Below are 72,089 nucleotides of genomic sequence, written 5' to 3'. Positions count from 1 at the left end.
CAGTTTATTTGTGTCATCTTTAATTTCTTTAATTAATGTCTTACAGTTTTCAGTGTACAGAACTTTCACCCCCTTGGTTAAAGTTACTAAGTTTTTTATTCTTTTTCATGTAATATGATATAAATGGGGTTGTTTTAAAATTTTTTTTCTGATAGTTCAGTATTATTGGATAGAAACACAATGAAATATTATACATTGATTTTGTATCCTGCAACTTGACTGAATTTCTTTATTCTGATAGTTTTTTTTTTATAGTGTCTTAAGGGTTTTCTGTATATAATGTCATGTTATCTGTGAACGGTGACAGTTTTACTTCTTTCCCAACTTGTGTGGCTTTTGGTTCTTTGACTTGCCTAATTGGTATGGCTAGGACTTCGAGAACTATGTTGAGTAAAAGTGATGAGAGTGGGCATCCTTTTCTTGTTCTCAAAGGAAAAGTTTTCAGCATTTCACTGTTGAATATGACATTAGCTGTGGGTTTGTTGTGTGTGGCCTTCATTATGTTGAGGCATATTCCCTCTATACCTACTTGGTTGAGAGTTTTTATCAAGAATGGATATTGAATTTTGTCAACTGCTTTTTGTACATCTGTTGAGATGATATGATTTTTATCCTTCATTTTGTTAATGTGATGGATTACATTGATTTGTGGGTTTTAAACCATCCTCTCAACCATACACTAAATTCTGCTTGATTATTGTGGATGATCCTTTTAAGGTATTGTTGAATTTGGTTTGGTAATTTTCTTTTTTCAGACATAGGGATTATTTTATTAACAAGGGAGAGGATACAGTACTAAAAAAGCCATCCACTTGTGGAAAGTCAAAATCAAACAGTAAAGAGATTCTTCCTCCTATTGTTCTCAAATGTGTTAAGGTTTCATGTCACTTTGGCTTATGTGTCAACTCAGGGGTAGCTTGTGCGTGCAGAGGCTCTAAATCAAGTGACTCTTTGGCAACCTGTCCTTAACTCTGTTCCTATAACTGGACTCCAGACCTGTCCCTTATGACCAAGTCTCTCCTTGTTACGTAACCGAGTCCCTATCATATTCGATCCTTGTTTTCTTTCCAGGCTCCCCAGGGTTACAGCCTGGTTCCTTTCCTTTCCTCATAATCTCCTTGAATCCCAATTTTACCATCAAAAGTTTTAGGCTATAAGGTCTTTTGACTGTTAGAGGGTTGTGATGTAAGCAGCTTGGCAGTGGTCATGGGAAGCTGGAGTCCATTTCAGTGACAGATCTGGGGGAAGATCAGTCTGCACTAGTTACAAGAGTTTGAATTCTGGAATATTTTAAAAGAGAGGAGGCCCCAGTGTTTTCCAGTATACAGAGGAGCTCTGGACAATTGCTAAGGAGACTTACCTGGGTTACTTCAATTAAGGCATATGTGATTGCCTATTTATTTGTTTATTTATTTATTTTTATATTATTTTGGCCCCTGCGTATTGCATGGAGCACTGGGTATGGTGCATAAACAATGAATTTCAGAACACTGAAAAAAATAAAATAAAAAGAATAACTATTACACACACTATTGGCCAAAAAATATATATATGGGCAATCACTAAAGTTTAAGAATACTAAATACTAAAGTTTAAGAATAACTATTACACACACTATTGGTTTGGTAATTTTTTTTTTTTTTTTTAGGACTTTTGCATCTGTGTTCATCATAGACACTGACCTGTAATTTTCTTTTGGCATCTTTATCTGGTTTTGGTATTAGGGTAATGTTGGCCTCGTAAAATGAGTCTGGAAGAATACCTGCCTCTTCTGTTTTTGGGAAGAATTTGAAAAGACTTGGTATTAATTCTTTGAATGTTTGATAGAATCCACCAATGAAGCCATCTAGTCTTGGGTTTACTATTTCTTGGGAGTTTTTTACTGATTACTGATTCAGTCTCATTACTAATAATCAGTCTTTTGGATGGACATTCTGATTTTTAATTTTTTTCTCAGACATGACCCTAGATATAGCTCTTTCCATAAAAGTGCTAGCCAAGTTCATTTTATTTTGAAAAACTACATAAAGCCACTATATCTTCAGAAAATGTAGCTTTTCCTGACAAGCTCAAAAATGTGAGAGATGTATGAAAGAGCAGATTTTTTTTCAATTATGTAGTTTCCATTTCCACAGTGTTGCAACTGAATAGTTTGTCATTTCACACATCATTTCTATTGACACTTGCAACCAATTTTTTTTTCTTCTGTACGAGGGGTTTGGCATTGGAGGTTTTCCTAACTCAGCCTTCAGATACCACTCACAGTACATTATTAAAGAAGGTGAAAATAATTCAGCTAGTAAAATATTTTTTAAAGATAGTTGCCCAATGAGTTAAGTTTAAAGAATTCAATAGATTAAATTGCAAAACAAAGGCCAAATGAAATTCCAAAAATGGCAAATTATCTTACTGTCCTTTATTAGGACATAAAAGAACTAATGTTAATGTGATGAGAAATAGCTATCAGGTTTGTTAAGGTACTTTTTTACTCATTCCTATTCTGTCTCTCAATTTTCTTCAGAGAAAAACTTAACCTTTCATGCCATAATATGAATATATTCAGGCCTAAAATGTTGTTATTTTACTACATTAAATATTTATGTTTATTGAACATAAATAAAACATCGGCCAGAATATTTTAACATTTTAAATATTTTATGTCACAAATTTACATAGAAACCATACACATACTTTGTGTGGTGTTCATTTAAAAACCACATACACACACACACAAACACACACACAACTAAGACAGGTTTTTCCAGGATTACCAGCTTCATTTAAATGACCAAACCTAGATAGAGAAATAGCTTTTCCACATTGTCTGGACGGCTGGGAAAGCAGCATCTTTACCAGTGTGTGCCGTAATAGCCACATCTGACACTGAATACACCATTTTTGCATTGGTTATTCAATGCTGCTAGTTATAGCACCTTTTATTAGTAGGTAAACCTGTTTTTTGTTTTTGTTTGGACACTACTACTGAAGAAGCGAAGGGGGACCAGTGAGGTAACAGAGATAAGTGCAGGGCACCTGGGTGGCTCAGTGGGTTAAGCCACTGCCTTCGGCCCAGGTCATGATCTCGGGGTCCTGGGATCGAGCCCCACATCGGGCTCTCTGCTCAGCGGGGAGCCTGCTTCCCCCTCTCTCTCTGCCTGCTGCTCTGCCTACCTGTGACCTCTCTGTCAAATAAATAAATAAACAAATCTTTAAAAAAAAAAAAAACAGAGATAAGTGCAGTATCTGCTACTGTACTGTAGTATCTGCTGCTCCTAGTGCTGAGGGAAAAGAAGGAAGAGGTTACGGTTTCTGGAATCTAACAGTTTGGAGACTGCAGAGCTAGGACCCAGGGCTCTGATAAGAGAGAGCTACCAAGCTAGTGCTGTGTTTTGGGGGTACAGAGAAAGCAGCCCTGCAGATGCGAGACTGGGACCAGTCAGCTGGTGCCGGTGTCTGTGGAAACAGACAATGTGGCTGACTACTGAGCTGCAGTAAATTGGCAAACCGGAACCAGAAATGCCGCTGTCAAAGTGAAGAAACATTTCTGGACTGCTCTTAGCAGGAACGGGAAGCAAAAAGAGAAGTAACAAGTTCCTTCTCCTTCCTCCAGTCTTCTTGTCTCCCTTTAGCAGCTGTTGGAATACACAGGGGTCCCCTGATTGAATGGAAACGTTATTTGAAGAGTCCCAGGGATACACAGCAAAGTAGAGAAAGGTGATTTTGGAGCTAAGAGAAAAGAATTCAAGAGCTTTGGGTACTTGTATAAGAGAAGAAGACATTCAGAAGCTAAACGTCTAACCTTGAGAAGTTATAAAAAGAAAAAATAGATTAAATCTAAACAAATTAGATGAGCATAATTAAAAAAATAAAGGTAAAAAATAGTGAAATAAAAAAGATTGACTAGAGCAAGCAAAGTAAAAATAAAAAAAAAATCAACAAGCTGACAAGGAAACTAAAAAGAACAAAAAAAAACACAGAAAAAGAATTTGGGAAGAGAAACAGGTAGATGAAACTACGAATACTGCAGAAATCAAGCAGAGAGTACCAAAAGCTTTGTAAACATGTGAAGTGGTCAAATTACTAAAACAGATTCAACAGTAAGAAATGTAAATAGTCTACAGCCATTGAAGAAATTAAACTTCTAGTCATTATTTTCCCCCCAAAAGTCAAATACCAGGCTCAGATGGTTTTATAGGACAGTTCTACTTGTATTCAGCATGCTTTCTCCGATTCAAAGAAAAGATCAGATTTTATGTAAACTCCTTAGAAGAATATTTTAAAAGGATATAATCCACTTCTGGTTTTAGGGTGTAACTTAATACCAAAACCACAAAAAGAGAAAGAAAAGCTATGGATCAATATAAACAAAACAAATTCATTAATGTATGTGGAAAGAAAATACATATTTAGCAGTGAAATGCTGAAAACATTACCTCTAAAGTAGGTAATAGTATAAGCATACTCACTATCATCACTAGTATTCAACAATGCACTGGAGCTCTTAATGTGATAAGGGAAAAATGGCATTAGAATAGGAACGAAAGGTAATAATTATCCACGATGATGTAGATAATACAAAGGGATATACAAGTTACAGAATTGCCCAAATCACCAAAAGATTTTCCACCTTGTTAATACCAGTGAACATTTAAATAATGACATAATATTTCACAGCCCTCAGAATTGGGGGGGTCTGACAATACCAAGTGAGGAGAAGGACACTGAACTATAGAAAATCCCAAAGCTGATGGGTGTATAAACTGAGGAACAATTTATCTGCCAGTCTAATTGAATGTGCCCATATCCCTTACCTAAGTAATTCTCCAGATCTCTGCATGCATATCCCAGAAAATAGGTCCAAGAATGTCCGTGGTAGCATTGTTCGTAATATTAGCAAATCCTAGAAACACCTCAATTGTCCATTGAAAGAATAAATTGTAATATAATCATACAGTGAAATATTGTGATGTAGTAAAAATGAACTACAGCCATATAGACTGACAGAAATTAATTTCTGGAAAACAAACAGTTTTGAGTTCCAAAAGCAAACTGCAGAATAATACAGAAATGTAATTCTATTCATATAAAGTTCAGAAATAAGCAAATCAAGTATTCATGGACACATGTATGATTAAAATACGAAAAAAAAAGAATGGAGAGATTAGGGTGCCTGGGTGGCTGTCGTTTAAGCATCTGCCTTCAGCTCAGGTCATGATCTCAGGGTCCCAGGATCAAGCCCCGGACCTGCTCAGCAAAGAGTCTGCTTCTTCCCCTCCCTTTGACCGTCCTCCCTGCTTGTGCTCTCTGTCTCTCTCTCTCTGTCTGTCTCAAATAAATAAAATCTTAAAAAAAAAAAAAAAAAGAACGGAAAGATTATCACAAAATCCAGGATAGTGATCCCCTCTCGAGAGGAGAATAGGGCATGCTACCACAAAGGGATGCTCAGTGGACTTAAATATTGGTAATGTTTACTTTCTTAAGCTGGATGATGAACATAAGGTTGTAAAGATTTTTATGTTATTTTATACAGTTATACACCTTTACTCTCCGTGATGTATTCACAATAAAATAGTTTATAAACATAAATTAAAAACAATAATTTACTTCTAGGTGACTGGTTTGGCTTTTACAAAGGAACTGATTAGTTTAATATTTTTTGTTGTCATCATCTAATTTTCACTGCCTCCTTACACTGTAAAATTATGAATTTTGGTCTATATCCCACTTTAGAAAGCCTAATTTAAGTATTTTTTATTAAACTGTTAATTTTTACAAATATGTATATATGGACATATTTGAATTTTAAGATACATATGAAAGTTTAAAAACACCTGTACCTATACAAATGCAGGGTAATTTATACCTGATGCATGTTATGAAAGATAGATAGAATCACTGTTTTTAGGCTAAGTTGACTGTGCCTAAGAGAAAAATTATATGGTTCTTTACTGAAGTCTCCGGTGAATCTATTTTTTTTTTTTTTTTTGCTTGTTTTGTTTTGACACTACCAAGGCCAAAACAGGAGGAGAAGATAGGATTAGAATAACCTAGGGGTTCCTGATGATGTGGACATAAACTTGGAAGAGAAGAGAAACCATTTTCAACCCAAAGAAACTAAATCATGAAAGCACATCTCAGTAAGCTAGAAGGTCAAATGTTCATCCACCACCTCCCCATTTCTGCCAAAAATATGATTTATTAGGCTGAGTGTAGAAGAGTACAGGAGATGATTTCAGGAAGAAGCTACAGTGTGTTTAACAATTCAAGTCCGTGCATGACCAGGCAGAAACCATGCCGACCCCTGGGCTGTATCAGTGTTTGTATCTAAATAATAGGAGTCCTCTTTCTCATTATTTTATTTTATGGAAGGTTTCTTGTGTTTTTATCCTAGAGCTACTGCCTTGCACACAGTCATTGTTCGATAAACATTTGAATGAATGAATAATATGTTTAGAGTTTAAAAAGAATAAAAACGAAAAGCTGGGTTTGGAATAGAGTAAATAAATAAATAGGGAATTTCATGTAGGCTGAGAATAATTCAGGAGTTATTCTGGCTACTCGATTTATAATCTCAACCAAATTACAGAACTTTTTTTTAAGATTTTATTTATTCAACAGCCAAAGATCACAAGTAGGCAGAGAGGCAGGCAGAGAGAGGAGGAAGCAGGCTCCCTGCTGAGCAGAGAGCCAGATGCAGGGCTCGATCCCAGGACCCTAGGATCATGACCTGAGCCAAAGGCAGAGGCTTTAACCTAACCCACTGAGCCACCCAGGTGCCCCCAAATTACAGAACTTTTAAGAAAATTTCTATTTGTAATGTTGGGTCCATGGTCAAAGGAGCGAGACTGATACAAAGCGAAGGTCAAGCAAAGCTTTATTTCGAGCCAAGCATGGAGAATCAAACTGACCGGCCAGAGCAGTCTCTTGCAAAGAGAAGACCCCTCCCAGCCTCATAGACTAACTTTTATAGAGCAAAGGCCATGTGGTTGAGCCTGGTCACACACAGGTGGCCAATTGAATTACAATTCACCCTATAGTAGTTATTTGAACTAGCCTATCACTCTGGTCAGAATTGGCGCCCAAAAGGCAGGGCCCACATTCTTGGGTGGTTAGGGAGGTGCTTTCCTGATTGGATGTCTCCACCTGGCTTGGCTCATCCTTGTATTCTGGGCTCTGTTACCTACCCCCTGCCCTGACACGTCCTGGTATATGGGCTCTCTTATCAGGGGCTGGTCAGTCATATTTTTCTGGTTTCTCAGACTTGTTTCTAAGTAAGTTCCGAGGGGAGGGGGCGGGCAGGATCAATCTAACTTTACTGCATAAACAACAAAATGGCTCGCTCTGGCTAAGCAGGCCCTTACAATAAGATGTTTGTCTTTGATTTTTAGCAATTTCACTTCGACAGATGTAGGTTTCTATCCTATTTGGGACTCCTATTTTTCTGAGCATGAAGATTCTTGTCTTTCATTAGTTCTGGAAATTCTCAGTCATTATTTCTTTAAATACTGACACAACCTAAAATTTATTTTAGGCACACAATGAACCTTCTCTTTCTATCCTCCATTTGTCTTATACTCTTGTATTTTCCCTCTTTACCTTTCCTCAGCTCCATCTTTGATTTCCAGGATTTTCTAGTCAGTGGTGTCTAGTCTGCTCTTTAAATTCCCATTGAGACAGTGATCATGTATTTCAAGTCCATTTGAAGTTCTATTTGTTTTACATCTTTTTTCAAATTTCCTATTTTCTTGTGTTTTTATTTTGTGGGAAGTGGGGCTTTCTTGTGGGACTATTTTCTGATCTGGGTTGAAGAGTTTCTCTCTAAAGTGATTTTGTGTTTTCTTCTGTCAGACCAATCCGACATTTTGCCAGACTAAAACCGTTTTATACCACTTTCTTAGTTGACATTTCTCATTCTAGTCAGGAAGCCTGGATTTGAATCTCAAACTCCAGGGGGAAAAAATGCCCCAGAGAGTCAATTCTCAGGGAAGCTCTTTTCTCTATGTGGAGCTAAGGACAAGAGAAGGATAAGTTATTTTATTGCCTATGTGTGCTAAAAGAAAGATGTTTTTTGTCCTAAATTTCCCTTTTACTGAGGATATAGTTATTCGAAGATCTGGGTTTTTACTAGTTTCAATTCCATTTCCTGTGAGCCCTCCATTTTGTTTATGAGTCCCAAGGCTTCATCTCTCGGTCTCTTATGAATGTTCTACCTCTAACCCTCAAGGGTTTAGTGCTGATTTCATTTCCCAGTTTGTACTTGCCCCTCTGGGGATTTCCTTTACTTTCTTGCCATCTCAGCTATGCTGTTTAAGATGTTCTGTAGATAGAAGACTCTCTATTCTTGCTTTAGAAAATAGAAATTCCCCACTTACGTTAGAACCAACCATACAACTTACTGATACGTAACCATTTTTGAGCTATAAAATTTTATATATTCTATAATATCATGTTTCTTAAATACTTATTTTCTAACAGAATTGATATGGAGAACAAACGGGATCATGTAAACTTCTTGGCACTTTAGACATCAAGTGAACAATAAATGGTAGCTTATATTAAACACATACATATCCATAGAAGCATGAACTATTACAGGAAGAATACGTATCGCAAATATACAGAATGATAATAGAATTTGCCTTTAGGAAGGGGAACTGACTTGTTGGAAACAGGGTAGGGAGGAGACATAATTTTTCCAATAAACCCTCAGATAACTTGTGAATTTTGAAAGATTTCCTTATATTTCCTCTTCAAAACTCTTTTTAAAATGAAAAATTATAAGCCTGTCAAACTGCCTAATATACTGTATATGTGGTAAAGAATGTGATTAGGGGTGGTTTTTCACTTTTTATGCTATGTATTTCTGCATTGTCAGAATGTTTTCTGATAAATCGTCCATACTCTGTGTTTACCACTTAAAAATTAAAGCTGAAGAAATCATTTGGACAAATGCCCATATGGGAATAATACTTTCTTTACCTGTCTGCATGACAGAATCAAGGTTATCATCAGCTTCGAGATCATCAGTGGGCCACTCCCATCTCATTTGGTATGAAAGGCCATAATAAAAAATATTTAAAACAAGGCAACTTCAGAAGCTGAACTTGAGAGCTGGCAGAGATATTTCATACTTATAAATTATGGTCTGTTCTTTGAATGTTTTAGAGAAAATATTCAGCCTCAGAGTAAAAGAAATCATTGTCAAGTCGTGGTAGCAAAATAAGACATTGTTTTTGGTGTGGTGGTGGTTTCTCTTAAAGCAGCAACTGCTTTTTAAAACCCTCTCACACCAGGATTCCTCCGTAGGGCGTGGTGCTGAAGTCATTTACAAGAAAATTGCTAATGCATTTTTTAAATTGTACCCACAGTTGGGCTGTTTCTCTGAGAGATATGAGGCCATTAAAAGAGGTTATCACAGTAAGTGCTCAACATCCTTCCAAAGAGTCACCTGACAAGGCAGGGGGGAGAGTCCATTGTGTTTGACTGGACTGTAGGAATTTGCCTTAAATTTATTGTCCTTGGGGCATTTGAGGTGTCGTGGTCTTCTGTTAACTTTTTTCTCTCCATTCGGTTTGCTTTAAGGTTACTCCAACCTCTGCACTAGTGACAGTTGCGGCCTAATAATTTTTGTTGTGGGGGGCCAGCCTGTGCTTTGTTAAGATAAGTAGTGGTGTCCTTGGCTTCCATCCTTAGACACCAGGAGTAACCTCCTTAGTTTTCCTCCAGACATTGCTAAATGCCTCTTGGAAAACCAAGTTGCTCCCAATTGAGAGAGTTTGGAACAATCTACATCTTGATAGCTTCTTTGGTGGAAGCCTGGGTTGGTGAGGAAAGTGTCAAGATAGGCAAGAAATACTTTTAGGGTCTTTTCGTGGCTTCGTGAAAAAGATGAAATTCCTCTCCTAGCACAGCTTAGTCCTCTCATGGGATAAACCAAAGGAAACCAGTGTCTACATCCCAGTGGTAGTCAAAGGTCATTGTCCTCCCATTGAGGCTTATGAAATGTTACCTTGAGAGGTGTTTCTTCTCTTACTCACAAAGTCCATTTGCAAATAAGACAGAGCCATTCTTTTGGGTACCAGTCTGTATATAGACTGGAGAGCACAGAAAAGGACAATACAGCTTAGAAAGGTTTGCTTGCTCTCCATTCAGCTAGTGTGCATTGGACAACTTACAAATTCTGGGTTGCAGATTTCTATTTAAAACATTGCCATGGACTCATACCTTGTTCCTTTTTAACTCAATTAAAACTTTGCACTTAAGTATCTAAAAGTCTAACTTGGCATGAGAAGATAAAACAAATTTGGGAAAATTTTTCTTTTAATATAGCGGATTAAGTATTCATAGTTATCTTTTTTTCTTCCCTCCCCTACCTTCTTTAAAGAATAATAAACGTTGGGGTGCCTGTGTAGCTTGTTAGTTAAACAGCTGTCTTCGGCTCAGGTCGTGATCCCGGGGTCCTGGGATCGAGCCCCCCGTCAGGCTCTCTGTTCAACGGGGAGTCTGCTCCTCCTTCTCCTCTATCTCTCCCCTTGCTCATGCTCTCACTCACTCTCTCACACTTCCAACTCACTCAAATAAATAAGTAAAATCTTAAAAAATAGTAAACATTTATGTGAAATAGTTACTTTGGGGATCTTTTCTCTGAGCATAGGAAATAATCTACGTTTTATAATTCCATCATCAAGAATCCATGGTAAGAAATGAATCATCTTGGGGTGCCTGGATGGTGCAGTTGGTTAAGCATCTGGCTCTTGGTGTAGGCTCAGGTTGTGATCTCAGGGTCAGGAGATCGAGCCCCAGCATCCTTCTCTGTACTCACGGTGGAATCTGCTTCAGATTCTCCCTCTCCCTCATCCCCTCCAGCCTGTACACTGTCTCTCTCTCTTTCTCTCAAATAAATAACTAAATAAGTCTAAATAAATCATTTTTTTTTAAAGTGAGTCAACTTTGTCAACTGGATAAAAGCTTTTACCATTTAAATTTTACTTGGTATTAAAAAATAAACTTCACCGGACAGACTTGAATAGGCATTCATTTTTTAAAAATCAAGATACTTTAAAAAAGGTTATTTTTAAGGCACATATAACTTAGGTGAAAAATAATCTTGAAAAAGCTAATTTACATTAGGGTGAAAGTGTTTATAAAAATTGTAACTTATTTTAAAATCTTTAACATTTTATAGTTTGATATTTTGAAATCCATCATACATGAGTATGCAAAATGACTTAAGACTTAACCCTTAGAGGATAAGATGATTCTATTTTTCCGATTAAATCCAAAAGTTTTGTTAGTGCTTTTCATCTATAAATGCATCCATTTGTTTCTGCTTCCCATGCTCAATATAATTGTGTGGAACAGTCTTAGAATACTATGATTTTTTAAAGTTTTCATTTTAATTCCAGTTAACATACAGTGCTATATTAGTTTTAGGCATACAATATAGTGATTCAAAAATTCCGTATATCACCCTGTACTCATCATGAGAAATACACACCTTAATCTTCGTCATCTATTTCCTCCATTCTCCCACCCACCTCCCCTCTGGTGATCATCAGTTCTCTGTAATTAAGAGTCTGTTTCTTGATTTGTGTCTCTTACCTTTTCCCCTTTACTTGTTTGTTTTGTTGTCTGAATTTCACATATGAGTGAAATCATATGGTATTTGTTTTTATCGGACTTACTTCAGTTAGCATTATACTCTAATTCCATCCATGTTGTTACAAATGGCAAGAGTTCATTCTTTTCAGGAGCTGAAAAATCCACTGTGTGTGTGTGTGTGTGTGTGTGTGTGTGTCACTTTATTCACCAATTACTGGACACTTGGGCTGTTTCCATATCTTGGCTATTATAAATAATGCTGCAATAAACATAGAAGTGTTTGTATTCCTTTGAATTAGGGTTCTTTATTCTTTAGGTAAATGCCCAGTAGTGTGATTGCTGGATCATAAAGTTTTTTAACTTTTTGAGGAATCTCTATATTGTTCTCCAGAGTGGCTGCACCAGTTTGCATTCCCACCAATGGTGCATAGTTCCCTTTTCTTCACATCTTCACCAATACCTATTGTTTTTTGTGGTGTTGATTTTAGCCATTCTGACAGGTGTCAGGTGGTATCTCATTGTAGTTTTGATTTGTATTTCTCTGATAAATGATGAGCATCTTTTCAGGTGTCTCTTGGCCATCTGTCTGTCTTCTTGGGTTAAATGTTCATATCTTCTACCCATTTTTTAATTGGATTATTTCTTTTTTTGGTGTTGAGTTGTATAAATTTTTTCTGTATTTTGGATACTAACCCTTTACCAGATATGTCATTTGCAAATATCTTTCCCCATTCTGTAGTTGCCTTTTAGTTTTGTTGATTGTTTCCTTTGCTGTGCAGAAGCTTTTAATTTTGTTGAAGTCCCAACAGTTCATGTTTGTTTTTGTTTCCCTTGCCTCAGGAGACATATCTAGCAAGAAGTTGCTGTGGCCAATATACAAGAAGTTGCTGCCTGGATTCTCTTCTAGGATTTTTATGGTTTCAGGTCTCACATGTAGCTTTTCAATCCATTTTGAGTTTTGGTGTATGGTGTAAGGAAGTGGTTCAGTTTCCTTCCCTTGCATGTACTGTCCAGTTTGCCCAATACCATTTGTTGCAGAGACCTTTTCCCATTGAATATTCATTCCTGCTTTGTTGAAGATTAATTGACCAAATAATTGTGGGTTTAATTCTGGATTTTCTATTCTGTCCTACTGATCTATCTATTTTTGTGCCAGTGCCATACTATTTTGTTTTGTTTTGTTTTTTAAAGATTTTATTTATTTATTTATTTGACAGACAGAGATCACGAGTAGGCAGAGAGGCAGGTAGAGAGAGAGGGAGAAGCAGGCTCCCGCCGAGCAGAGAGCCCGATGCGGGTCTCGATCCCAGGACCCTGGGATCATGACCTGAGCTGAAGGCAGAGGCTTTAACCCACTGAGCCACCCAGGTGCCCCAGTGCCATACTGTTTTGATAGCTACAGCCTTGTAATATAACTGGAAATCTGGAACTATGATACCTCCAGCTTTGCATTTCTTTTTTTATTTTTAAAGATTTTATTTATTTATTTGATAGAGAAATCAAAAGCAGGCAGAGAGGCAGGCAGAGGGAGAGGAGGAAGCAGGCTCTGAGCAGAGAGCCCGATGCGGGGCTCGATCCCAGGACCCTGAGATCATGACCTGAGCTAAAGGCAGAGGCTTAACCCACTGAGCCACCCAGGTGCCCCGAGCTTTGCATTTCTTTTTCAAGATTGCTTTGGCTATTCATTTTATGGTTCCATACAAATTCTAGGAATATTTGTTCTAGTACTGTGAAAAATGCTGTTGGTCTTTCAACAGGGGTTGCTTTGAATGTGTATATTGCTTTGGGTAGGATAGACATTTTAACAGTATTTTTTTCTTCAAACCCATGAGATGGAATTCTTTCCATTTCTTTGTGTCATCTTTAATTTCTTTCATCAGTGTTTTATAGTTTTCAGAGTACAGGTCTTTTACTTTTTAGTTAGGTTTATTCCTAGGTATCTTATTATTTGGGGTACAATTGTAATTTTTTTTTAATTTCTTCTTCATTATTGGTGTGTAGAAATGCAACAGATTTCTGTACATTAATTTTGTATGCTGTGATTGACTGGATTCATTTATCAGTTCTAGTAGTTTTTTGGTGGGAATTTTAAGGCTTTATATATACTATCATGCCATCTGCAAATAGTAAAAGTTTCACTTAATTCTTACCAATTTGGATGCCTTTTATTTCTTTTTATTATAGGATTGCTGTTGCTACTTCTTCCATTCCCACGTTGAATAAAAATGGTGAGAGTGGGCAGCCTTGTCTTGATCTTGGGGGAAAAACTCTCAGAAAAACAGAATTTTTCCCCAGGAAGGATGATGTTAGCTGTGCGTTTTTCATGCATGGCTTTTATTATATTGAGGTATGTTTCCTCTAAACCTACTTTGTTGAGGATTTTGATCGTGGATGGATGTTGTACTTCGTCAAATGCTTTTTCTGCATCTGTTAAAATGACCATGCAGTTCTTATCTTTCTCTGATTGATGTGATGTATCACACTGATTGGTTTCTGAATACTAAACCACATTTGCAACCCAGGAATTACTCCCAGTTGATCATGGTGAATGATTTTTTAAATGTATTGTTGGATTTGGCTTGCTAGCGTTTTACTGAGGAGTTTCGCATTTATGTTCACCAAATATATTGGCCTGTAGTTCTTGTTTTGTGGTGTCTTTACCTGATTTTGGTATCAGGATAATGCCGGACTCATAGATTGAGTTTGGAGGTTTTCCTTCCTTTTTAATTTTAATTTTAATATTTATTTATGTATTTATTTATTTTTTGAATAGTTTGAGAATAACAGGTATTAACTCATCTTTAAATGTTTGGTAGAATTTGCCTGTGAAGCCATCTGGTCCTGGACTCTTCTTTGCTGGGAGTTCTGGGGGCTTGTTTTCAGCCTTTTTTCTTTTTTTAAAGTAGGCTCCACACCCAGTGTGGCCTACACTCACAACCTTGAGATCGAGAGTGGCAAGCAGTACTGACTGAGCCAGCCAGGGGAATTTTCTGTTTAATGGTTAGATTCCTTTGCTAGTTACCTCTCTGTTCAACTTTCCTGTTTCTTCCTTTTTCAGTTTTGGTAGTTTATATGTTTCTGGGAATTTATCCATTTCTTCCAGATCGTCCAGTTTGTCGGCAGGTAGTTTTTCCTAATACTCTCTTATGATTGTATTTCTGTGGTGTCTGTTTTTATTTCTCCTCTGTCATTTGTGATTTAATTTATTTGAGTCTCTTCTCTTGTGTTCTTGATTAATCTAGCTATAAGTTTACCAATTTTATTGATTTTGTTCTCCCAAAGAACCTGCTCTTAGGTTCATTGATCTACATTATTTTTTTAGTTCCTATATCATATATTTATGCTCTAATCTTTATCATTTCCTTCCTTCTGCTGATATTAGGTTCTGTTTGTTCTTTTTCTAGTTCCTTCAGGTGTAAGTTTATGTTGTTTGAGATTTTTCTTGCTTCTTGAGGTAGGCCATTGCTCTGTACTTCCCTCTTATGACCACTTTTGCTGCAGCCCAGAGGTCTGGGACCATTATGTTTTCATTTTCATGTACTTTGTTATTTCTTCTTTTAGTTCCTGATTCACCCACTCATTATTAATGGCGTGTTGTTTAGCCTCCATGTATTCATGTTCTTCCCAGATTTTTTCATGGGGTTGACTTCTAGTTTCAAAGTGTTGTGGTCAAAAAATATGCATGGTATGATTTCAGTCTTCTTGAATGTGTTGAGCCTTGTTTTGTGGGCTAATGTGTTATCTATTCTGAAGAATGCTCCATGTGCACCTAAACAATGTATATTTTGCTGCTTTAACATGGAATGTTCTGAATAGATCCCTTAAATCCATCTATTTCGGTGTGTCATTCAAGGCCATTTTTTCCTTGTTGATTTTCTGTTTAGATCTGTCCATTGATATAAGTGGGGTGTTAAAGTCCCCTACTATTATAGTATTATCTATTAGTTCCTTTATCCTTACTATTAACTGTCTTATGTATTTGGTGCCCCTCTGTTGGGTGCATAAATATTTACAGTTGTAATATCTTCTTGTGGGATTGTACTTTTCATTTATAGTGTCCTTCTTTGTATCTTGTTGCAGTCTTTGTTTTAAAGTCTATTTTATCTGATAAAGGTATTGCTACTCTGGCTTTCATTTGACATCCACTTGCATGATGTTCCTCCATCCCCTCACGTTCAGTCTGTAGGTATCTTTATGTCTAAAATGAGTCTCATAAACAACACACAGATGGGTCTTGGTTTTTTACCCATTTTGTCACCCTGTGCTTTTGGATTGGAGGATTTAGTCTTGGTTTTTTTTTTTTGGGTCTTGGTTTTTTTTTGGGTCTTGGTTTTTTACCCATTTTGTCACCCTGTGCTTTTGGATTGGAGGATTTAGTCCCTTTACATTAAAAGTAACTATTGATAGATGGTATTTATCAAATAAGGTATATATATATATTTATCAAATATATATAAATATATCAAATATATATAAATATATATATTTATCAAATATTTATCAAATAAGGTATATAATACCATATAGATATGGTATTCGTAGCCATTTTATTACTGTAATATGGATGTTTTTATGTTTGATGGCATCATTGATTTCCATAAATCTCTTATCTTACATAATTATTTTTGCTCTTTTGTTCAGCTTTACTACTTTCTATTACTCTGTCTTCTAGGTTGCTAGTTTGTTCCTTTGCTTTTTCCATCCTGCTGTTCATTCCATCAATGTGTTTCTCATGTACTGAGCCCTTTATCTTTGCTCTGTTATTCTTTATCTCTGTGTTAAGAGTGTCATTCAGGTCTCCGACTGTTTTCTCAAGTCCAGTGAGTATCTTTATGATCATGGTTTTAAATTCCCTATCAGGCATGATACTTACATCTGTTTCACTTAATTCTCTCAAAGTTGTGGACTTGTACTGTTCTTTCATTTGGAATAAATTTCTGTCTCCTCATTTTATCTGCCTCTCCATGTTATCTGTGTCTTCTGCTCTTAAAACTCGTAACTTTATGAAGAAGAGTTTCCCCCAGGAGTGCAATGCCCTCTGTTCACCAGAACCTGATATTTCGGGAGAGTGTGTGTAGCTTATGCCATGATGTTGTGTCTGAGTCCCTCTTCTTTTCAATGAAGTCATCTGTACTGACTCTGCCTGTTATATGCTGTGCTTGCTCTCTATGGTGTTAATGGGACCCAGGCAGGTCAGCTCTGAGGAGTCTACCTACTGGGAAACATGGGAGCAGGGTGGCAGTGTTAGCAAAATATGCGCTGGGCCCAGGGCCAAGGCTAAGATGCTTGGATTGGGTAGGTCCTCAGGAGAACTCATGGGCATGACACTACTGCTAGCAGGTTAGGTAGCAAATGTCTGTGCAGCCACACTCCTATGGGTGGCTCTGTATTTATGCCGGGGATGAGGAGGAAACCAGCACCCACCAGCTCCCTCATTTTCAGAGCAGTTCCCAACACCCTCCGAAATCAGTATTAATAAATGTGTCTCCTGTTTGCCCCCTGTGTTGTATAAACTGTTATTTCTATGTTGTCTCTCTACAAACAGTGCTATCTGTTTAGGGGAAGCAATTCAGCTCCCTCCTGTCCTCCTGGGTCACCCAGGGGTGAGTCAGTTGACATTTACAGCTCCAGGCTCCAAGTTCCACTGGTTCTACAAACTCACAGAAGTCAGCCACTTTGGTTTTTAAAGCCTAACATTATGGGGATTAGTCTTCCCCATGTGAGCTCCCTCTGTGGGGGCCATTACTCTCCCTTGTCCATGTGCACAGCTTCCTTCTGTGGGCAGCCTCCCTCTGCCTTTCTGACCTTCCTCACCTTTCAGATGCTGCTTTTTCTCTATATTTAGTTGTGGAGTTTGTTCTGCCAGTCTTCAGACTGCTCTATAGTTTATTGACCTGGATGTGGGTGATGTCTAATTATAAACATCGGACATGGTGAATTCCAAGTCCTCTCTCTTACTCCACCGTCTTCTGCCGTCTTTATTTGTAAAATATTAGCCTCAAATTCTTTGTGTTAGCAATTGTGATAATAAACTAAATATTCATTAGCTGAGTACTTTCACAAGTTGAAAAGAACTTGGATTTCTGAAAAAGAGTGTTTGTCCTTATTTCTTTCTCAAAACTTCTCTTTTCTCTCCAGCTATTAAAACAAACAAACAACAAAAAGAAAACATGCTCCCTTCTCTATCCTCATTATAATCTGTAACCATTATAATCTGTAAGAGGAAGTACCCCTTACTTTAGCATATAAGAAGCAAAAAGAAGAATACAAATAAATCAATTTATGGAACACTAACAATAACTCCATAAAAGGTTTTTCTTTATATACTTTGTCTTCTCCATCACTACAAAGAATAGACTCTGCTAAGTAGAAAAAGTTTTCTAGAATGTGAGAAGGTAGCAAAAATGGAGACAACCCCTAATGTCTTTTGGTTTAGAAAAGGTTTGGGCAGGATTGCCTCTAAAATTATAATGACACATGCATCTGGAAGAGCTATTACCTACATGTCAGCCATCAAGGTGGAGACCCTGAGCTACCATCTTCCTGGGCAGGACACGTCAGGGAAGTTGGTGTCTCTACCATTCAAACTGCTTAAATCATGCTCCATGACTAAACAGCAGTGTAACCGTGAGCAAGTTTCTTAACCTCTCTGAAGTCTGTTTTACTTTCTAGGATATTGTACAAATCAAATAATAGAGTGTCATCAAATTTGGATCTTAGTAAGCACTTAAATGGAGGAGAGGAAGAGAACCCTGTTGATAACTGCTCCTCATTTAATTCCCCCTCCCTGTCATTCCTCCTGCCAACTCATCCTGTAGGCCAAAAAACAAAAACAAAACAAAAACAAAACAAAAACAAAAACAAAAACAAAAAAAAAGGGAACTGCAAACAGAGCCTGAATTGAAAATAATGAAATTGATTCACAGGACTCACATGCTGGATTTACAGCTACTGTTCTGCCTACTGAGTGCATTTCTGAGACGCTGTATTTTTGACTGCTCTTCTTTCCTCCCCCGTGTTGTTATGGTCATAGACTGGTTAACAGAACCCCCATGTGATTTAGGTCCTCTAGGAAACCAACCCCTGGGATATGTTTCTAAAAAGAATGCTGCTCATTTCCAATATGGAGCCTAGATTTGAAAGGTAAGGAATTAGAATGCTTCATCTCCCTAATACCAGGGTTGCCAGGGATGGTGCCTCTTGTACTACTTCCTCTTAGCTCCTGGTGAGGCATTAGCTTGCTGTTGACAGTACTGTACCCCTCTGACAGTTGGACCGTCCATCAGGACAGCCACAGCAGAGTTAAGGGATCTGCCCGGCCCCCATCTGTTGTGAGCCATTCCTGGGTCTACAGTTGGACACAGCCACATGTATCCCTGACCCTTGATGAAATTGTTAACTCCTTCATTTACTGTTGTGCCTGAGTTTGAATTTCTTTTCTTTCACTGGTTTCTAGTCCATAGTCGTCTGTTCTCCATCAATCTGGAAACGTTTACTTCACTGCAACTAAGTGGAAATCTTTCATACTTATAGATGTCATCATATACCAACTCCAACTAAGGAAACATCCATCTCTTAAAGAAATTTCAAACTTTTGTCTTCAGAGAAACACATTCATAACGTTTTTTCCATCCTTCTGTCACATCAATAACTTACAGACCTTGGATTGATTATACTAGAGGCTTTCAACAACCTGGAAATTTTCATTTTCTAAGAAAGATGGGGCATTAGTGAGGGAATGACAGGTTCAGAGATCAAAATAAAATTTCTGATATCAAGCAATTGCTAAGGAATGATTATATCCCAGCTATCATTTTTAAAGTTCGAGTTTCAGGATTTTTCCCATTAAAATTTTCTTTAAGCACAAGTTAGTTTTCATGAATATGTAATGAATTTCAGTTTACTGTTAGTTTTGCCATTAAATAAAACATATCAGAAGAAAATGTGCCTTCTAACTCCCAGAGAAGTCTGTTAAACTAAGACTCTGAAGCTCAGGCAGGTTTTATTTCTAGTCGTGTTGATGTCTTTACCACAGAGGGAGGTGGGCTGGGATGGGGAAAGCCTCTACCCTCTATTCTCCATGATATATAAATCATCTAAGTGGAAGAAAGGAAAGCAGAAACTGTTGGTGTCTGATGCTATTCAACCATAAAGGACTATATTCATGGAGAAAAAAAAATTTGGTTTTCAGGATGAAATTGAAATTCCTTTTTATTGTTTTTAAAAAGTGGAAGATAATAAAGACCTGTAAGAAAGAACTTGATAAAAATGAATAATATATTATACTCACATTAAGTTTGAGTTGGCCAGAGCAGTGCAAGGTTCTAACGGGTATGCAAGAGTCCTGCAGCTAAATCTACCCTGAATGCAACTGTAGACAAATAGTAAATATAAGTAACTCCCAGTTCTTGCCCATGCCAGAAAACTTTTAAAGGCTTCTTTCCTGGGATGGGGTGGCAGGGGAGGGGGGCTGGGCGATGTCGTCAGTTAAGCATCTGACTCCTGGTTTTGGCTCAGGTCATGATCTCAGGGTCATGAAATGAGCCCCTGTTGGGCTCTGAGCTCAGCATCGAATCTTAGGACTTTGTTTCCCTCTCTCCCTGCTCCTCCCCTTGCTCAGTGCTCACTTGAGCATGCTCTCTCTCTCAAATAAATACAAATAAAAAAATAAATTAAAAAAGGGCCACCCTGCCAACTCATTATGTGAAAGGGGGCATGTGTCAGCCCCAGACTCCAGAGCAGATTTCTTAGAAGAGAAAGAAGTAACTTGGAACCCAAACCTTGGAAAAGACATGAATTTTATAGTGGGAAAACACACACATCTTAATTGACCAGGCAAGTGTACCCACTCCTATCCCACTCTCAGCTAAAGGATGGGGTCAGGGGGAAGAGAAGAGTTAGAAAACTGAGGAAAGCCCATTTCCTGATTTTTATCACCCTGAAATATCACGGACTCCACCATCCCAAATCGGTCAGAAGTAAGGCTATTAATCACACGGCAGTTTTGCTTCAAAGATCTCTGAACAACTTAAAGCATTCAGATAGTAATTTATCATTTGTATAGTTTTAAAATGTTATCTCTAGGGGTAATTGCCTATTTCAGCTGCCAGATGTGGACATTTTCACCTACCTCAGGAAAGTTAGTACTGGGTTAACTGACCAAGAGGATTCATTTTCTCCAAAGAAAACAAAACTTACAAGTTTAGCTTCATAAATCCAGAGATATTTTTCTCATCTCCCTTTGTCCCTGTTGTTTTTGTGACGATGCCTAAAACATCTTTGCCAAGAACTGAATCCAGTCATCTGGAAGTGCAAGAGTTGTAAAGTTCCAATAAGCATCTAAGACAAGTATGTATAAAGAACCAAAACATTCTTGTGCAATTTCCAGTAAGCACCCTTCCCTCCTTCCTTCCATGATTCCACCATATTTAATGTGCATGCTCTAAGTTCCTCTTACAGTTAGAAATTTTAAGGTCAATAGAAAAATAAACTATTATAGGTTTATTATGTTTTGTGTGTGTGTGTGTGTGTTTTTTTTGTTTTTTTGTTTTTTTTGCCTTTTCCCATAGAAAACATCTCAGGTGTTATGAAATAAAAAGCTTTCAATCTAGGGAAGATAAGTGGCCCAATGATTTCAAATCCAATGGAAGATGAAGTTCAGAGCATCACTTTCAACAACACAGAGATGGTTTTGAGTAAGCACAACACAGCTTGCCTATGCATCTGTTTGATGGGTGTTGGAATTTTGTTCCAACTGTTTGGTTTTAAAGACTTCTTTATTTGAAAGAGCAGGGGAAAGGGCAGAGGGAGAGCAAGAGAGAGAGAGAGAGAATCCTCAAGCAGACTTCCCACTGAGCATGGAGCCCAGTGTGGGGCTCAATTCCACCACCCTGAGATCATGACCTGAGTCGAAACCAAGAGTTGGCAGATTAACCAACCAAGCCACCCAGGCACCTGTCCAAGTGTTTGGTTCTAAAGAAACAGTTGATTTTTTTCCATTGTAGCAATACTTAATTATATGTGCCTTGAGGGCTACTACCAGTTGTCTCTGTGAAATCATCATAAATTAGATGGGCATTGTAAGGAGTTGTGGTACCATGCCTGGGAAAGCTGCATGGCTCAGACATGTTGGGGTTCATGTGTCAAAGTTGGATTTCAAGTCCTTGCTTCAGGCTCTCTTAGCTTAGCCAGCATTATGTTCTTTTCAGAAAAGCAAACTCAAAACCACAGGTACATTGTCAAGTTTATTTAATTTTAACAATATTTGCATTCTTCCCCAAGGTTAATGGAGCAAAATTTCTTAACTGGAATGAGTAAATTCTAACCTTTCTTCATAATATCATTGCTCTAGATATGTACAGGTCTTAAGAATGGACAATGAGAAAAGCACAAACAGGAAATTCTGTCTGGTTTCTGAGAAATGAATAGTGTTGATACAACTGAGTCATATCACAGAGGTGATTTTTTTATTTTTTCCCTAAAATATAATGTAGACCGTAAAATTATTCACAAAATAAACCTAGGCTATCATTTATCAATCCTTTCAGACATTTAAAATATTTATCTCAGAATATATCTGTGGGGAGAAAAAAATTATACATTCCATTATAACACTCAACATCATTTTTTTCCCCTGCTGCCAAAGATGAAAACAGAGTTTACTTTTCCCTGAAGCAAACACATTATAATCTCACTCCATTAAAGGCCAAATTTGAAGATTATACATCTGAGAGATTTCTTAAGATTTTTTCTTTAAATGTACTTTTTAGCATGTGGGAGTGAGCTGGGTAATGCTAAAGTTTTCACTGGTGTGTGAAATAGAATTTCTTTAAAATAAGTGTAAGTTAAAGAAGACCCACACGTTGAGTGTGCTACCAGGAATGGATGCCAAAGGAAAGCAGTGGCTATAAACAGAGTGGGGGTTTTGTGGGGAGCTAGATGGCTGAACAGAAACCCAGAAGAAATTATTAGAAACTTGGAGCAAGATACAATGAAGTGTTCTATTTTCTCTTCTGAGGCTGTGGCATCTTTATTGTCTAAAATTTCATCCCAGTTTGGTTGGGCTGAAGTCTTTCTTGATGAAGAGAAGGTCATGGATGAGACCTTGTTCAGCATGGGTGGCCAAGTCTTCTGCTGTTAAAGTCACACTGCCTGCTCTTGTGGCTTATTTGAGTCCTAGCTCAGATGGTGGTGAAAGTTGAGTTCCTGTGGTCTCGCCATATTAGGAGAACATAAATGGGAAGGAGAAAGGGATAGAAAGAACAATCTTAGAGAAAAACAGGAAAGCGTTGGAGAGAGGAGCCTTTCGAAATTAAACCCCCTATCCTATCGATCAGTCCTTTCAGATGGGTCACAAATATTCCCCAGAGAGAATTACCCATGCCTTTGTGTGCCCATAGGATTTTGCTCATGCCTCAGGTGGAGAACACATTACACTGGGTTGTTGCTGGTTCCTTTGGCCATCTTTCTCAGAAACTTAGGTTTCTTAAGGGACCATCTCTACATGCCCATAGTTGTCTCTCTAGCACCTGGAAAAGGATCTGCACACAGTAGTTACTTAGTACACACTGGATGAATGAGCAGTCAATTACAGAAATAAAGTTGACTGTATCCAGAAGGTGGGCTCATGCCTTTACTCCCTCTACTCTCAGTGCATGGCACAATTCCTGACCAGCAAGGTCTTGGTATAACCTAGTAAGTAAGAAAGAACCAAGGCTGACATCAAATGGACTCAAGTGGGAACTCCCATATGCCACACAGGAGCTGGGGGAGCTGGGACAAATTACATCTTTTGTTCATCAGTTTTCTCACCTGTAAAATGGGGTTTGTGATGGGTCACCCAGACAAGACAGGCATTGAGCTCCTTGGCACAGTACCAGGCATGAATAAGTCCCTACTTAAATATCCGGAAATCTTACAGTAAGGCCTGTAAGATTAACTCTTCCTCTATATTTAGATTGAATGTTTATCAGTCTTTAAGGTCTGCAGTTCCATGAGAGAAAGGCTGATGGAATAATAAAAAGCTTTGTATGTCTGGCTCCTTGTCCATGAAACAGGTATGGAAGATGGAATTAGCCCCCTATCAAGGGTCTGTAATTGACACCAACAAACATGAGCTGATTCCAGTAAACTCTAGCTGTTCATTTAGCTGGCCTGACTGTTCGCGTGGTCATTGTACAGTCCCTTCACCCCCAACTCCCCAATTCCTCTCTAGGAGGTGACAAAACTAGATGCTGTCCTATCATAAATGAAACTTACAGTTTATAGGCCAGAGCCATGATCGGAGCCTCATACCCTGGAGCTATAGTTTCACAACATTCTTGTGCCTGACAGAGAAAACGTGCTCTCATTTTTCTGAATTGAGATAACTGAGGTTTGGCTTGAGTGATCTGGCCCAAGGCAGTAGAAGTTTCTGTAAGGAGACCTTCAGCTAGCAGCTGAATGATAGTTAGCAGCTACATAATCCCAGCCCAAGATCTCAGTCTACCTTAACTGAGCTCACTGTGTTCATCTTTTAACTTCTCTGAGCTTCAGTGTCTTTATTTACAAACTCTGAGTAATAGTCTTTGCTCCTCTTAACTCACGTAACTTTTATGAAGGTCAAATGATATTGTATACCTGAAACATTTTTGGAAAAGAAAAGGCAAAAATTAATTATTAAATCCTACATCGAAGTACCTCGTATTTGTTTCTTCTCTCTTTAAGAGTCTCCCTTGGAGCACTAGCGTGGCTCAGTTATTTAAGCATCTGCCTTTGGCTCCTGTCATGATCTCAGGGTCCTGGGATGGAGCCCCGTACCCGGCTTCCTGCTGAATCTGCTTCTCCCTCTCCCTCTGCCTCTCCTCCCTCCTGCTGGTGCTCACTCACTCTCATGTTCGCTCTCCCTGTCTCTCTCTCAAATAAGTAAGTTGCCTCCCTTTGCGTTGGAAGAGTCTTTTTTTCTCAAAAGGATCAAAAACTAATGAGTTCTCCCAGTATTCTAGTGTGATTATATTGACTTAACCACTGAGGAAACTGGAACTCAGAAGTCCCCTCATTTGCCCGGATTTCACATAGCAGACTACTGCGGTGACTTCTATGTCTAGAAACCAAACCTAATGCTTTTCCGTTCACACACCAACCACAGAATTAGGAGACCTTTGTGTTCTCTGTGTAGAGAATCAAAACTAGAAGCAATGGGCTTACACAGATAGGCCACCTGTTTTCCCAGGACCAAATCACTTGAAAATTCATATCAAATATATGATTTAGCAAAGGGACAAAATGTGATTTACACCTGTTACAAGTAGTATCAAGGATTTGGAGTTTCTCCTGTTTCCTTGAAGGAAGCATCTAGAAATTCGTGCTGAAATGCATCCAGCGAAACGTTTGTTTGCACTTGCCTTTTGTTACTGCAGATGACATCTGAGTCATGATTGAGGCAATGGCTGTAGTAGGTCCTGAAAAGTACTTTGTTGTCGGTCACAGACAAATAAAAGCAGCAGCAGCTGAGAGAACATGGGAGAGAATGCCAGAAGTTCCCTTGAGCAGAGGTCGTTAATCAGCATCTCACAGCCCATGCGGAATGTCTTGGTATGCTACCCACCAGCAGGCCTGTAAGCATTTTTAGCTTAAATAGAAATTCAATCTTTGTCTCTTTGAATACCGGCAGAGGCAAGCAATTAATTTATTGACTGAGCAATGGTGTGTTTTCAGCTCTGTTGTCAAAGATAATCATTTAGTCATGTTTAATGAGATACTCTGCCTTCATTAAAGTCATTAGAATTAATCAATAATTAAGTGGTTGTATTTCACAAAATTTGTACCTCGTAATAAGAGATTAAGCTAAGTCAACATTTCCCTGAGGTAAACACTTAGAAACTGAGAGAAAAACGGAGTTCCCCGCCTGCAAAGGGGATTCAATAAATAATAATTTTTCCCTGGAGTCAGAAATCACTAGTCTCCAAGAAGGACATATAATTGATCCTTTGGGATATAGGAAGAAAGTATTAGAAGTTCCAAGAATAGTTCCTTTTATTCTAAAATAATGAGAAAGAAATTAGCCCGGACACGTTAATGTATTGGCTGACGCTGGTACCCTCGCTCTGAACACATGTCGCATGATCATTTGTCACTAGGTATGCTGAGGTTTCCTACAGTACCACATGTGGACAGTGTCTGCATGCATTCATTCAACTTCACATTCAACAAATAGTCACTGAGCATCTCCTACGGGCCAGACTCCATTTTTGGTCTTTGGGACACCTCAGCATTCCTGTCTGTGTGGAAAATATATTGTAAGAAGGACAATGAGCTCTGCTAAGGGGATTATTGAGTCTTAATTAATTATGTCATGCAATTTTATACTCAACAAGTATTAAAATGGCAAATTTTACGTTATGTATATTTTACCAGAATTTTTTTTTTTAAGTTTTGGATCTGTGGTCTATTTTCTCTTAACCCATTCTCTCAGAGCCAACACTTTTAGAATGTGAAGTAGATCAGGTCTCTCTCCCCTTGAAAGCTCTTCAGGAATTTTCCATTGTACTTCACATGGAATCCAGACCCCTTTTCAGGGCTTCTGGCCCTATAGATACTGGTTCCCTGTCACTATCCTTTCCCCTCACTCACTCTGATCTGCCCATACTAGCCTTGCACTGTAAAAATGCAAAGCTCGGTCCTGCTAAAGGTCTTGACACCTCCTTTCTTCTGCCTCAACTATTCTTACCCTCAAGATGCCATACCTTTTCCCTTGCCTATTAATTAAGTACTGAAATGTCACCTTATCAGAGAGGACATCCTTGACCACAATCTAAGCTAGTACCTCCCTCTCCCTGCTCAATCATTTCTATCCTCTCAACCCACTTCTTCTTCAAGTCTTTTTGCCATTGTCTAACATTATAGCCATACCTTGGTGATATTGAAGGATCAGATCCAGACCACTGCAATAAAGTGAGTATAGCAATAAAGCTAGTCAAATTAAATTTTTGTTTTCCCCAGTGCATATGAAAGTTATGTTTATACTATACTATGGTCTGTTAATAGGTATAATATAAATATAATAAGTATAAATACAATAAGGCAATACCATGTCTAAAAAATACATACTTTAATTTAAAAACATTTTATGGCTAAGAAATGTCTGCCATCATCTGAGTTTTCAGTGAGTCATAATCTTTTGCTTGTGGAGAGTCCTGCCTCCATGTTGATGGCTGCTGATTGATCAGGGTGGTGGTTGCTAAGGGTTGGAGTGGCTGTGACGATTTCTTAAAATAAGACAACAGTGAAGTTTGCCGCCATGATGGACTCTTTTCACAAATAATTTCTCTGCAGCATGTGATGCTGTTTGATAGCCTTTTGCCCGCAGTAGAACTTTCAGAAATTGGAGTCAGTCCCTTCAAATTCTGCTGCTGCTTTATCAGCTAAGTTTACATACAGTTCTAAAATCTTTGCTGTGATTTCAACAGTTTTCATAGAGTCTTCACCAGAAGATTCCATCTCAAAAAACCTACCTTCTTTTTTCATCTATAAGAAGCATCTCCTCATCTGTTCAAGTTTTATCATGAGATGGGAGCAATTCGGCCACAACTTCAGGCTCCATTTCTAATTCTAGTTTAGTTGCTATTTCTACCACATCTGTAGTTATTTCCTTCACTGAAGTCTGGAGCCCCTCAAAGTCATCCTTGAGGGTTAGAATCAACTTCTTCTAAACTCCGGTTCATGTTGATATTTTCACCTCTTCCCATGAATCATAATGTTCATGACATCTAGAATGGTAAATCCTTTCCAGAAGGTTTTTGGTTTACTTTGCTCAGATCCATCAAAGAAATCACTATCTACAGCAGCCGTAGCCTTATAAAATGCTACTTCTTGAATAATAAGATGTGAAAGTCGTACTAACTCCTTGATCCATGGGCTACAGAATGGATGTTGTGTTAGCAGGCATGAAAACAACATTAATCTCATCATCTTCATCCGAGCTTTTGGATAACCAGGTGCGTTGTCAATGAGCCATAATATTTTTGAAAAGAATCTTATTTATTTTTTTCTGAGCATGTACCAACAGATGTCTTAAAATATTCATTAAATCATGTTGTAAACATATATGTCAACACCCAGGCTTTGCTCTTTCCTTTCTAGATCATAGGCAGAGTAGATTTAGCACCATTTTTAAAGGCCACAGGATTTTTAGAAGAGTGAATGATCATTGGCTTCAACTTAGTCACCAGCTGCATTAGCCCCTAATAAGAGAGTCAACTTGTCTTTTGAAGCCAGGCCATGACTTCGCCTCTCTAGCTATGAAAACCCTAGATAGCATCTTCTTCCAAATCTGCTTAGTGTAGCCATCTTCATTAATTAGCTTAGCTAGATAATCTAGATAACTTCCTGCATCTTCGACATCAACACTTGTTGCTTCACCTTACATTTTTATGCTGTAGAGAGAACTTATTTCCTTAAACCACATGCACCAAACTCTGCCAACTTTAAACTTTCTTTTGTAGTATCTTCATCTCTCTCTCAGCCTTCATATAATTGAAAAGAGTTAGAGCCTTTTTCTGTATTAGGCTTTGGCTTAAGGGAACGTCGTGGGTGGTTGATCTTCTATCCAGACCACTAAGGATTCTCTGTATTAGCAATAAGACTATTTCATTTTCTTATTCATGAGTTCACTGGAGAATTGCTTTTAATTTCCTTCTTAAACATTCCCTTTGCATTCACAACTGGACTATTTGGTGCTAGAGGCCTAGCTTTTGGCATATCTTGGCTTTAAACCTGTCTTCCTTCCCAACCTTAATCATCTCTAGCTTTTGACTTAAATTGAGAGATGTGTGACTCTTGTTTTCATTTGAACACTCAGAGGATCTTGTAGGGTTATGAATTGGTCTAATTTCCACATTGTTGTCTCCAAGACTAGGGAAGCCTGAGGAAAGACAGAGAGATGGGAATAGCCAGATAGTTGGAACAGTCAAAACACACATATTTATTGATGAAGTTTTCTATCTTATGGACACACAGTTCATGGTGCCCCAAAACAATTACAATACTAACACCAAAGATTACTAATCAGATCACTGTAACAAATAGAGTAATAATGAAAAACTTTTGAGATACTGCAAGAATTATCAAAACGTGACAGAGACACAAAGTGAGCAAATGTGGTTGGCAAATAGTGTCAATATAGCTGCTCAACTCAGGGTTACCACAAACCTTGAATCTTTAAAAAATGCAATATCTGCAAAACACAGCAAAGCAAAGGTGCAGTAAAATTAAGTATGCCTATATATGTTATTTATTGGATTGCCTTTTTATTACCTAAATCCCTCCCTAGAATGAGGGTAGAGATTTTCATCACTATAATACCTTCAGGACCTGAAGCAGTGCCTGACATACCATAGGCATTTAGTGAGTATTATTTGAATGAATCAGTTCTGACAGTAGATACTTTTCTGAAATGGGCTCTGTTGAAAGCCAGTCAAGTTTACATCAACTGAAGCTTATTTGAACCGGACTGGCTTGTGTGACAGATATGGAGATGCCCCACCCAGAATCCCTTCCAAAAAAGTGGTGGCACCAGCTGCTGAGAGTGATGTCAGCCCATCACTTGAAGGATTACTGTAACTGCAAGGTATCACCTGGCCCAGAGTCCAATACTTCCTGGGGTAGCCCATATCCAATGACTGGGTGGAGGGGGGGATATAGAGACACAGCCATTTCACCCCAAAACAAGCCAACTCTGAAGGGCCATCTTAGCTTCAGATCCATCTGTGGAGTTTGCAGAGGTTCTCTTTAGGCCTGCCTCACCAGGCCACTTCTCCCAAGCCCACATCTGCTGTCTTCTCTGCTATCCACAGGTGTTGATCTTAAAACATTCCCTAATGAATGGCCTGCCCACTAAAAACTCCTCTCAGCATCCACTTCCCTGGGAACCCAACCTGTAGCAGCTTGCATGTGTAAGATAAATAGGAAAGAACCACATTCCGAATTTGTCCCCCTGAGTTTAGGTGATCAGATGTAATTTGTATCAACTTTAGTGAAACCCTGAAACCAATCAGGCCCTTCACAGTAATGCTAGTGTGGCCACAGAAAGCTGTGGCAGTGGCAGCATTTTTCCCCACCCAAGAAATGTTATCCATGAACTTGGGGGGTTGGGGTTGTGTTTATTTCATGAATTTATCATATTTGTGATATTCTGTTGTTGTCTGCCCCCTACTTTGTAAGCAGAGATGAAATAAAGCAAAGGATTTATTGAGAAGTGCCAGGTACTTCCTGGTACCACTTGGGGAGAGGTGCACCAGAAAGACACCCCCACTCAGTCTGCTACAGAGTAGAGGAAAGAGGAGTGGGGCAATTTGCCAAAAAGCAAGGTCCAGGGCTTTTGCCAGTTCACAGATGAGCTTTGGGAGAATCAGGGGCTCCCTAAATCAAAGCAGGATAAATATATGCATGCTTTTTGAGGAATTCAGATCATCAAAGGGCCAATGCTATAAAGAAGGTTAAGGGGCTCTTAATCTTTGAGAACTTCTGTCTCGAAACATGTCCTATAAGATTTCCCTGTCCTGTCCTTGGTACTTGCACTAGGGATTTATCCACTACTTCCAGCCATTTGGATTTTCATCTGCCCCTTGAGTTTGTGGGTTTGTTTTGGTTTGGGGTTATTGGCTTGATGAATTTGACTATAGCAGTTTACTTCTACTGTTTTACCTATTTTCCTTGTAGAATTTTATCTTCTAGTTTATTTCCCCCTTTTTGTCTCATTTATCCTACTTTTAAAATAAGGAAAAGCTCTTACAAGGAAGGTAGTCTTCAAGCACAGCCCTGCTATGAATAAGGAATGACATTTTATTTCCTAGTTTACTCCTCAGGGGCTTTTCCGGTGCAGCAAACACAACAGCCAGGTTAGTGGCAAGTATTTGGAGTGAAATTAGATTTCCACCAAAGCCTCATTTTAAACCAAATTTTGGCCTTGATAGTATACTAACATGAAAACACATATGTATACACACAAGAAAGAATTTGTACTTTCTTCTCATACCACCATCACAGGAACAAATTATAAATGCAATCATTAAACTTATTCTTGCCCACTTCTAAAATTGGATTTAAAAGTGAACTATTTTTTCTTAAAGATGGCTAATATTTATTAGCTAATTTGAATAATTAGTCATACTAGACTGACCCTGAGTAAATCACAGTCTGTTGGTCTTCTTATCTCCTTTCCTGAATATCAAACATTTGGCATCTACTGTGTGCAGGCATGAATAAAGCACAATTACTGCCCTCAAGATGCTCATAATTAATTTTGGCACATCAGAACCTGCTTGGAGCCCTATGGCTGGCACTAATTAAATAGAAAGCAAAATGTATCTAATTGTATATGGAAGGACATGCATATATAACTTTCACCTGTAGGTCTAAGAACTTCTTTGTTTCCTCTCCATTCACTCTTAACACTCATTACACAGAAATGATCCTTTTCCTGGCATCTTCTCCATTTCAGGGTGCCCACCTCAGACAAAATCCATAGAATGGTCCTGATGTCAATTTTTATGTTTCAGGGAGCCACTCCTTACACGTTTAAACTCTGAAATGTTTTGTCATAACATTCAGTTCTATTTCTATCTTTGGGAAGCTATTTCCTGGCATACTACAAGTTCTTTTTTTCTTTTTTGAGATAACATTTGTATGTATGTATGTAATTATGTTTAATTGATTTGTTCCCTTTGGTAGTTTATCTTGTGGCTTGATCATGCTTTCTGTGCCATATACATACAATATTGATTTAAAATAGCAACTTTTGTGAGTTACAAGCCCTGTTACCTTTGATGTTTATACTGGTTGGACTTGATTAACATGGACTTGCAGTGGGCAGCAAAGGTAGGCTTTTACAAGACCAAGATTTATTTCTTATTTAAAGCTGGTCATTTTTTTGAGTTTTTAAGTTTGTATTTGTTCCTCACTCTTCAGATATGTTTACGTTTCTGAAAGGGGAGAGTTAAAGCTTGCAGATGATCTATCAAAATTTCTGGTCTCAAATCTGATAAATAGGGGTTAAGTATTATACTGATTTTGGGTAGACCTGCATGAGCTTCAGAGTCCATGAATCATCTGAATGTGTTTAATTTAGAATTTCTTTGAATACATTACCGTTGTGTGTGTTTGTGTGCACGTATGTCTGTGTATGTGTGTGTCTGACTTTAACATGGTGGGTGAGACTAAAGACTAAGAATTTTTTTTTTAGGTATGCCATTTGATGAGATTGAAAACTATTGCTTTTAAGTTACATCAAGTCTTCTGCCTCTTTTTTTAAAGATTTTATTTGTCAGAGAGTGTGCGCACATGCAGGGAGAGCAGTAAGCAGAGGGAGAAGCTGACTCCCTGCTGAGCAGGGAGCCCAATGCATAACTCAATCCTAGGACCCCGACATCATGACCTGAGACGAAGGCAGATGCTTAACCAACAGAGCCACCCAAGCGCCCCAAGTCTTCTGTCTCTTTAAGAGCAAAGGCTTAAATTACTTCAGAGGCAGTCCCTTGTTGCATTATGTGAAAAGTTGGTCTGGTGCAAAAGGCTTGGTTTCTCAGTGAGAAAGCAATTAAAGAGGCTTCCCCAATACCATGCTAGTAATTGGTATCAGAATGGAAATGGGACCCTAGGTTTCTACCTCTCAGACCAAGACATTTTCTCCTCAACCACATTACCACCCATTACTTGTCAATTTACAAAACCCCTGCCTTTGTGGTTTAACTCTCTAAGGACACCATCTTGAAATTCTTAATATTTTTATCTCCAAAGTCCAATGGAATAATGGCTAAACAAACAAAAGTCGGTTTTCTAATCCTTTTAACTAAAAGAGATTTGACATATCTTATAGACATTTATAGGTTATTCACATAAGGATAGCAAGGATGGTACTTGGGTGCATTAGTTATCAAGTACCCTTATCCCATATCAGCATTTGATTTGACCAAGGTGGTATCCTGTAAGATTTATTTGCATTGAATTTTAAATCTTAAGATGATTTCCCTTCAGTGTTTAACACATTATCATGTTAGCTACTTCATCTTGAAATAGATGAGAATCTGTGGATTACAACCTTTTGAAGACAGAAAACATCAGAAACCAAAACCTCATAATTTATTCAGAACAAAAACGGTTGAATTATTTGTCTAAGGGAGATGGATATTTGTCTTAAATACTGGCATTAGAAATAATGTAATTAAGAAGAAAGTAGTCCTGTCTGAAACCTACTGTCGTTTATATAAGAGAGATAAATAGCACATTGTGTTGAAGAAAACCAAGTCTAAAATGTAAAAATGTTGGATGTTTTTCTGCAAAGAAAGAACACACATTTTTTGAAAGGTAAGTTAAGGTGAAATAAATTTTCTTCAGTTAAGAGACTTTATGGCAGGCTAGCAAATTTGTAGGGTTTCCAAATCCATGCTGTTCTTTGTGCTGGAGTTTTGCTCATGGACCCTCAGGCCCTGCCTGGCTGGAATAAGAGTCTTTGCTTTGCTGTAGACCTTGTTAAGCAGTGTTTGGGGAAATCCCACCCTGGGACTCTGCAAAGCCTCAGGTTTTTATCTCATCCAATTTCCTACTAAGTAAGATTAATAAAGTTGCATTTAGCCTTCCTTTCAGAAAGCAAAGGACTGCAGCTCTCCAGGGCTCAGCCCAAAACAGTGTTGCCTGCACCTGCACTGATTTTTACCTGCTTTCCCTTCAGTGCTGGTGGGGTCTTCCCCATTACCTCCAAATTGAAAAGATTTGAGACAGGAAATTGTCTCTTTAGCTACTGTAGATTCATATCATCCTGCAAGCACTTATAATTTTTTTCTCCCAAATGAACGGAACAATGAACTCTTTAAATGTTATGAAGATATCAGCAAAGTTTAGGTTTCCTTTCTAGAATTTCCAGAAGGTTCTCTTGCACATAACTGTAAGTTAGCATATCCTTTTTATTTCTTCTATCAATGCCCATCCACTGTGCCTATGTGGGCTAGTGTTAGGATGACTCTGGTCAGCATCCTTGGCTTAAAAAGCGAACTCAAGCTCTCGGTATATGCAATCACACATAATTGTTTAGTCACTAACACTAACATTGCTTAGCAAGTCTTAGTGACTAACTAAAGCAAATTGTACCTTTTTGTACAAAAATTGTACCTTTTCTCTATACTGTAGAATTTTTATAGCACTCCTGCTCAAGGGCAAGTTTATTCCACCTAAGTCATTCATAGTATAGGTAATGCATGTTTATGTATGGGGATGGTGGGGCAGGTGATCACGTTCTACGTTTACGTATGTTGGACATTACCCAGTGTTTCATGCTCAAAGAAAAAGAAATCACAGGAACGTTTTCCTCTATGTTCCTCACTACTCAGAATTTACATCAATTGTCAAACAATTACAAAACTGAAGATTCATTGTGTTGAAACTGAGAATCCAGAGATAAGATGTATTCTGATGGAAAAAAGCAGCCTTCTGTGTTGTACAATCTGGCTCCATGGGGAAAACCAGCCCTAGATCCTAAGGGGAAATATGTAGAAATAGTGACTTAACAAATAAAGATTCTCGCCTGACTTCTACTTAGTATTCAGCTTAGATTAAAGAAGACTTTGTAAGGGATCTGGGTGCTTCAGTTTGTTAGCAACTACGTTCCACTCAGGTTATGATCCTGAAATCCTGGGATCAAGTCCCACACCGGGCTCCCTGCTCAGTGGGGAGTCAGCTTCTCCCTCTGACCCTCCCCCTTCTCGTGCTCTCTCTCATTCTCTCTCAAGTAAATAAATAAAATCTAAAAAAAAAAAAAGGAGACTTTGTAAATTAGTCAACAAATATTTATGAAGCATTTACAAGAAAATACATTGCACGTGATACAGTCAGCTGGAAGCCTGATGCCGAGGAATGCATGTATTTGTCCAGGGGGTCCAAAAATGACCCTGGAATTTTATCTTAAAGAACTCCAGAATTCCTTGGCCAGCTACATGGTCCAGTGTGACTAAAATATTGCAGAGATTTTCTCTAAACCTTAGTTCTAACTCCTTCCTGGGAGTCTAAAAGCAGCATGGTACCTCATCTTTAACCCTTGTAAATGTTCTGGGTTCCAGAATTGGTGCTCAATAGGGAAGCCCAGTAGTGAGGTAAGCAAAGATGACCTTCAAAGTTGTCCCCTTGTCCATTCACCAGCATCCTTGCAGCCCTGTCCAACCTCTTCCTACTTTACAGTCCATCCCTCTCCTGGGAGAACTAAATAAAACTCTCAATGAAGAACTAATAATCTGTGCTAGTATGTCTGTTTTAATTGTGACGTCTACAGAAAGAGTTGGTAGTATTTCTGGAAGTATAAAGAATTCTGTGTTCAGATTCAAATCCTAAAGTTTGCATTTGAATGATCTTAGGCAAGATACCCAAACTGACTGATTCTTACTTTCTCTAAAATGAATATATCAGTCTCCCTCAAAGAAGACAATTTGTGCAAGAGTGTTTTTTATTCAAGTATAATTAACACAGCATTAAATTAGTTTGAGGTATACTCTATAATGATTCAACAATTCTATACATGACTCAGTGCTCATCATGGGTTTGTACTCTTACTCCCCTTTGTCTGTTTCACCTGTCACCCCACTCCCCCTCCTCTGGCAACCACCAGTTCTCTGTATTTAAGAGCCTGCTCTTTTCGTCTTTTTTTTTCTTTGGTTTGTTTCTTAAATTCCACACATGAGTGAAATCCTATGGTATTTATCCTTCTCTAACTGACTCATTTCACTATGCATTATTCCCTCTAGATCTATCCATTTTTTTGCAGATAGCAAGATTTCATTCCTTTCTGTGGTTGAGTAATATTGCATTGTATATACACATCACAACTTTTATCCATTCAACTATCAGTGGATAGTTGGGTTGCTTTCATATCTTGTTCTGTGAAAAATGTTGTTGGTATTTTGATAGGAATTGCATTAAATCTTTAGATTACTTTGGATAATATGAACATATTAACAATATTTTCCCAAAATCCATGAGCATGGACTATCCTTCCATTTGTGTCATCTTCAGTCTCTTTCATCAGTGTCCTACAGTTTTCATAGTATAGGTCTTTCACCTCCTTGGTTAAGTTTATATCTAGGTATCTTATTATTTTTAGTGCAGTAGTAAATGGGATTATTTTCTTAATTTCTCTTTATCCTACTTCATTATTAGTGTATGGAAATGCAACAGATTTCTGCATTTTAGTTTTGAATCCTGTGACTTTACTGAATTCCTTTGTCATTTCTAGTAGTTTTTTTGGTAGAATCTCCAGAGTTTTCTATATATAGTATCATTTTGTCAGCAAATAGTGAAAATTTTACTTCTTCCTTACTAATTTGGATGCCTTTTATTTCTTTTTCTTGTCTGATTACTGGTTCTTGTAAGTACTATGTTGAATAAAAGTGTAAGTAGACATTCTTGCTTTGTTCCTGGTCTTAGGAGAAAAGCTCTCTGTTTTTCACCATTGAGAAAAATATTAGCTATGGGTTTTTCATATATGGTCCTTACTATGTTGAAGTATGTTCCCTCTAAACCTACTTTGTTGAGGGCTTTTATCATGAATGGATTTTGTACTTTGTCAAATGCTTTTTATGCATTTTTTGAGATTATATGGTTTTTATTCTTTCTCTTGATGTGATGTATCATATTGATTCATGAGTTTTAAACCACCATACCATCCCTGGAAAAAATCCCATTTGATCGTGGTGAATGAATATTTTGATGTATTGTTGCATTCCATTTACTAACATTTTATTGGGGATTTTTACGCCTATATTCATCAGAGAATTTGGCCAGTACTTTTTGTTTTTGTAGCGCTCTTATCTGGTCTTGGTATCAAGGTTACACTGGCTTCAGAATGGATTTGGAAGTATTCCTCCTCTTCTATTTTTTGAAATAGTTTGACAAGAATAAGTACTAACTCTTTTAAGTGTTTTTGGTAGAATTCATCTTTAAGCCATCTGGACTTTTTGTTACTGGTCCTGAACTTCTGTTTGTTGGAAATTTTTTGATAACTGATTCAGTATTACTGTTAGTAATTGGTCTGTTCAAATATTCTGTTTATTCCTGATTTAGTTTTGGGAGGGTATATGTTTTTAGGAATCTATCCATTTCTTCTAAGTTGATCAATGTTGGCATATAATTTTTCATAGTATTATAATCCTTTGTATTTCTGTCATGTTGGTTTTATCTCTCCCTCCCTGATTTTACTTAACTTCTGTGGTGTGTGTGTGTGTGTGTGTGTGTGTGTGAGAGAGAGTATGGCTAAAGGTTTATCAATTTTGTTGATCCTTTCAAAGAATCAGCTCCTGATTTCATTGATATGTCCAATTGTTTTTTAGTTTCTATTTATTTCTGCTCTGGTCTTTATTATTTCCTTCCTTCTACTGGTTTGAGATGTTTTATTATTAGGCAAAAACATGTAAAGAATCTTTTATAGAGAATAAAAATAAAATTCAGAGTACACATGTCTCAGTAAAGGAATGTGCAAAGTGCACAAGTGAAATGAGTGACTAGTAAATACTGGTTAGTAAAATAAAGTATCAGGAAGTGTTCCAAAGAGGAGTAAACAAACACTAAGTGGCCAGATGGAGAAGTGCACTTGGGTATTTCCGGCAGGGGCAACAGCATGACAATTATGACTAAGCCTGCATATAGTTCAGTTTTGCTGAAAAGAAGGGAGAGGGAATGGAGACAGTTGGGGAGATAGAGTAGCCAGGCCTCAGTAGAACAAGGAGCCTTCTACTCCACAGGAGATGGACATTTTGGAAGGTGATTACTGATGGCAGATAGTAGTCAGGGGATCAAGATGCTAAACATCCCTCTGTGTAAGGCACAGTGACATACAATAAATAATTATTCTACCCAAAATGCCAATAGTACCCATGTTGAAAACTGCGTGAGAAAATGAGGGACTAATGTTTATAATAATTTTGGTAATGATGATGATGATGACTATAATGGTGATAACAGCCATAACAATATAATTTCTGCATCTGAGACCCTCTGCAAAGCACTAGATAGGCATGGTTACATTTACCCTCAAAAAATCCTGATGAGAGACCTTCTATTTTATTCTCATTTCACAGATGATGAAACCTATAGCTCAAAATAACGTGCCTCAAATCACAAAGCAAGTAAGTGGTAAAGCAAAGAGTAGGACCTCATTTTACCTGCTTCCAGAAATTACTCTCTTAAGCTGTATGCTGTATATCTTTTTGTAGATTTTCAATTCTGGATGCACACAGTAAACAATATTACAATGCCTAGTTGTTCTCCAGTCTGATTAAATCAGCCTTGGGACTGGATCTCAGGCATCAGTATTTCAAAGCTTCCTAGCTGACTGAAATAGCAACCAGCTTTGAGAACCACTGCCCTTCTCAAAGTTCAATCAGAGACCAAAATTAAAGAGATTTAAACAATAAAGAGAGGTTCTCATGTTAGTGCTTTAGAAAGAGTAAAGCCTCAGCCTGGCTGGAATGAGGAAAATAAATTTGAGGGAAACATTTACTAAAGGTAGGAAGGCCTACATACAACAAGGCACTCATAAAAGTTTTACTAGGAGATGCTAAGGGTTGTGGTGAAGATCACAATAAAAACAATGGGCAATCTTTATGAGGTAAAGTCAACAGGATTTGGTGATGAATGGAATTTGTATGAGGTATTAGGAAGAAAGAAGTACACATGGTTCCCAAGTTTCTCATCCTTGCTCATTGTCCATGAATTTTTCCCAAGTTTACTTAGTGCTAATGGAGCCTTCAACAGCCAACATGCATACAGACTAGAGGAACAGCTTTCATCCTGTGTTTGGAGGCAGGGACACATTTGGTCAAGGGGAAATTCAGAGGAAGCCATAGAAGAAAATGAAGACTTCTGTGCCTGTGTAGCCTCCAGGAGGAGGTGCTTGACAAATAGTTGAAAAAAATAATCTGAGCTTAAGTTAAAAGTCTAATCTGAAAGTAGACATTAGCAAGTAGTCACCGATCTTTTTTTGGGGGGGAGGAGAGGGTATTATTTATTTACTTATTTACTTATTTATTTTTATTGTGTTGTTTGTCACTATAAAATACATGATTAGTTTTTGATGCAGTGTTCCAAGACTGATCTTGATAATACTTTGTTAAAATGCCTTATGTTTGTATGAACAGGTGGTTGAACATTTCAAAACTTTTCCAATCCCAGCAACCTGATCAGTCTAGACTTAAAAAAAAATTTTTTATTTCAACTTCCATTTCTTTTTGTCCTGTTACAAGTCCCCTTTAGAAGGGCACATCTAAATATATATACTATAATCCATTAAAAACTTCCACTTATGGATTATATTTCTAGACTTTGTTCAATAAACCACAGCCTGTACAATCCCTTATGTTTAGATGGCACTCTTCAGTTTGCAAACCCATGCCTATATATCAAGTCACCTGATTCTTACAATACCTCTTCCAAATGAGGAAATCCAGGCTCAAATTGTGAAATGACTTGACAAACTGACCCAATTAGTAAGTGGAAAATCTAGAACTCAAGTTCACTTCTGGCTCCCAAGGCAGCACTCTTCACCAGATGGGTTTCAGCACATCCTATCTTATCACCACCACACCAGACACTCAGAATCAAACCCCATGGACTCAGATTGCTTTGATATTCTGGAATACTGGTGGAAACTTGACCTAAATTGTAGGGTATTAGGGGAAAAAAGAAATTTCCAAGAATTTAGTTAAATGTTCAGTATTAGAGTAGACAGATCTACTGGTTCAAGGCCCAAAGAAGACCACATGGCATTAAGAAATTCTTTCATCCCATCATGATTTAATTTGCACATTTTGATCAATATTTTATCTCATGTATATGAGAAAAGCAATAGCTACGGCTGTCCTGTTAACTGCCAACCATAATCATTATCATTCATTTGTTCTCCCTCTTTGCTAAAGGTCAATCAGAGAATGTGGTATCTATGATCAGTCTAAAATTATTAAAGACCTAGAGACCTGCTGCTGTGATCTCTAAACTGAAAAGCTCCCACTTGTTCTCCAGGAACAAAGAAAAGATGAGTCAATTGATGCTGTGTATAGCTTCAATTGTTTTTGTGGAGAACAATTTGTTATTATCTGTCTTAGGTAGCTGTCATCTGCCCGTGGATTTGACAAATAGAGTATGTGAAAGTGTGGGCATCAGTGAATTAGCCAGTGATTCAGACCTATTGGAAGGTCACATCTCATTTTTCATGCCTACCTGAAAATCTCCATTGTTAACAGTGTAGCATCTCCCAAACACAACCTTGTAGCCCTTAACACAAATTACACTTTTAATCAGTAATTTAATACTAAATTTAATAACAAAACAAATACATTCAAAACCTAGTTTCTTACCATTTTAAGTTCTTTACAAACCTTATTATGTTACAAATCTGGCAAAGTTTAAAAATAATTTTCAGAAGTTTTTAATTGACCAGTCCCAATTACAAACCAATGGAATTAGATGCTTTAGATATTTTAACCTGCATTTACAAATTTAACATATTTGATGACTTTACAACAATTTCTCTCGGATCCTGGGAGCCACACCCAAAGCAAAGAAACCTGAGAAATAGTCTCTACTTACGTGACTGTGTGTCCAATGCTACAGGAGTATATTTTTAAAAGGGAAGAAGGGAAGACTGAGCAGTAAGGGTAAATTAGCAGTCTTCGGCCAATCTTTGTTGTCTCTGGTGAGCCAGGCTAATAGCTGATCCTCACAACCTTATAATTCCCAGCAGTCCTTTGGGACATCTCCTATAATTACTGTGGGTGCCTCAAGCACCTGTGCACTTGGGAATAGCCCTGGCCTCAGTACAGTTTGCTAAGTGATTGCATCTTGCAGGATGAATTATTACGTAGAGATTGAACCTCTGTGAAAGTACTGCTAAGGGATACTATTCCACCAGATATATTTGCTCTGTATAGTGAACTATGTTCTTAGTAATTTTCTTCGAAGGTATCTCTGTATAGGATTTTGAATTTCAGGGAGTTTCAAACTTGTCCCTCTGTGATCCCCTGTGTTCAGAACCGTGGTTTGTGGGAGGTAAGGAGAAGAAAATCAGAAAATCAATGTGAGGGGTGGCCTGGGTGGCCCAGCAGGTTAAGCAACTGACTCTTGATTTTGGCTCAGGTCATGATTTCAGGGTCCTGAGAGCAAGCCCCAGCACTCCCTGGGTGTCCCACTCGGTGGGGAGTCTGCCTGAGACTCTTTTCCTTTGCACTTCCCCGCTCCATCCCTGCCACAGGCATGCAACTTTTCTCTCATAAATAAATAAATCTAAGAAAGAAAGAAAGGGAGAGAAAGGAAGGAAGAAGGAAAAAAAAGAAAGGAAGAAGGAAAGAAAGAAAAGGTCTATTTCTGCCTGCTAGACTCTGGCTATGGAAGAAATGTTTACATAGAGCATACCTGAATTAGGTTTGTAGCTATATACGACCAATCACATTTGAGCCAAAATAATCAGCATATTTTCTTAAAGGTCTTTGATATTTTCTAGAAGATCACATTTCCAAACTACCATTTAGTTGGGGGATTTTTTTTTTCTCATGATCTTTGCTTGGCATTTGAAAAGTTATTTCTATTTGGTAGCTAATAAATCTTCAGTCTTTCCTATACCAATAACCTGAGCTCAAATATGGAAAAGAAAAGGAAGGATGGGGGCACCTGGGTGGCTCAGTGGGTTAAAGCCTCTGCCTTTGGCTCAGGTCATGATCCCAGGGTCCTGGGATTAAGGGAGGCAGGGAGCCTGCTTCCGTTCCCCTCTCTCTGCCTGCTTGTGATTTCTGTCAAATAAATAAATAAATAAATAAATAAAATCTTAAAAAAAAAAAAGAAAAGAAAAGGAAGGATGATTGAGAAAAGCAAGTAGGAATAATGTGAGGGTAAAAAAATAGAACACCATTTCCTCTACTTTATTACAAATAAGTCTTTATTTTCAAAATACAGATCATTTCATACTGTTTTCCATTATCCCTACACATTCCTGAATCTATTTAGTGTATGAAACGTTATTATATTTTAAAGAGTCTGTCAGCACCAAACTACATATTTTGTATTAGATTCTCAGAGGTTTTATTACTGTTTAGAATTCTAAATGTCATAATAATTAAAATTTTCAACCCTCTCTATTTAAAAATCACTGTTTCTACATTGAGCTAGAGATAGGAAGCCATTACTTTTTATGTCTTAGTTTTCTAAGAGTCCAGCATGAGCATTTGCATTTCAGATTTGCGTTTCCTGAGCCCCTTTACCTACTTTGAGGAGTTTGAGATCTAGTCAGGGTTAAGAAAGAGATGGATTCAGCTCTTACCTTCAGTGGGTCTCAGGAGGTCTGCAAATTGCTAGTGAGGTATGTCTGCATGAACATATTTCAGTTTTTTGAGGAGAGGCTCCAAAAGTTTTCATTAGATTCTCAAAGGTATCTGTGACCCCAGATACGTTAAAATTGTGGTCTCCATTCCTTCTCTGAATTCCTGAGTGCATCTCTGCACCTCCAAAGAACGGAGTAGTTCCTTTGCTCCACACCTTTCTCTACCTGTTGGAAGCGTGATGGGAAGCTGGAAGAAAGGCTATGATAGAGGAGAGTTGGCTATGGACAGAAAGGCTATGGACAGATGGCTACATAGTGGTCAAAGCAGGAAGAACCATCCCACCTCAGAGGCACCTGCCATTCTGATCCAGCCTGCGCCTCCATGACATTTCTCCACTCAGCATTTCAGTTTCTCTATCTGTGATGTATATGTTTCCAGCAGGAATATACTACATGGCCCTTTTCATCAAGACCTGTAATTTCTTTTTTTTTTTTTTTAATATTAAAGTTGACACATGTGGGGCATCAGGGTGGCTCTGGTGGTTAATCTTCTGACTCTCGGTTTTGGCACAGGTCCTGATCTCAGGGTCCTGGGATCAAACCCTGCATCAGGCTCTGCACTCAGCGGGGAGTCTGCTTCAGGATTCTCTCTCTCTCTCTCCCTCTGCCCCTCTCTAAAAACAAATAAATAAATCATTTTGTTAAATTATGATTTAAAGTTGACACAAATGTTACATTACTTTCAGGTGTGCAGGATAGTGATTTGACAAGTCTTTATGTTCTGCTGTGCTCACCGCAAGTGTAGCTACCATCTGTCACCATCCAACATTGTTACAGTCCCTGAGACTTAATCATTCTGTAACTGGAAATCTGTATCTCCCCCTCCCCTTCACCCATTTTGCCTATCTCTCCGCCTCCTCTGGCAGCCATCAGTTTGTTCTCTGTATTTAAGAACTATATTTTAGATAATGACTTACACACGAGAGTATACTAAGAGTAAACAGAGTATACTCTGTTTCCTGAGGGCAGGAGCTATCTTTCCTCATTTTGGGTCCCCCACTGCCTTGTAGTAAGCTTCACATCTAGTAAGTATCTCATAAAATTTATTGAGTTAAGCATAAGAATTAGATATGAATTACATTGTGTGTTTATCAGGTCACTTGGGATTTATATAAAATCCTATTTCTCTGATTTATAAAACAAATGAAATTTCCCTTGGGCTTCAAGCACTGCATGGTAACAAATTCAAATAAATGCCACGATCATACCAGGGCATTCTTTTCACCTAACACAAGAATTAACTGTATACATGCTAGAATTCCTACCTTTAATTCTTCTATAAACTTAGATATGTGGACATGTCCACAAATAGAATAATAGGAAAATAGCCTTAGATCTGTTGAGATTTAACTTAAGTAAAATTTATATTTTATTACTGGTCATGGTTGATGTTTAACACAGTACATCCACCTAATGTTACATATTTAATTGACTTTTGTTCTTGTAGCTTTTTTCCTGAAAGTGCAAAGACTCAAACTAAATTAAATCTTCTAATCCTGAGTAATTGATAAGAAACACAGAAACAGAAGGAAATTAAAAGGGAAGGAAATACATAGAGTCCAAATGCTTTATCTTATGTTACCAAAACTATCTGCTGAGCACCTAAGGCAGGCTCTGTGCCAGGCAGAAGAACAACAACAACGAGTAAGACAAGGATCATGCCCTCAAACACTGGGTACACAAATAACTAAAAAGTCAAACTCATAAAAACGGAGTATAATGATGGTTGCCAGGAGCTACAGGGTCAGGGGAAGTGGGGAGAGGTTGGTCAAATGGTACAGACTTCTGTTATGAGATGAATATATTCTGGGCATCTATCTTGCACATGGTGACTATAGGTAGCAATAGGTATTTCTGTGTTTGCAAACTGCTATGGGAATAGAGCTTTAATGTTCTCACTCTAACAATAACAACAAGATGATAATTATGTGAGATGAATAAATGTACTAACTAATATTGTGGTAAACATTTTGCAATGTATTTGTGTATCAAGACATTATATCACCCACCTTAAATTTATATATGTTATATGTCAGTTATATCTCTGTAAAGCTGGGAACAAAAATAGGATTTATTCAACTCACCCTCAACCTCAGCGTGTTAGTTAATTCTGTCCTAAATAACTCATATTTGCTATCAACTCTGTCCCACTTGTCAAACACACACAAACCTTGAAATTCAAACTCCTAACTTTGCCTTCTAAATATTTGTGGCCTAAGATTCAATTTCATGGCAAACTGCTAATGAGAATCATCTTCACTTCCCACCCAACCCATTCACCCCACTCCCCCCATCTCCTTCCTGAACACTGTCTGGGAATTCCTCTTGAATTTGTAAGACAGCCAAGGAAGGTTTCTGTCCTCTGCCCAGGCAACAGACAGGAGACATTTTAAATGTTTAATGGGTTAAAGTCTTAGGAAGAAGAGATTAAAAATTTGTTTTAAAATGCATATGCAGTTTGTATACCTATTTAAAATTAATGCAAATGTCACATTGTTATAAAAGGGAAATATAACTATCCAGTAGGGGAAGAGTTAAATAAATACTGATACTTGCATGTGTTAAAATGCTATGCAGTTGTTAAACATTACTTAGAAAAACACTTAATGATGTGGTAAAATATACAGTGCATGATAAATTAAGTGAAAGGAACAAATCCCAAAATAGGATATGCAGCATAATTGCATTACTTTTTAAAGAATGTATACAAAAAAGTTTAAAATATAAACATCAAGATATTGTGTGATGGGAGTATGGATGATCTTTATTCCCTGGGTACTTTTCTGTATTTTCAAGCATAAATAAGTGTTGCTTGTAATTATAAAGGTCAAAATTGCTTCTGAAATGGGGGGAAAGATTTTTTTTTTTTTTATCTATAGCCTACTCAAATACCAATAATCAAAAAAAAAAAATCATGGCTTTTAAATTTCACATTTGACTCAAGAAAAAAAGGCGTGGCTGTTGACTGAGGTAGAAGGAGTAGAATTACAAAATAATTTTTCCTCTTTAGGCAAAATCCATCACCCTGCAGAGAATTCTCTATTTATCCCCTGGTATGTCCCCTTTCCCTGACTCCCTACCTATAAGGAGAAGAGGGTTGGCAGTCCCTGCCCCTTAAGAACTCACTAACATTGTTGGCCCTTCCATCCCCAAGAGCCCATTTCCAACTATGCCTTCCCCATCTCACAGGGAACAGTCTTTTTTTAGTTCAGAAACAAAGATATGTATCTTCGGGGGAATAAATACAAAATATACACAGATGCCTCGCAGTTCCATGTGCCTCTTAGAGGTAAACAACTTATTATGCAAGGTGCAAACCTCGCATATACTGGGGAGTGCTTTAATTCCACCTTCCTACTTTACTGAGAGCTAACTTGTCCTCTTAGCTTTCATTGCCTTTCTGTAAACTGAAATATCTACCTAAAGACTCATCCCGTATGTGACAGAATACATATGCCCTTGTTACCCATTGGTCCTGATCTAAAGATCTCGAAGACCTGTCCCAAAGCAAAATTTGACAAAAGGCTATGTCACTTATCAAATAATTTCAGCAGAAAGGGCCTGCCTTCCCAATAGGGCACTTTGGACTATGCATATGCCTATACCCATTGCCAGGTACAGAAGTTCTCCTTTGGGAGTTAAGTTTTCTTATATTAGGATGATTTTTTTTTCTTGATTTTCTTCAACTACCTCCTTCTCTTCCTTTCCTCCTTCTAGGCACTTAGCCAATAATCAATTTCTGTAATTTTCCTAAGAGCTAGCTGTTAAGGACAGACACTTCCCATAAAATATTACTTCATATATTATCTGCTCTGGGCACAAAATACTCCTCAGATACTCCTTAGAACCACAAAACTGTCTTCAGATCTAATAGAGGTAGATTCATAATGGTGGAATTCTAGATGCTATGAAAGTTGATATGGAAGGTGTGTATTTTGACCAAGAGGTTCTCTTATACTCCCTCAAAGCATTCCTCTCTGGAAGCTTCTGGATCTGCCAATAAGCAAGAGTTCTGCTCCAGACTTGGAACCAGAAGTTCCTCGAGCTCTTTTTCCAGGGGTAGGAGTAAGTTTGAGTTGACCCAGCTCTTCTCTTGGTGGGCCAGCTTGTAATCAATCACGGTCATCTGTAAGACCACAAGTATGCACCTAATCCCATCTCCTTGAGGGAGTCTGGATGCTCCTGGATGTAGTTTGAAAGCTGCATTTTCCAAAGAAACTCCAACATTGTCTATTCTCTTGAGAAGTATCATTCTCCCATAACTTTGACTTAATCACAATGTAAACCCTATCTTTGGCCAAAAGTTGAGACACTTCAATCAATCCTGGTGCTGCCACGTTCTTTGTTAAACTGTCCCATCACAGACGTTGCAGGGCACCCAACGTAAGATCAACCAAACACTAGGATGTGAAGTACCTCTGTTAAGGAAAAAGTTCAGATTAGTATTTTTTTCATTTATTCATTAAACATTCACTGACAAGAGAGTAAGACTCATCCATGAGCCTCTCCTTTAACCTATGGGATTAGTCTTTCTTCTGACTGCCAAAATCTTTCAGAATGCCTAACATTCCCACATAGATACTTCTTTAAGTTTTCCATGTTGTAGTCCATTTTGCATCTAAATATCTCTTGCTTCTCAGCCACTTACATCTGAAAGCCCACACGGAATATCATCAAATGTGGCTAAAGGTGTTTATTCCTCAGGGAAATCATCTTGCAGGATTAGGCTTTTATGAAAATAACAAGAACATGAAAAACTTCTTGGCTCTGGGTAGCTAATTAGTAGCCCAGAGTCTTAGTTCTCAGGTAACATTCCAGGATACTAAATTATTCATGGATAACTTCCCCAGATCCAAGGGCTGAGCACAAGCCCCAGATGACTCCAGGAAAGCCTGCAAACTGTTCACTATGCATTTGGCTTAATTAACTGAGAAAATGCATTCTACATTTGCTCAGAAAAGCTATTTTGTGAGGCAGAATTTCAATAAGTAATATGATTCATGGCCCCCACCAGCGGATCTGTCATCTGCCACATTCCCACAATCCACTCCCCCTCCCCTACCAAGCGCAGAGGGGGCAGGCCGTTCATGCCAGGAGCAAACTGGATGTGGAAGAACAAAATGAAAAGTAAATAAATAACCTGCAGTTTATGCACCTTCACAAATAGAAATGAAGCACCTGTGAAGCGGGGACCAAAATAAGTACAGTGTTGGAGTTACACCACAGAAGGCACCCAGCCTGAGGAAAATCCACCAAGGCAGCAGACCACTGCGGTGCTGACTCCTCCCACCCCAGGCCCTTCCAGATGAGCCTCAGAGTTAGCAAGGAAGAACCATGGTTTTTCACAGAGAAGGTTATCCAGTCCTGTAGGTTTGAATAGTCTTCCTGAATGTTTTCTCATTACAGCAGTCATGTCCATGGCCTCTGTTTCATTTCCCCCCGATAGGGTTTACTACAACTCCATTCTGACCCTGACTACCCAGAGGTGCACACCACAGGTTGAAGGTCACTGTTCCCCATAAGACCGCTCTTACTTCAGATGCCAGCATCATGTTTTAGGTGACCCCAGGCCCCCTGCACTTTTGACTGGCTTGGATACAAAGTTCAGGGTTCCCCCTCAGTTTTGACAAATTTGCTAGAGTCCTCTGAAAACTTGGGGAAACACAATACTTTAAATCGCAGTTTTATTAAAAAGGATACACATAAGGCAAGTTCTGGAATAGTATTGGATGCAGAGCTTCCGTGCCCTTTCCCCATGGATTCAGGGTGTGTCACCCTCCTGGGACATCAGTATGTTCACCAACCAGGAAGTGCCACTAGGCTCTGGTGTCCAGAGTTCTTATTGGGACTTTCATTAGTTTTCATTATGTAGGGATACTTGATTAAATCATTGACCACGTGATTAAAACTCAGTCCCCCGCCATTCTCCCCTCTTTGGATGTTGGACTAGCCCAAAGTTTGAACTGTAATTGTGTGGTTGGTCTTTCTGGTGACCAGCCTCAGTCCTGAAGCTATCTAGAGGTGGACCATGAGTCACATGGTTAGAGAGCCTATCATTTAAGAAATCCCAAGGGTTTTTGAAGCTCTTTGCCAGGAGTCGGAGATAAAGAACAGATATAATATTGATTTGCCACAGCCTCCATTGTTATCTATATGATAATGATTTCTGAATTCCTATCATCTTTGATTCCCGGACCTGAATATCTAGCTCCCTTTTGGGCATCTCCTTGGCTATCTCACAGTCCCTTCAAATTTCAGTATGGATCAAACTAAATGGATTTTCCTCTAACACCGTGTATCAATCAGGGTTCAATCAGAGACACAGAACCACTAGACGTGACAGATAATAAGGTATTTATGATAGCGACCCCAGTTGATGCAGTTGTGGGAACTGGTTAAGCCATCTGTGTGAAGCTGTTGTTTTTGCACTGAGACTGCAGCAGAAAGGAAAGATGGATGTGAAGGAGGGGAGGGCAAGGGAAACTGAAATACCCAAAGATAAACTGGAACCCACCAAGAATAAATTGAACCCACACTGGTCTCTCATTGCTTCCAAGACTCCAGCTTGCACAGTGCAAGTGTCCTATAGTAGAAACTGGCACCCTGCATCATGGAGCGACCCTCGCACCTCATCCAGGAGTCAGGCGAAAGCATGATCCAGCAGGAAGTGGAGTTGAGGCAAGCATGGCGGCTGCACCCATGCTAACAAGGGATACCTGTGGGTATGTCACAACATTAGTGAGCCGAAATGGCCACTGGTGCTCCCACATCGATCTTCCAGCATTAAAAGAATGGCCGCTGCTTCACATCTGCTTTCCAAATCTCAAGCAGAGTAGCTCTTGGGGTCTCAAATTTAGAACTCCAGGAAGTAGAGTCTGACAAATGTAATTCCAACTAAGCTAAACTGATTCAATGCAAACAGCATACAAACCCAAGAAAAACAATTCCCGCTGCTGTTCTCCCGTGTCTTATCAACTGGCTTCCCCCTCTCCTGTAGACTTTCATTGAAGAGTCATCCTCAACTCCTCACTCACCCACATAATCTACATCCAATCAGTCACGCATTCTTTCTAGTTACCTAAATGTTGCCTCCCTTGTTCCCCACTATCACTCAGGGTTTAATTTCTGCAACAGTCTCTTAGCTGGATTCTCCATTCCATGTGCAGAAGAGATAATCTAAAATCAATTCCAAAGCTTGTAAGGGTCTTCACAATCTGGCTATTGCTTACATTTCTGGCTCCCCTGCGCCTGCACACTGGGCAGATTTTAATTCCTCCCTTGCTCCATGCTCTGCTCTCAGGTCCTTGAAACGTGCTTTTCCTCTGACTCCTGGCCTGGCTGATAATTCCAGCTCTTCTCTGTCAGTGATCAATAAGATGAAATTATAAAGCATTTGCCAGTGAAAAGACCAAAATGTCCTCTTCTTCACGTTCAGAAGAGAACACATTTGGCCACACACAATTCACTATATGCACGTGCACACATACACACACACACACACCCCTTCTAAGGCAGGGACTCTCTCTTACTTAAAGATCCTAGATCCTCACTTTCTGTGGCAACAGAAGTAATGGGTCGGTTGACAGGAGAGAAAAAAGCCAAAGACAATAAATTGCTCTCCTTTAAAAGCCTAAACTGGAAAAAGTGGATGAAAGCTGGGAAAACAAGGTGGGGTGTTTGGGGAATAATTTGGGGTTGCAAAGGGTAGAGGCAGAAAAAAACAGAGAAGAGATTTTTAAGAAATGTTGCTTTCTAAGCGGTAATACAACATAGTGGTTAAGGGTCATAGTATTTGGGTTTATATCCAAATTCCATTACTTACTAGCTATGTGATCTTTGATGATTATTTAATCTCCCTGTGGCTCAGTATCCTTATTTATAAAACAGGGTCATTAATCATTTCTACCTTAGAATGTTATATATCATACATAGTATGTGCTTAGTAAAACTTACTCATATGACCTGTAGAAAATCCTTCTTTGGCATTTTGTCAATAAGCTGCATTAAAACTTTAATTTTCAGTGATTTGTAGAAGCCAAGCTGATGTTTCTGCAAATGTGGTACCACTGCAAGATGGAGTCATGGTGTAAGCCTTTCGATTGCATCTCAAAGATGACCTGAGCCAGGTCTCCCACCATTATAGAATCTCACTCCCTCCTCCAATGTCTTGGAAAGACTCACCTCATGTGGCATTTCCTGGTTTGGTATCTGATCCTCACTAGAACAGACACTCCATGAGGGCAAGAACCATGTCTCACTCACTTATCAGTGTATCCCTAGTGGATAGGAGAGTGCCTAGAACCTAGTAGGTGCTCAGTATATATTTATTGAATGGAAGGAAGGAGGGAAGGAAGGAAGGAAGCAAGCAAGCCAGCCAGCCAAAAGTAGGACAAGAAATATGAAGCATTGGCGGGTACTATCCCCCAAGAATGGAAAGTAAATCTTGTCTAAAGTGATTGAACACTGTGAACACTGGATCTGTGAGAAAATTGTGGTGTATACCCAAGTTTTGCCAGTTTTATGGGCAAGCCATTCACTTAGATTCTCTGAGCCTGTGTCTTCAGTTGTTAACTCACTAAAATGGAGATAATTATACTGAGATTATGTGGTGGTGAAGAGGACTAAAGAACATACGTGAAAACCTCTGACTCTGCACAGATAATACATGTTTATTCATTGAGTCTAGAAGGAGATCTGACAATGTCATGCCATGTCTTGATGTCGTCTAGGAGCCAATGGAGGAACTAGGTGCGGGGGACATTAGAAGCCCATCGACAATGCCACACTGCAGTTTATGGCTATTCCCTTGATCCTTCAAGAATTGGCCAACCTCTGATACTTTGACAAGTACCAAACATGTAATACTTATTAGTAAGTAGAAGTTCTTCAGCTCTGAAAATTATCTTTAGATATTTTCTTTCCATGTCATCATATGATAGTGAGCAAAGAAAACAATCAGCACAGTTTTACCATAGCTAAAGTCCAAACCCGGAAAAGGATAATAAAAAATTCATAATTGTAAGTTAAATAAAAAATTAATTAGTTGAAGAGAATCCTAGGATTTGGTTATGACATTAACTGTGTGAAAATGTTGACTTAAGAGGACCCTCTGATAAATTTAAGACATGAAACTTAAGTATTTGGGAATATTTATAATTTGCAAGGCACTATTCACAGTTACTGATTTAAGGGACATTATCATCGGCTGGCAGGCACTACGGTTAGTACCAAACCAGAAATGATAAATTTCTTGTGATTATAGCCGACAATATATGTTTAACATACTCTTAATTATATCACAGGACTATAGCCCTTGGGATGTTGTAACGGAAATTTTGTGAGGTCTTTTCATTTTCAGTGACTTCTACATGTGCTGTTTTATTTTTTAAATCAAGAAAGGCCATAGTTTTCTCTTCCCTCTGGCTATCTTACCCTGGGTTCCCTTTTATCATTGGTATTTTCCCGGAATACATACTTAATAACTTTCTCAACGCAGACTTAGAACTACATAATTTGGTTTTTTCCTAATATTGCCCCTAAAGCAACCAAAATTATCAGCAATGAAGTGTTAGTCACAGCTCAATTAGTGTGTTGGGTGTTACTACACACAGTCTGTCAAAATAAAGTCTCTAACAACCATTGACGAGGAATATCAATCGACAGGCTAATACATACACTTTGGCAAATTGTAAATATTTACTTAATTATACTAACAGACTAAAATCTAGCCTGTCTTTGTTAATATTGTTAATTAACTTTCAGGTTTACACCATGCTTTGCATGGGGCTTTCAGGTTCCTTGGGACGGGTGGAAACTGTGCATTGAGCACGTGCTCAGGACAGTCTTGCTTGTCTCTGGAGCAGAGGAAATCTCCTTCCCCTTCCTGCCCCTTTTTACCCCGTTGGATCTCTGGTAGTTTACCTCAGTCCCGGAATCTGCTCCACTCTGGGGAAGGCTCCAAGAAGAGGAGAAATCGCTCCCCTGACCCTCTCCTTCAGAATTTTGAGGGAAGTACATGCCTGTGATGTCGGCACAGAGAATGTGCGTTCTGCCCCACAGGCAGCGAGAACTGCCGGAGGAGGGAGAGAGAACTCTGCTGTTCTCAGGGTATGCGCGGGCTTTGCGAGGCACTCTCTCTGGAGTCCCAGCTCTGGGCCCCCCGGGGCTGCTGCTCCAGGACAACCATAGTGTTAATACTAGCCGTTACCATCTGGGCTCCGTATCTGTGTACCAGGCACTTTGCAAGGCAACTCACATATTTTGTCAGTTTAATAGTGTCAACAACCCTATGAGGGAGGTGCTATTATTAGGTGTACGTGACAGATACATAAACTATGTCAAAGAGAGCCCAAGGAATTTAATGGGTGAGACATGTCAGGGCCTCTTGGTCTCCAAGTCTTTGCTTTTATTCACTAGACTACGTTGAGGTCCTATTTAATACTAAATATGAAACTGAAAATAAATCCTTATGTGCCAAGTCATTCATTCCTTAGACAACACGTGTTCTGTGACCCTTTGTAAGGCCAGCTGCTCCCCTGCACAGAGGGTTCAATTTCCTCTCACCATTTGAGGATGTGACTCGACATCCTCCCTCCTCTCTCTTCTGCATCATCAAATTCTCCCTCTTTACCAGATTATTCCCATCAACACAAATATGCTGTTCTCCCTTCCATCTTAAAACAGTCATTTCTTGGGGCAATCCAGGTGGCTCAGTCGGCTAAGCATCTGCCTCTTGGTTTTGCCTCAGGTCATGATCTCAGGGTCGTGGGATCGATCCCCACATTGCTCTCTGCATTCAGTGGGGAGTCTGTTTGAGGATTCTCTCCCTCTCCTACTGCCCATCCCCCTGCCTCTCTAAAATAAATAAATCTTTTTTTTTTTTTTTTTAATAATCATTTCTTGACTCCATATTCCCCTCCACCTACCACACCATTTCTCTGTTCTCCTGTGGAGCAAAACTCACCAAATGAATTGCATATTCTCACTGGCATTCAGTAATCCAAGTGGCTCTGTATTCCTTCTGTATTCTCTACCATAATGTGAGGTTTAAAATTAGGAAGATAGCTTCAGCTTTTACCTCAGGCCATTTCTACAAGCGAATTGAGCATTAAACCATAGTTTTCATTTCAAATATAGCTCATTTTGTCCCCCATTAAGTTGGAATTCAGTAAAAATACATGAATTCAGCCTTAGAAGGGACAGCAGAATTGTTTGGCTTGTTTGACCACCCTCTGCCATTTTGCCAACATTATATGATACCAGAGTTGGCATTATGGAGTGATCAGTGGAAATCTATTTGCCACAACTGAGAAAAAGCACTTAAAGGAAGCTCCCTCCCAGCGATGTCTGAGAAGTGGTCTCTCTCTACAGAGAGAAACTGTTTAATGCAGTGCTTTGCTATAAAGTTGATGTACAAAGCATTTTCTGTAAATAAAATTATGTTTTAAGCATAGTTGGGGAGCTTACTATATAAAAAAGCAAATGAAACAATGAGCAAAAAGAACATAGAGGTGCAAAGGAGCATTATGTGAATTATTGTGGATTCCTTTGTAATCCAGAGAATGGTTTTGTAATGAAAGCATTTATCTTTTGTGCAGCTCTAAATGTTGACATATCACGTGTGCTTTACTAACCGCCCCCCCTACATAGAAAGGGCAGCATTATTTGTTACTCTGTATTTTGTAGGTGTTTTTATATTACATAATTCATTTGAAATTCTGCAGTGAGCATATATTTGGTAGTCTGTGTCTCTCAAATAGATTTTAAAAGTAGTTTTAAATGACTCTCATGAAAAATAGTGCCCAGAAAGCAACATCATAAGGTAATTCCAATATGGTTATTTACATAAACTTGAGTCCCAGCTGTTTATACAGTGTTCTCCGAGAAGAGGTTGGGAAGTAGGGACTGAGGGAAAAAAAACTCTCTAAATGAGACTCAGTATGAAGTTATTGCATAAATATAAACTGTTGTGGGAAGGAAGAACGAATAGGGATGAAAGAAGGAATAGAGGGAGGTAGGGGTAGAGGGGGAGGGGAAAAGGGAAGGGAGGGAGGAAAAGCAAGCCCTTTACTAGAATAAGGATCATGTCACCATTAGTACAGGACTGCCACATCAGTGAAAAGGCAAGTCTGGGACCAAACTGCTAAATAAGAAGTAGCTGCTTTTTCAACAGCTAACAAAGTATTAAGTACTATTCTTAGCTTTGGATATAAAGAAAGTGTATTTGGATATCTATATAGATAGAGATAGAGATAGAGATATATTACATTCTTGCAAAATAGACTGAGATCCATGTTCAAAATTCCTGCAAATCAATAGGAAAGGAAAATTCACCTAAATGGACAAAAGCTTCTAGAGCCACTTCCCACAAGTGGGTATGCAAATGACCAAAACCTAATGGGACTCAATGTCCTTACTTATGAGGGAAGTCCAAATTAATACCACCATGAAATACCAAAACATACCCAACAGAATGACAAAAGAATTAAAGCCACCGTGCACCACCTGGAAATCTCGTCTAGTGCTGGTGGCAGTATAACTCGGTAGAGCCACTTGTTTGAAAATTGTTGGCATTATCTACTGAAGCCGGACATCTGTATATCGGATGGCCCAGCATTCCCACTGCTCTGAACACAGCCAATGGCATGAATGTGGGCACCAAATATATGTACAGGAAAGTTCTTAGCACAATTCATAGTGGCCCAAAACACAATAGAGCCGCCAAGTAAATCAGGATATGTTTAAGCATAGCGTAGTACACACAGTAATGGGAACAAATTCACTAGTGCTGTATAAACAACAAGGATGAATCTCAGAAACAAAGCGCTGAGAAATGTAAGCCAGACCAGGAAGAATCAATGTATATGATTCCATTTATGTCAAGTTGAAAACCAGAAGAAACTCTAGTGAGAAACGTCAGATTGAGGGCTGCCTTTAAGGAAGATGAATGAAAAAGAGTTTAAGGGGGCTAATGGGGTACTGGTTATCATTCTTTTTTTTTTTTTAATTTATTTTATTTTTTCAGTGTTCCAAGATTCATTGTTTAGGCACCCCACCCAGTGCTCCATGCAATACATGCCCTCCACAATACCCACCACCAGGCTCACCATTTTTTTTTTTTTAATCTGGGGGCTGGTTACATGAATCTGTTTCTGTTGAGAAAGTTCATCAAGCTGGGCACTTAGGACTTGAACATTTTCTCTGTGTGTGTTTCAGCTAAAAAGTCAATTTTAAAATGGATAGCAATGGAGAGACAACTGCACAGGTTTTCTCTGCCTTCTGTCCTGTGACATAAACAGGTCCACCTCTGCCTGTCTCCTGACCCTTCCCTGACACCCCTCCCCTTGGGAGGACTACACTCCCTGTCCCCTTTAGATGGCAAGTCTGGCCTTGCTCAGAACTCTGCCTGACCTTACAGCATGTCCTTTAAGAAAGAAGCCCCCCACCAGCTCACCGTTGTTTAAATCCCACTCCTGCCACTTGGAATTTATTTGACCACAAACAAGGGATTTAAAGCAAGGCCTCAGTTTCCTCATCTGGAAAGCAGAATTAATACCACACAGGTTTATTTTCAGAATCACCGAAGTGAGTTGAATCCGAGCAATGCCTGGTTTCTAGTGAGCACTTGATAAATGCAAGTTAGTGTTATTATTGGAGCCGCAGACAGGGTCTAGATCACGCAGGCTATTCAGGCCTTGATAACAGTCACATCTGATGCAGATTATGTGTGAAAAACACATAAAATATAAACCCAAAGTAAGAGACCAGCACAAGGAAGAAAGTAAAGGGGATGACTATGCCACCCTGTGCTTAGGACTCAGGAAACAGGGAGGAACTTGGGTACCGTGATAGGGAAGAGCTTTGAATGACCTTCACCGGTGCTGTTGCTTTGGCAAACTCAGGATAATATACAACTTTGGCCTTATCTGGGATACTGGCCATCATCTGGCTTCCCACGAAGCTCTCCCATCCTCCTCCTCTCGGCTCAGATATGACCATTATTTTCTAGTGGTGTCCCTGAACGGGAAACAAGACTTAGAGGGAGTGACTGTATGGAAAGTAGGGAGGAGACAAGGCCCTATCTTCCAAGAATGGGGCGGAGGTCATTGAGAAGAATGGGAAGATGTTAAAGACAATAGAAGACTCTAAAATCCTCAAATCTTGCCTTTCAAAGAAGTTACTGACAGAATCCAAAATATATAGATATGTAGCATAGCGCTGAACACTCAAAATGTGCTTAATAAATACATGGGAGTCAAATCTTCAGACAGATCTAATTATTCTTAAATATGCAAATGTGGGTTTTTCCAGGACTCCTAATGAGAGAGACCTAGTGAGTTGAGGACTAACACAGCTTGGAAGGACATAAATGTATTTCAGGCTCAGGTTAAAAAAACAATACTACCTTTTTCGGCCATAGGTAAAATAATCTTGTTTTTCCAATGGCTAACAATTACTATATCTTCAATACAATAATATTTGAAATTTTCATAAATTTTAAAATTAGGAAACACTATATATTCGGAAAGTTGGGGCCAAACACTGAGCTAGATATTTTACCTATGACCTCATTTTATATTCTTCAAGATAAAATAGCTTAGTGTTATTTTATCGTTATAATATCTCAGTGTTATTCATGAGAGCCATTGTTAAATTTCCAGGAAATTTGTGACCCAGTTCCGCTGGTAACTTGAAACCATGATAGGAGTATTTACATATTAGAAATTGGCAAATGCCACAAATCAGGCTTCCTTCCCTGGAACCCATTATTATGCATTTACCAGCACACCATTGCCCCGATGATCCTCATCTTATAAATATGGAAACTCAGGCTTCTACAAGTCACTTGTCCTTCCCAAAGTTATCCATCTACCACTGTAAAGTCAGATAGATCTCCAGCTTAAAAGCCCATGCTTTATCCCTCAAGTATTGATTTATAATTTGAAATCATCACTAATGATCCACTTCATTAGAGATATAATTTGAGTTTAATTGAAAAAGCAAAACTGCTATTTAACAAATCATTTTCTTAATTTGTTATCTTCCTATTTTATTATCTTAAAAAATTATAAGGACGCTTCAAATGGCACAGCTGAGGGAAACTTGCTTAATTACATTTTCATTAATTTTGTTAAGCCGGTCTGATGACAGTGACTGCATACTTTGGCCCCAGAAGCAAAACCACTTAGGATGCAGGACTTGCTCAGAAGGAGATGGCTCCCATCTAATGAGAAAAAAGCAGTTCCTTGGTGGTAATCATATTGTTTATTCAATAGTAGGAGACCAGTAACCTCAGAGTGATAATTTCTTACTGTGAAGGACAACTATGGAAGGCAGAACTGTGAAATCAGTGACATCAAACCCTGGTGTTTAGGAAATGAAACAAAATCCTAGGACAGTGATTTCTAACCCTGGCTGCATACTTAAATGTAACATTTAACAATGTTGGGGATTCACCCAAAACCGATATAATCAGAATTTCAGCAGATGGGACCTGGGCATGGAACCTGGGCATTGGTGGGTTTTGTTTTGGTTTGAGGTTTTTTTTTTCTCTCCAGTCTTTTGGAGGCTTGTTTACCCTGGACCAACTCTTATCAAGGACTTGGTTTTGTTTTGTTTTTCCCCCTCTCTTTACCTTGTCCCACAATACTGTTTGTCAACAGTTGGGTCCCTATCAACTCAGGTATAAAATGTCCAGCAGGCCCCAACCTGCACTCCAGCTTCTAACTGTAGAGTCTGTGCTCCCCTTGCCAACAGACCCTACCCTCTCCCACAGAGCTCAGAACTGTAGTATCCCTTGCTTACTTTCCTTCCACTTCTAGAATAAGCAGATTGTACATCATATGTAATTAAAATCTCATTTATTCTCACCCACTTATGATTAATTACTTAGTCTTACACTCTCCATACATTCACTCTTTCGTTCTTGTTCTATCCAGCAGTGATGGAGTACATCTTTTGAGTCATAAATTTTAGTCCTACATCTATTTCTACCTCTGTCCTCCAGTAGCTATGTGAAAATGGACATATGCTTGATTTTCCAAGCCTCAGTGTCCTTTCCTGCAACATGTGAATGACGATGTCTCACTTGTACCTGATTTACAAAAACTAAGTGCAATGTTATATACAAAGTACCTATATGCAAAGTCTGGCACATAACATTATACTCATCAACATAGTGACATCATCATCAACTGATTCTTTAAACTGATGTTTTGAACACTGCTTATGTGCATGGCATTATACAATCCAGTACTGGGGGAAAAAAAAATAGAAATGTGAATATGTTAAGGACCTTCCCTTAAAAAATCTGGAATCTGGTAAGACTAATAATCTAAGAGTCTAATAAGACTAAATGAACCCACAAGTTACAGCAGTAGAAGAAGTACACACTTCCATAAACAAGGCACAGGGACAAGGAGAGAGATTATGGTTTTTAATAGAGACTGGGATGGAGAAGAAAAAATTTCACTTAGTCCTTTGAACCTGCAGATGATAAAGCTTTCGGCACTGAGGATATTAGGGCCCAATTGCTTTCCTTCTTCAAATCTTATCTCTTTGTGGTAGCCGGAAATTTTACCTAGAATCCAAGAGTTAGATCCAACAAGTATTTATTGAACATTTGACCTTTCCGGTCTTCTCAGTACATCCCACCCAGGCCACTGTGTCTTAGGACAGTCTCTCCTCTGAACCCTTCCCACCCTCACCCGCAGGCCTCGCCTTGTGACCTTTTTCAAGCGAAAGACTCCTCTCTCCTTTCCAGACATAAAAACCACATCATGTTTCAGGAGCCACCTCACCTCTTCCTTGAAGTCTTCCCAGGCAGATATTTGGCCTGACATAACCTTTACTGAGTACCTGGTTATAAGCTCCAACTGTTGTGTTCCTCAAAATGAATTACCTGGAGCATTTTCAAAACTGCATATTCCAAGACTTTCAACCAAATCTACTGAATCTCTGGTGGCAGGGGCCCAGGAATCTGCGTTGTATACATGGTGGATGACTCCGCTGCACAGTAATATTTAAGAACCACCCACTAGTCTATTTTATTTCATTTGTTTCTGTCATTGCCTCAGTGGGACACAATTTTTTATTGAAGTGTAATTAACATACGGTGTTACACTAGTTTCAGATGCACAATATAATCACTTAACAATTCCATTCATTTCTCAGTGTGCATCAAGAAAAGTGTATTCTTAATCCCCTTATCCCCTCACCCATCACCCCTCTGGCAACCCCTAATTTGTTCTCTGTATTTAACTGGTGTTTTTAATCTCTTTTTTTTTCTTTATTCATTTTGTATCTTAAATTCCATGACTGAAATCATATCCTAGTTGTCTTTCTATGGCTGACTGACTTCATTTAGCATTATACTCTCTAGGTATATCCATATTGTTCCAAATAGCAAGATTCCCTTCTTTTTTGTGGCTGAGTAACAGTCCATTGTGTATGTATGTATATACCACATCTTCTTTACAGGATGAAGATTTTTGAATCACAAAAGAGTATGTCTTTTCTATCCTTCAGCCCACTGCAGTTAATTTCCATGATTTGCACCAAGCACTGTGTTAAGTGTATAGCAATGGAAGAACACACTAAACGTATGTGTGCCCTTATGCATTAGATCATTTGTAGGCAACTGAAGGAACTTGGGGACCATTGTTGGGGGTAAATTTCTCCAGTTTTAGAGAAAAATTATTTATGATATGAAAATGCCATCCTACTTGTCAAATGTAACTAATATAAATAAGATTTTGGAATTATGATGGCATTCTCCTTTGCTTTTAATAAGTCACTGAGATGAATGTCTAAAAGCGATGGTGGTAAGATATGTATAAATGACTATATTGATCTTGTAATTTTTCAGAGCTTTTATCATTCAGGCTTATTTCTACCTTAACGGTTTTACTTCTAGTTGCCTTCACTTGTGTGGGCTTCTTCTGTCAGAAAGGAGTTCCTTTAAAAAAATCTTTAATGTCCCTATTTCTCTTATAGAAATATGTAACTCTAAGGCTAAAATTCTTTAAATCAGTCATGGATAGAAAGTAAGACTACTGTGCAAGGAGCTTTAATGCAAGGAGCAAGAATCTTTTGAAAAAATGAAAAATGTGACATAGGGCTTTGAGAAGACATACCAGGCTGTTACTGCATCTTGTTAGGTAAGGAAAAGGTTAGAAACTTGTACATACCAATTGCCATAAACATTAAGTAAAATTTGAGTTTCTGTCTTAGACTCTTTTCTTGGAAAAGGAAAGTGCTTCTCCACAATATGAAAAGGTTTGTTTTAATATTTCCAATGACAGTCAATTTATAACCACCAGGCTAAGAACATTTGTCATAGAAAACATTGGATAGAATATTATTGTAAAAAAAAGTATGGTTGCTTAAAACTAATTTTACTGACCACCTTTATCAAGATTACCCAATAACTAAAACATTAAGGATTAGGTTTAATTAACTCAACCATACTAAAAAGATGTGTAGATTCTCTTAAAATTAGGGATAAAAATAGTTAAAGCATTCCTCTGTATACAAATTTTAAAAATTCTATAAAACCCAGTGCAGAAACTCAATTCTATATTTCAAAATCCTGGCTACCAAAAAATATATTTCTATAAAAATCCAACCAACTTGGGTAGAATGTTTAGAAAAATAAAAATAAATTCAGTACAGACTTATATTTCTGACAAGATAGGCTAGGGATTACTTTGCACTCTGACTATAAAACATCCAAAAATGCAAAAAAAAAAAAAAAAAAAGATAAAATACTCTTTTAAATCCCTGGAAAAATGTGGAAGACAGTTTTTAAAAATCCCCTGGAAACGGGATCCAAAAAGGAAGGACACCATGTTGACCTCCAAGAACAGAGAACGTAGGAAAAGCAGAGGAGATAGGGATAATGCTGAGGACTAGGCTTTGACTCACACCGTGGAGTATTGGAACAAAAATCCACATGACAAAAATCTAGGAGTCAGGAAAGGCTATAAATTGAAGAAAATTCTCAACAGAGGCAGAAACTTGGCAAGGACAAGAAAACCTATAATCTGGGGGGAAATACTCATCACACATGCAAACGGCATAAGATTAGAACAGGAACACATACTTCTAAAAAGAAAAAGGCAAACAACGTAATAGGAAAATGGGCAAAAAAACATGAACCCACTGCCATGAAATACAAGGAAGCATTCTCAATCTTATTTGGAATTAGAGAAGTGTGATTTGAGAAGTACTTCACTTAAACAAGGAGACTGTTACGGTATACATAAATGCTAAGAATCCCATGGTGCTTCCACCATTGGATTCCCAAAACCCTGAAAGCCAGTTCTTTATCATCTAAGCAGAAGGTTGGAAGAAATTGACTTCAAGTGTTCCTTCTAGATGGCTCAATGAAATCACGTACCAGTTAAACCCAGTCAACAAGTGCTACCCATGTGTTCAAAGCTTTCAGTACACTATTTATTCTCCTCTTCTTAATATAAGTATGCAGCCAAGGAGAGTTCCCAGCATGAGGATAAAGATCATAAATAGTGCAAAATAATACATGAAAAAAAGCTAACTTGGAGGAAACAAAGACTTATAGGGAGAAGAAAATCTCTTATCAGAAGGGTAAGAGAAGATTTTGAATCTATGAATTAAGAATGTGATGAAATTAGCAGGGAAAGGAGAAAGGGAGGGAAGGAGGAACATTTAGATCAGCATGTCAGCTACAGGAATGTCGAAAGTCCTCTGTACATGTACATGTTTCTGCACATTGTGCCAGAAAAATACTCATTGTTCTGTATTCTAGACTTATCTATTAGAGGATATTTCAATAGCATAAAGCCTTAGAATATAAAAAGTGCTTCCCCCTGAAACAAAGTTCAGACACGCTTACTGTTAATTAATAAAGATGCAGGTCTCTTAATCTCAGGGTTCTTCTCCTATAACACAACCTACTATATGTGCTCCTGCCATTTGCTCCTCTTTGCTTCCCTTGATGGAACTGAATCTCTTAAAACCAACTGAGGAAAATGCTGATAGCTGATGGCTACTGCTATTGTGAGTAATGAACTGTCCTTTGTCTCTGATTCAAGAGTCTCATGTCTTCTGCTAGCATTGGTGAAATTGGATCAGACTAACTTGTCAGCTTGCAAGTAGGGTAAAATCTCAGACCCTTTACAGTTCTTTCTAGGGAGCTCCTTTTTTTTCTGCTTTGGTCTTCCATTAAAAGCCAAAGAAGCCCATGCTTGTTTACAAGCAGCAAATACAGCACGGCTTTTAGATTGTTTTGTTTTGTGAAGCTGAGTAGCAAGTTCAAACCTAGCTGGAAAAGGAGAGGGAACTGTTTATTAGATGAAGCTCTCAGAAAAGGACAGCCATGGTTTATCAAAGTCCAGTTTCCTGAATTTGCAGGAACCCTTAATAAAATGTGGGCAAAATCATGAATGAATCCGGAGAAACAGAGGGCTTACCAGGACTGGTATATCTGGTGGCAGACTATATCAGATGATATGGAGGAATTTTCCAAGTCTTTCTGTATTTGGTGCATTTCCTAATGGAAAATCAAATAAAGCCTTTTGCAGCTCCAACAGCCTCAGCTTTCCCTTCAGATAAGAGTCTGGCAAATTGGCAGCTAAGTGGTATCTGTGACCTGGTGATTGTCTTGTTCTAACATGAACACCTCAAATCCAGGAAGAAAGAGTGAGGTAGTTAAGCACCTGAGGATCAGTGTGTCTTTAGCATAGATGAAAGACTGATACTACCGGGGTGCCTGGGTGGCTCAGTGGGTTGAGCCTCTGCCTTCGGCTCGGGTCATGGTCTCAGGGTCCTGGGATCAAGCCCCACATCGGGCTCTCTGCTCAGCAGGGAGCCTGCTTCCTCCTCTCTCCCCGCCTGCCTCTCTGACTACTTGTGGTCTCTGTCTTTCAAATAAATAAATAAAATCTTTAAAAAAAAAAAAAAAAAGACTGATACTACCCTCAAACTCTAGAAAATCATGAAGCTGCAACAATGTCTCTTCTCTTGGCCCCATCCCTTAGAAATTTCATAACACTTGAGTTCAGCTTAAGAGTTCAATTAAATATCCCCTACAGGAAACCAATGAGGGGGGCCTGCTGGGTGACTGAAAGTTCATTTTCAAGATCTCACTCCTGATACATTAACCAAAATATCTTACCCCAAAATAAATAGTTTTGGATACAAAAGATGAAAATACAGTTATTGGGTAAGATATATTGAACAAAAGAAGGCTAAAGAAAGGAGAGAAAACTTCTTTAATAACTTCATGGAAGAGAATGTACCTGGGTAAGGCCCAGTATCAGCAGATTTTCTGTAATTTTCCTTAGTGCCCTAAGTTTGAGGACATAACTTTCAATTCTTCAAAATGCTTACCTTTACACTTTGTTACCACAAAAGATGAAAAACACTTTGTGAAATAGATCAAAGTAGGACATGATTTTAAAGCTTTCCCTCATCTAGACATCATCAATTATAAAGATAAATTTAGAGCATTTTAAGAACTTTCTCTACAGCAATATTCTAAAATGATCTTCTTACCTGGTCGTGATAATGTATTCTAAATAGATATTAAACCTTTTGGATAAATACATTATTCTGCATTTATAACCTTTTTGCACTAAAACAATTCACTAATATTAAGCCATAAAGTGTATTCTAGAATTCCAAGGAAAGAATTTTAATGCTAATCTTGTAATGTCATTCCATTTTAATGGTTTCTTTAGTGCCAACTTCTTAATATGACGCCAGGACATAAGTATTAAGTTTGTCTCTACCAATTTAGTAGAAGAGAAGATAGTTGGATTACTCTAACAAAGCATGCTGGGAAGTTATTCATTCATTAATTCAACATGCACTGATTGACCATTTGTTAACTGTTAAGCACTGAGATAAGTGCCATAGGGAAAGAACAAGAAACGGTAAAATGAAGCTAGCATCAAACAAGTCACCGTCTAGTGGAATGAAATGTTCACAAATGACAAACGTGTAATAATGGTGCTATTAGAGAAATTCAGATAAAGGAAGTTCTGTGAGGATAGAGAGCACTTATATCCTATTTTTTGTTGGATCGTCTGTATCAGGAAGATCCTTTGGCACTTAGTAGGTGCTATCTGAAAAATAAGCAAATATGTAGCATTTGATCTGGGCTTAAAAAATGTAATGATATGTGCAGGAGATGATAAAAAGCACATTTGTAAAAAATCAGAAATACATTTGTAGGTCTTAGTTCACAAATTCAGTTCTTTTCGAGTTTCTGATAAATATCACAGCATGGCTCCAAACCTCCTTCTTCATATTTTCTTGTTATTGTAGCTCAGGAAATCATCAGTGGGCCTAAGGATGTTGAAGGGAGAGGAGGAAATACGCTGAATCGTGGTTTATCCATCCAACACTCCAATGAGTGTTGTTTCTTTCAAAGGAATCACTTTGAAACTCACTTTCTTTCAAAGGGATCACTTAATGCTACCATTGTTCAATACAAGCTTGAAACTCTGTAAATTACCTTCAGAAATCTTCATCCTTTGCTTTTAAACATCATCATCCTCACTATTCAACAAAGGATCAGAAATCAAAATGATCTCAGACTTCTCAACAAGCAAAAAAATGGAAACTAAATAACAATAGAGCAAAGCCTGCAAAAATTCTGAAGGAAATCTATTTTGGTTCATATTTACTGTCTATAACATAGATTTCTGAACCTTTTTAATCTTTTATAAAGATTATGTGTTAGTATTAGGGCAAAACAAAAATTGAGGAAAAAATCCCTGTCTTCCTCCTCCCCAGGTCATGATTAGTGTTGAGAGAAAATGTCCTTTTTCTGTTGTTGATGCTGCTTTTTTTTTTTTTTTAATTTATTTTTGAGATAGAATTGACATATAACATTGTGTAAGTTTAAGTCTTACAATGTGTTCATTTGACATCTTTATATATTGTAACATGATTATCACTGTAGCATCAGCTAACACCTTTATTATGTCATATAATATCATTTCTGTGGTAGGATCAATTAAGATCTGGTCTCTTAGAAACTTTAAAGTTTATAATATAGTAGTATTGACCATAATCATTATGCTGGGCATTAGATAACAGGGACTTACCTACTCATTGCAAGTTTGTACACTTACCAGAATCTCCCCAATTCTCCCACCCCCTTGCCCCTAATAACCACCATTTCCACTCTGTTTTAATGAGTTTAACTTTCTTAGATTTCACATGTAAGTGATACCATACAGTATTTCTTTTTCTTACTGATGTCACTTAGCATAATGCCCTCAAGGTCCACCCATGTTGTCACAAATGCCAGGACTTTCTTTTTTCTCATGACTGAAATATATTTGTCTATGTATAGATATATATATCCTGCATCATCTTTATCCATTCACCCATTGACGGACCTTTAAGTTGTTTCCATATCTTGGCTGCTGTGTATATGCTACAAGGAACATGGTACTATAGATATTTTTTCAAGATCCTATTTTCATTTCTTATGGATATAAGCCCAGAAGTGGAATTGATGGATCATATGGTAGTCCTATATTTAATTTTCTGAGAACCTCCCATACTGTTTTTCATAGTGGTTGCACCAGTTCATAGTCCCAGCAACAGTGCACAGTGTTTCCTTTTTCTCCACATCCTCACTCCCACCTAATACCTTTTATTGTCTTGGTGATAACCATTCTAACAGATGTGAGGTAATAGCTCATGGTGGGCTTCATTTGCATATCTGATGATTAGTGATGTTGAGTATCTTTTTATGTACCTCTTGGCCATTTGGATGAGTTCTTTAGAAAAATGTCTATTTAGTTCCTCTGCCCATTTTTTAAAAATAAGATTGTTGATTTTTGTTATCGAACTCTGAATTCTTTATGCATCTTCAACATTAATGCTTTATCTGATAGATGGTTGCAAATATTTTCTCCCATTCCATAGGTTGCCTATTTTGTTTTTTGGTTGTTTCTTTTGCTGTGCAGAAGCTTTTTAGTTTGATATGGTCACATTTGTTGATTTCTGCTTCTGTTGCTTGTGCTTTTGGTGTTACATGTAAAAGTTTATTGCCAAAACCAATCTCAAAGAACTTCTTCCCTATGTTTTTTTCTGGGAGTTTTAGGGTATCAGGTCTTAGCGTTTCATCTTTGATTCATTTTGAGTTAATCTTTGTGAGTGATGTAAGAGAGAGGTCCAGTTGTGTTTTTCTACATGTAGTTATCTAGTTTTCCTGGCACCATTTGCAGAAGAGACTACTCTCTACCCATTGAGGGTTTTTGGCTCCCTTGTCAAATATCAGTTGGCAAATATTTCTGTATTTTGTTCCATTGGTCTGTGTATCTATTTTTATGCTAGTACCATAAAATCAATTTTAACTAATAAAATATTAAATTAAATTAAATTATTAAATTAGTAAAAACTAAATTGGTTAAATAAAATTTAATTAATAAAGTTTTGTAGTATAGCTTAAAGCCAGGAAGTGTGACGCCTCTGACTTTGTTATTTTTTCCCCTCATGATTACCTTGACTATTAGGGGTCTTTTGTGGTTCCATACACATTTTAGGATTGTTTTTTTCTTTTCTGTGAATAATGTCATTGGAATTCTCATAGGGATTATGTTGAATCCATAGATGGCTTTAGGTAGTATGGACATTTAACAGTATCCTTCAAATTCATGAACATGGGATACCTTTCTATTTTTGTGTCATCCTTGTTTTCTTCTATCAGGTCTTGTGGCTTTTATTGTATAGATCTTTCACTTCCTTGGTTATGTTCCTAAATGTTTACTGTTTTGATGCTATTGTAATTGAGTCAGTTTTCTCTTTTCTTTTTCAGATGTTTTGTTGTTACTGTATAGAAAGACAACTGATTTCCACATGTTGATTTTATACCTTGCAACTTCACTGAATTTGTTAAGTTTCTATAGGTTTTTGGTTGAGTCTGTAGCATCTTCTATATAGATCATTTCACCTGCAACAGTAAAAATTGAAAGCTTTTTCTCTAAGATCATGAACAAGACAAGAGTGTTTACTCTGACAACTCTTACTCGATACAGTACCAGAAGTTCTAGCTAGAGCGTTAGGCAAGACAAAGAGAATTTAAAACTTACTGACTCTACTGGTTCTTCAGCCCATATCAAGGTCTGCCTGCCTTATTACTGGATGTACAGGTGGACAATATTCCTCCTACATCCCTCGCAGTATGGTGCTCCATCCCACCGCTCCCAGAAATGTGCTTTATTTGTCTTGCAGAAAAGTTTGGATTTTATATTGAGATCCTTGGGGAGCCACAGAAGAATTTTTAAGTAGGAGGGTAGAAGATCAATTAGCACTTTAGAATTTAGAACACACCAAAGTCTGTTGGCTTTGGAGAGGGCTGGAAAGAGGCAAATTGAGAGGCAAGGGAAAAGCTGAGAAGCTATTTCTGAGATTAGATGAGGCTGGCCATGAATTTGAAGTCAATCAAAAAGGGGAAAAAGTGGGTGAACAGGGAAGATTCTGAATAATACAATTGGTGGGATCTGACATGATGTCTGGACTAGAGGAACTGAGAATGAATGCTGGTAGCAAACTCAGAAAGTTTAAAGATACAGGAAGAGTTTAAACCATATGTTGAGCTTCAGTAAGATATCTCATTGTTTCTGTAAGAGGTAGTTGCCATTTTTCAATGAGATAACCATGGAGATTATGATTGTTTCCAACCAAAGAATAACTCTATTCCAAATACCTTATCATTATATACTATTGTACCTGAAGCTCTTCCACTTTCTTTATGTTCTTATTTTGCTGTTCCTATCCTTAGATTTGTTCAGGTAATTATCAGAATTTCAAATTGTATCACAGAGCTTTTTTAAAACAGCTATCAGAAAGTATGAATACCCACTATTTGCATCAACAGGTTTGGAACTGGAGGGGATTACACTAAGTAAAATAAGTCAAGCAGAGAAAGACAGTTATCATGTGGTTTCACTTATGTGTGGAACATAAGGAATAGCATGGAGGACATTAGGAGAAGGAAGGGAAAAATGAAGGGGGGTTGGGGATCAGAGGAGAAGAACCATGAGAGACTAATCAATACAGACATTGGTAACATGACAGATCTAGAGTTCAGAATGACAATTCTCAAGGTTCTAGCTAGGCTCGAAAAAGGCATAGAAGATATTAGAGAAACGCTCTCTGGAGAGATAAAAGCCCTTTCTGGAGAAATAAAAGAACTAAAATCTAACCAAATTGAAATAAAAAAAGCTATTAATGAGGTGCAATCAGAAATGGAAGCTCTCACTGCTAGGATAAATGAGGCAGAAGAAAGAATTAGTGACATAGAAGACCAAATGACAGAGAATAAAGAAGCTGAGCAAAAGAGAGACAAACAAATACTGGACCACAAGGAGAGAATTCGAGAGATAAGCGACACCATAAGACGACACAACATTAGAATAATTGGGATTCCAGAAGAAGAAGAAAGAGAGAGGGAAGCAGAAGGTATATTGGAGACAATTATCGGAGAGAATTTCCCTAATACGGCAAAGGGAACAAACATCAAAATCCAGGAGATGCTAAGGATGCCCCTCAAAATCAATAAAAATAGGTCCACACCTCGTCACCTGATAGTAAAATTTACAAGTCTTAGCGACAAAGAGAAAATCCTGAAAGCAGCCCGGGAAAAGAAGTCTGTAACATACAAGGGTAAAAACATTAGATTGGCAGCGGACCTATCCACAGAGACCTGGCAGGCCAGAAAGAACTGGCATGATATATTCAGAGCACTAAACGAGAAAAACATGCAGCCAAGAATACTATATCCGGCTAGGCTATCATTGAAAATAGAAGGAGAGATAAAGAGCTTCCAGGACAAACAAAAGCTGAAAGAATTTGCAAACACCAAACCAGCTCTACAGGAAATATTGAAAGGGGTCCTCTAAGCAAAGAGAGACCCTAAAAGTAGTAGATCAGAAAGAAACAGAGACAATATACAGTAACAGTCACCTTACAGGCAATACAATGGCACTAAATTCATATCTCTCAATAGTTACCCTGAATGTTAATGGGCTCAATGCCCCAATCAAAAGACACAGGGTATCAGAATGGATAAAAAAAAAACAAAACCCATCAATATGCTGCCTACAAGAAACTCATTTTAGACCCGAAGACACCTCCAGATTTAAAGTGAGGGGGTGGAAAACAATACACCATGCTAATGGACATCAGAAGAAAGCTGGGGTGGCAATCCTTATATCAGATCAATTAGATTTTAAGCAAAAGACTATAATAAGAGATGAGGAAGGACACTATATCATACTCAAAGGGTCTGTCCAACAAGAAGACCTAACAATCTTAAATATGTATGCTCCTAACATGGGAGCAGCCAACTATATAAACCAATTAATAACAAAATCAAAGAAATACATCGACAGTAATACAATAATAGCAGGGGACTTGAACACTCCCCTCACTGAAATGGACAGAACACCTAAGCAAAAGATCAACAAGGAAATAAATGCCTTAAATGACACACTGGACCAGATGGACATCACAGATATCTTCAGAACATTCCATCCCAAAGCAACAGAATATACATTCTTCTCTAGTGCACATGGAACATTCTCCAGAATAGACCACATCCTGGGTCATAAATCAGGTCTCAATCGGTACCAAAAGATTGAGATCATTCCCTGCATATTTTCAGACCATAATGCTCTGAAGCTAGAACTCAATCACAAGAAGAAATTTGGAAAGAATGCAAATACATGGAGACTAAACAGCATCTTTCTAAAAAATGAATGGGTCAACCAGGAAATTAAAGAAGAATTGAAAAAAATCATGGAAACAAATGATAATGAAAACACAATGGTTCAAAATCTGTGGGACACAACAAAGGCAGTCCTGAGAGGAAAATATATAGCGGTGCAAGCCTTTCTCAAGAAACAAGAAAGGTCTCAAATACACAACCTAACCCTACACCTAAAGGAGCTGGAGAGAGAACAACAAAGAAAGCCTAAACCCAGCAGGAGAAGAGAAATCATAAAGATCAGAGCAGAAATCAATGAAATAGAAACTAAAAAAACCAATAGAACAAATCAACAAAACTAGGAGCTGGTTCTTTGAAAGAATTAATAAGATTGACAAACCCCTGGCCAGACTTATCAAAAAGAAAAGAGAAAGGATGCAAATAAATAAAATCATGAATGAAAGAGGAGAGATCACAACCAACACCAAAGAAATACAAACAATTGTAAGAACATACTACGAGCAACTCTACGCCAACAAATCTGACAATCTGGAAGAAATGGATACATTTCTAGAGACATATAAACTACCACAACTGAGCCAGGAAGAAATAGATAACCTGAACAGACCCATAACCAGTAAGGAGATTGAAACAGTCATCAAAAATCTCCAAACAAACAAAAGTCCAGGACCAGACGGCTTCCCAGGGGAATTCTACCAAACATTTAAAGAAGAATTAATTCCTATTCTCCTGAAACTGTTCCAAAAAATAGAAATGGAAGGAAAACTTCCAAACTCATTCTATGAGGCCAGCATCACCTTGATCCCAAAACCAGACAAGGATCCCACCAAAAAAGAGAATTACAGACCCATATGCCTGATGAACACAGATGCGAAAATTCTCACCAAAATACTGGCCAATAGGATCCAAGAGTACATTAAAAGGATTATTCACCATGACCAAGTGGGATTTATTCCAGGGCTGCAAGGTTGGTTCAACATCTGCAAATCCATCAATGTGATACAATACATTAATAAAAGTAAGAGTAAGAACCATATGATGCTCTCAATAGATGCTGAAAAAGCATTTGACAAAGTGCAGCATCCCTTCCTGATGAAAACTCTTCAAAGTGTAGGGATAGAAGGCACATACCTCAATATTATCAAAGCCATCTATGAAAAACCCACCGCAAATATCATTCTCAATGGAGAAAAACTGAAAGCTTTTCCACTAAGGTCAGGAACACGGCAAGGATGTCCATTATCACCACTGCTATTCAAGATAGTACTGGAAGTCCTAGCCTCAGCAATCAGACAACAAAAAGAAATTAAAGGCATCTAAATTGGCAAAGAAGTCAAACTATCACTCTTCGCAGATGATATGATACTATATGTGGAAAACCCAAAAGGCTCCACTCCAAAACTGCTAGAACTTATACAGGAATTCAGTAAAGTGTCAGGGTATAAAGTCAATGCAGAAATTGTCGCATTTCTTTACACTAACAACAAGATAGAAGAAAGAGAAATTGAGGAGTCAGTCCCATTTACAATCGCACCCAAAACCATAAGATACCTAGGAATAAATCTAACCAAAGAGGCAAAGAATCTCTACTCAGAAAACTATAAAGTACTCATGAAAGAAATTGAGGAAGACACAAAGAAATGGAAAAATATTCCATGCTCATGGATTGGAAGAACAAATATTGTGAAAATGTCTATTCTACCCAAAGCAATCTACACATTTAATGCAATCCCTATCAAAATCCCATCCATTTTTTTAAAGAAATAGAACAAATAATCCTAAAATTTATATGGAACCAGAAAAGACCTCGAATAGCCAAAGGAATATTGAAAAAGAAAGCCAAAGTTGGTGGCATCACAATTCCAGACTTCAAGCTCTATTACAAAGCTGTCATCATCAAGACAGTATGGTACTGGCACAAAAACAGACATATAGACCAATGGAACAGAATAGAGAGCCCAGAAATAGACCCTCAACTCTATGGTCAACTAATCTTTGACAAAGCAGGAAAGAATGTCCAATGGAAAAAAGACAGCCTCTTCAACAAATGGCGCTGGGAAAATTGGACAGCCACATGCAGAAAAATGAAATTGGACTATTTCCTTACACCACACACGAAAATAGACTCAAAATGGATGAAGGACCTCAATGTGAGAAAGGAATCTATCAAAATCCTTGAGGAGAATGCAGGCAGCAACCTCTTTGACCTCAACCGCAGCAACTTCTTCCTAGGAACATCGCCAAAGGCAACAGAAGCAAGGGCAAAAATGAACTATTGGGATTTCATCAAGATCAAAAGCTTTTGCACAGCAAAGGAAACAGTTAACAAAACCGAAAGACAACTGACAGAATGGGAGAAGATATTTGCAAACGACATAT

The sequence above is a fragment of the Martes martes genome (assembly GCF_963455335.1).
Source record: "Martes martes genome assembly, chromosome: 11".
Taxonomy (NCBI): domain Eukaryota; kingdom Metazoa; phylum Chordata; class Mammalia; order Carnivora; family Mustelidae; genus Martes; species Martes martes.
Note: the sequence above shows the minus strand (reverse complement) of the source record.